Source organism: Melospiza melodia, chromosome 19, assembly GCF_035770615.1.
Source record: "Melospiza melodia melodia isolate bMelMel2 chromosome 19, bMelMel2.pri, whole genome shotgun sequence".
Classification (NCBI taxonomy): Eukaryota; Metazoa; Chordata; class Aves; order Passeriformes; family Passerellidae; genus Melospiza; species Melospiza melodia.
The window spans coordinates 9,743,075-9,814,002 of record NC_086212.1 but is presented as its reverse complement, the minus strand read 5'-3'; the positions used below and the strand labels follow the sequence as shown (position 1 = coordinate 9,814,002).

The following is a 70,928-nucleotide window of genomic DNA, read 5'->3' as shown; positions in this document are numbered from 1 at the left end:
AATGAGAGGCTGGGATTGTCCAGGCCAGAAAGGAGTTACTGCCCAGCCTCTGATTTACAGCACAACCTCTGCTTTTCAAATCAAGATTACACAGAAATATGTGCAATGCACCTTGCAGCCACAGCAAGCACTTAGTAGGACAGAGATCACGCTTTGTGATTGAAACTGAAGGAGAAAATGGAAAGATGTGATGTTTAGAGGACAAGTTTCTTTAAAAAGATAAAGAAACAAAATAATCAAAGAAAGGATTGGTGCTTTCTTCTCTGACTTTCCTGTAGGACCAACCTTGGCTAATGCTCAAAGTGATAATGCTCCTCTGAGAGACTCAAAACACTGCAGATTAAATAGAGCAAGCTGAAAGGCTTTACCTGAAAACATTCTTTCTTTCTACAGAAAACTGTGGGTTTGATTCAAGTAAATATTTGTATGTCTGTTCCAGCCACACAGACAAACCTGGCTATTTCCAGAGCACTGGAAACAGGTGTGTCCTTCCAGTAACACAATCCTTTCCCCCAGGTTTGCCTCAGATCATGTGGTGAGACTGAAAGAATTACAACATTTTTTTAATCATGTAAAAGCAAGTTTAGTCATGATTTGAAGTGTAGTATCACTAGGACTTTGTCTTTATATAGAGCCATGTCAATGGTTTGGAGGAACGGAAATTTGATATGCAGTGAGACAACGTCTGTTACATTATAATGCTGTTAACTTTGATTAACCAGAGGTTGGTAAAATAGCACTGCACTATATTTAGTTTCATGGCACATTTTTTTACATGTTATTATGCAAATTTTCACATGAGCTTTATTTCAAATGCATCCCAGCTCTGTTTTCTTCCCCTGCAATCCTGCATGGCCAACCAGAGCCACCTGCCTGAGCTGTGCTGAGTGGTTTCATTGCCCTGGCAGCATCCACCAACCTTGTGATATGAAATAATCACACCAAAAATTGTCAGCACTGGGCTTTTTTCCCCAGGACTTACACAGAGGTGAGGACTGTGTGCTTTGGTGCAAGTCTTCCCACTCCAAGAGAAGGGGTCAGAGACCAAACACTGTCATACTTACCAACGTGATTGTGAGGGTAGAAGCAAAAGTTGTAAAAAAAGTATTTAGATACACAATAATATTTTAAATTTTTTAAAGATGGGTATTTGGTAATATTTGTTAGTTACAGTTGTAAACTTTGTAATTTTTGAGGGTTTATAATGATATTTCCCTGACCTAGTGATGAGCTTGGTGTGGAGCTGTGAAGCTGCTGGAAGAATTTCTAAACATTGTACATTTTACCTCCCAGAAACATTTTACCTCCCAGAACTGGATAATGTAGGCTGGAAAAGGGAGAATTCATGGAATAGAAATTGGTGTGGTAGCTTTTCCTTCTTCCACAAAAGGTAAGCAGGCAGCTTGCCCTCTGTGAATCTAAGAGCAACTTGGCAGGTAACTCCAGAGTCACACAGAAGGAGCTGGAAATGGTTCAAAAAATGCTCCTCAGCTTCCAAATCCCTCATCCCAACTGTGTAAAAGTGTTCACAGTGCACATGTCTGGGGCAAATAATCACCCACAGTGTGGGAAGATCATTGTGGCCTCTGTAAATGAGGCACAGAAGTCAAACCCAGCCAAATTTCTTGGCATTCAATCCTCCTACTTTCAGGACAGACCTCGAGGTTAATTCTCCTAATGAAATAGCAGCAAAAGGGATGTTCCCAAGAGTTGTGCTTGCTTGGCAAAGCCAGCTGAGCATTTAGCTTGAACACTCCATTTCTGGGAGAGCTGAGGCTCTGCATCCTGCAGCTGACTTTGAACATCGTGTCTCATCCAGGGACCCTGGACATTCCCCCGTCAGCTGCTGGCTACAGCAGCTCCTGCAGCATGTGCATCATCCAGCTGAGATGACATGAAACACAATCCTCACTCAATATCAGCTCTTTGGAAAGCTCTGCAGACCAGAGGAGCACAAACCTGCCCAGATTTCCACAGAGCTCTCAAAACAACCCCGGCAATACCGAGCAGAGGCAATTCGAGTTGTAACAGGCTGCTTGGAAGGGCTGCTAAGGTGTTTATGTATTTATTCCTGTCCAGCAGTGTCCCCCAGCAGGTCTCCTGGCCTGGGCTGGCCACCAGAGCCAGGGCTGGGCTGGGGGCCAGGCTCATGGGTGGATCGGGTGTCCGCATGCGTAAGCCTGCCCTGGTGCCCGGTGGGTGCAGCCTGCAGGACTTACCCAGGGTCACCTTGAGTGGCTGTGTGCGAGCAGAGACTGCAGCCAGGTCCCTGCATGCCAGGTCTGCGCTCCCAGCCCTGACCCACGGCCCTCTCTTTGTTCTGAAATCCCCTCCAACAGCGAGGGTGGATGGAGGAGAGGACGGGCAAACGCTCCCGGGGCAGCTGCCTACGAGTGCAGGCCATAGAAAAGGGATTAGCTCTGTCTTCAAAATGCAAATCCCCTCGACACACGCCAGGCTCACGGCACTCTTGAGCCGTTTGGCCAGTCCTGACTCACAGTTTTTACACAGACGCAAGCTTGCCAACTTAATGTCGGAGGTACGGACACCGGTGAATGAAAATGGAGCCACAAATGAAAAGCTGATTAGCAGATATTAGAAGGATATTGAGATGGAGGGGCCACAGCGGTGGGGAAAGGCTCCTGGACCTCACTTTGGTTTGTAACACAATCTCCTTCCTGACTTCTGCAGCTCCTTTGCCATGTCTTAATCCCCTTGCACAGGGATTAAATGATCTCAGAGGAAAGAGGGGCTTCTATTGACTCTCCGTGTCAAAATCCAGCCCCCAAATTATGCAGAACAAGAAGGAATGAGCACCAGCAGGCTCCTTGCTCCCCAGTCACCACCCCTTAGGCAAGGTGACAGGAACCAGGTGATCTTTAAGGTCCCTTGCAACTTAAACTATTCTATGATTCCATAACAAGGTGACTGTGCAGCAAAGTGGTTCTCTATTGCCATTAGGGAAAAAATCCAAGCTTTTATGGAGAACTGTGACTGAGAGGATTTCACGTGTGCTGGACATACAGAAGCTGTCAAGCAGAGCACCTGGAAAGTTTGTCCAAGCAGTCAGAAAAGCTACATTTTAGCCCTGGCCTTCATATTTCTATTCTGCAATCAGCATTTACCCACATTTTCCCTAAACCGGACACTCATTAAACTGCAACACTTGGGCTTCCAAACCATTGTTTGTCAGGACCTCACTGTGGGATCTCAGCACCTCAGGATGAGGGTGCAGAGTGACCAAGGCCACCCTTGGGGGGCTCGGGAGTCCTGGAATGTTGCCAGAAGTGTCTGGTGGCTGGACTTTGATCCTACACAGGAGATGACATCTGTATGAGGACTGGGAGGATTTCACTGGGGTGAATGGTGAAGGGATAAGTTAGTTAGAGTATAATACACAGGGTTTAGGATTTCTGTACAGGGGGGTCTAAAGAAGTAAGATGGAGGAATTGGGGCGTGTCCTGTCCTCCTTCTTCTTCTTCTTGGCCTCCATCTTCTGTGGTGATGGTGGCACTTTGGGATTGGTTATTACTAAAAGTGCACCGGTTAATAAGGGTAGAAGGTATTGGGGAAAAATTATAAATATTGTACACGTAACTTCAGGTATAAAGATAAGTGACCGCCCCGGGGGCTCTCAGTGTGCCCATGGCTGACTTGCTGTGCAGACCTCTGTCGGGCTGAAAGAAAATCTTTTAGATAAACAATTAATAAACACTGAGACCGAAACAAGATCAGAAGTGTCTCCTCGTCCTTTGAAGCGCGGGCTGCCCAAGGCCACTCTGGGCCTTTCCAGGCCACCTAAACAGCCGAGAAACCGACACCTCACTACTCCAAACAGAGCAAGCTGCTGCAAAGGGTGGTCTTGGCCCAAGCTGGCAAGAGTCAGGGTCACTAAAGAGCTCCCCAAAAACCACAGCTGTCCCAGCAGTGGACACAAAGACAAGCAAGAGAAGAAAATCCCTTTTTCTGCTCCAACAGAACTTCAAATGGACCAAAAGACAACTGTGGGGTTTGGGAAGGGAAAGACTTGGTTTATTCCAGTTCTGTCTCCATCCTATCTCGATGGCACACTGCTCAGGGGAGGCTGCCACAAGCTGGGCACAGGAATCCTCATCCACATGGGCTGGTGTCAGCACAGGAACAGCAGGAGCGAGCAGGAGATGCTGAAAGAGGTGATCGAAGATCCCTGTGAATATCCTGACAGTCAGTTTTACACCTTAGGATTTTTCCAGTAAACAGGGAAAAGACACTTTAGAAACGCTGGCAAAGGCAAGTTGAGAACACAGGATGAAGATTCGTCTTTTCCCTTCATTACCAAACACCCACTTTGGAACCTTCTCTTGAGATTCTCTTGCTTGTGAATGCTTCTTGTGTCTTCCCAAACTGGGACATACCCACAAGCAATTTTATAAATTGAAGACAAACACTACAGTCACGAAACCAGCTTAACTTCACAGGCAAAACAAGAACAGCATTAACCCAGCATTCTTGAAGTAACATTTTAGATTTTCTGTTAAAAAATAAATTACTGACTGCGGGAGGAAGAAAGGAATCATTTTGCTGTGATAATTGCAAAGCACACAAAAAAGGTAATTTTTTGCCTGACTTACATTCAGAAATGTCTCAGCTTTTACCAAACAGTCTTGGTTACTAACAGAAAGAAAGCACTGAAATATGCAAATATTTAAAAACTAGCAAGCAAATCCCTGGAGAAGAAGGAACAAAAAAGAAGTGGGGGAAGGGGTGCCTGTGAATATAGAGATGTCACAGGCTGGGAGCTGCTTTTCTGAAGCCTCTTGGAAGTTCTCACCAGGGACAGCCCAGGGAAGCAATGTCATGAGGATATCCTCGAGGTCCAGCTCTCAAGCACACTTGAACCTGAAAAGCAAATCATGTCTGTGCAGGCTGTGATGCTTGCAGCAGCCTCAGCCTGCCCTCGCACACACTCAGAGCAGGATATTTAAATGTTATTTAGGCTCCTTTAGTGGCACTACAAAGCAGGGACAGCTCTTTCCCAGCCTGGATGAAGACCAGATATTCCAGCTCGATTTTACACCCAGATATTGAAGATAATGTTGCAAATCATGATACCTAGAGATTTCACCTTCTTAATCAAATCAAGACCTCTATTCCAGATCTTTCACCCCAGTAACTTTGCCCTTGGTCTGTGACAAGTGACTAGTCACCCTCAGCCCAAGGAAGGACCATCTGTGACATGGCCTTGCTCAGGCCAAGCAGTTGGGTGGGGTTTTTCCCACTTTCCTTGCAATTGCCAGTAGTTTCAATGAACACGTGCTGCCAGTCACACCAAAGTGTTCCCATTTCTACCGTGCTTTATTGGCACTTCAGGTTTTATTCTGCTGGGTAGTGACTTGCGTTGGAAATGGGCATGGAACGGGACATGTCTGGGCTTAAAAAGTAGCAAGCCCAGGCAGGCTGCAAGTTCAAAAGAGGCAGAAGGAAAGAAGATTCCTTTGTGAATTATTTGTAGGGCTGGGACAGAATCCAGACAATAACTACAGAAAACACCCCTCCAAACCAACTTTGAGCACACGCAGGATTTCCTGGAGCCCCAAACCACCGTGCTCGGGTGAAGGAATGATTCCCTGCGCTGCTCTGGGCTGTGCCTGCAGGAGCAGCTGGAGGTTCTGCAATGCCGGGAGCATCTCCCGCAGCCCATCCAAGGCGTCCCCTCGGTGCCGGTGACACCGGGGAGCCCTGGCTGCGGTCGGTGGGTGGCAGAGGCGGGTCCCTGCGAGCCCCAGTCGCTGGGTACATTTTCTTCCCTGCGCGCTGACACGGCTCCGCTTTTGTTTCCTGAGTAAATAGAAAAGCCACGGTGGCAGGAAGGAGAAAGGCAAGGCAGGGCTCGGCAAGCAGCGCCTGTTTACAATGACAAAGGGCTCTGCCACACTTAGGGGAGGAAATTTTCCTTCCAGACTTCAGGGCTCATTAAGTGAGTGGGCATAGCTAATAGGCTTTGTGTGCGAACGGCCCCAGCCTTGCAAGGTCCAGCTGTCACTGGGGCGAATGTCAAAAATAACAGCGGGCTCAGCCATTCTCCACCCCGCTCGGGCTTTAAAATTTATCTTTAAAAGGGGGAGGAGCAGGCAATGAAAAGTAGCAAGCAATTAATGGTAGACAAAAGCAAATGGACCCGCCGGGGCTGATTGAGGGAGGAGGGGAAAAAGTCCCCCGGAGCTGGGCTGGAGGCTTGGTGGGGAAGGAATAGAAAAGCCCAGGAACCCTCCTGTCGAGCAGAACCTCGTCGCGGTGATAAAGGCGCGGGGCAGGGCTGGGCTGGGAGGATGCTCAGGAATTGAGGTCCCTGTTCATCCTGGGCAGATGCAGCCGTGTCCCTGCCACGCGTCTCCGCTGCCCGGCATCTCCCTCGCAGATGGTGACTCCCGAGCGGCGAGCACATGTCTTCCCTCGGATAATCCCGGGGTCAGGCTCCTCAGAAGTTTAGTCTCTCGCTGCCGGCAGAAAGCTGACAAAATTATGCAGAAATAAATATGCTTCCATGTTTAACTTTTCTCTTTCACCCCATCCAATCTCAGCCTGCCCTGAGATAATATTTGCATGCGTTTGGTTTATCCCCCTGTCAGCTCCGTCTGGAGGGAGACGCACAAATGGCTCGTTTGAGGGTATTTGTGATTCATGTGATGCATCAATGGGGAAAAAAAAAAAAAGGATTTAAAATCTCCAGAACTTTTAATAGCTCACAGAGTCTTGGCACCCACAGTCCCACAGAACGTGCCTACTGTATTTTTAGCTAACCTCGAGCTGACTTTGATTTCAGGCAGCAACATCCCACACTCCAGAGATTTTCTTTGTTTTAAAGAATGCCCCCTTTCTGCACACCAATCACCCACGTTTTTAAAACACAAGGGTACACCCCTTCACTTTTCCTGCTGAAAACTCTTTTTCCATGAATCTTGCAGCTGCTGCACCAATGTGAGATTGTGCTTGATCAGTCTGAACTCATGACATTTACCCAGTGCTTCTGGGTAGAAGATACGAGCTGTGAGAAGTGGGTTCTGTATATCAGATGATTTAGGGGTCAAACCGTGGTTTTCAGACCAAAATGTTCTGTAGTTGTGAGACTCCTCTTGATCCCACGTCTGGAAAATGAGCTTCCCGAAACAAAGGCACCTGCAAGCGTTGGCCGTAGCACAAGGGTTTAACCAAATGGTTTAACATCAGTTTTGGCAATGAGAAGCTCAAGCCACAGCACTCCCAGCACTGCACAAGTACAGGTGGGGCCTTCCCTACCTCCAAGGCCAGGCAGAGCTCCAGGCTGCTGGCAAGGGCTGGGATGACCTCACAGTGCTGTGAGGCCAAGGCAAAGATGCCTGTGAGGAAGCATTCCCAGAGGAATTCAGGCCAGACAGCCTCGCAGAGGAGATGCTGGCACATCTGATGACATTCTGCCTTAAACAACAGCAGCACATCTTTTCCATTCCCCATTGTATTCCCTGTTTTCTCATGTGCAGATCCACTGAGATAAAAGACAAAACCCTCAGGAAGTTTTGGGTTGGTTTGATCCTCAAAATGTGGCCACAGAAGAGGTGAATCATGCCTGGAAATCCTTGAGGGTGCCTGAGAACAGCACAGAAATGTTGCCTGAATGAGTCACGCCCGGGAGAGTCTGAGCTCTCAAAAGACACAACAATACACCTTGATGGGAAGGAAGCGGAGAGAGGGAGCCTACTCCAAACACATCTGCTCAGATCCAGGGTTCAGCTTGTTGCACTTGTATGGGGAAATCTGTGCAAACAAACAGTTATTGAATGGGTCAACTGAGCAGAGCGGCTGAAGGAGCAGAACAATGGGGTGGTTTATTCACTTAATGTATGCCAAGGCCATTCACCAGGCAAGCACCTCTCAAGGAGCCACGTGACAAACAGACTCAATTTGCTGTTTGCCGAGGTCATGCGTTTGGGGTGACACGGACGGTATTTGTTAATGGGAGTGACAAGGACAGCGAGGGAGTGGCCTCGTCTCCAGCACCTCCACGGTGGTGGGGTTTTGTTCTCTTTAATTGCATGTGTGGAGGAGAGGGGTTTTCTGAGCTCCTCCTCACTACGATGTGATGCTTGTATCTACTTTTTTTTTTAACCTCTCTGAGACCTTTGGAAACCTTGGGAAGGCAATCCCTGCTGCTGCACCATTGTGTCCCTCTGTCACCAATCCCTCCATCACCAGCGTCATGTCAGGTGGGATCTGGAGGCCAGCAGCAAAGGCAACTTGGAGCCATTGGCATCTGGGGAAGAGAACACAAAAAACAGGGAATGAATTCAGAGTTTCATTCATAGCCAGCCTCGGCCTTCTGGATACTGCAAAACACTCAGAGATTCAGCTGTACAAACAGTGGGTTAGACAAATTCATCCTCCGCTTCTGCCCAAGGACCCTTCATGGCCACTCACAGCTTCCCTGCATTTATTTGCTGTTCAAACAGATTTGATGGATAACTTTTCTTTAAAGTAAAGCGAGTTGATGGACCATGGCAGTCTCCAGTTGGAGTCTCTCTGCTCAGTAGAGGTGAAGGGATCATAGTCTGCAGTTGGGGGAGGGTTTGTTCAACTCTCCTTAACTTGCAAAATCCACTGCTGGTGGTCACCTTTGATATAGGATGGGACTCAAGGAGTAAGGGTGGTGGGACAGGGTTTGAGACCATTTGCACAGTCATGTGGGGGGCAAGAGAGCAGAGCAGTCAGACAGCTGGTGAGCAGGATCTAAACACCTCTTTGAGCCATTACCCGAGAATTTCAGCATAAGACAACAGCAGGGGGATACAGGAGAACAGGCCGATGGAGATGGGAAGAGGAGGAATGAGAGAAGTGGCAGGAAAGAGAGAGAGGATGAACAGACAGGGCAGGATGTGCTGCACCGGGGGGAACACCCGCACCCCAGGCTTGCAGGGCTGGAGGCTGGGCCAGCCTGGCCGATGAGCCCCATTCTGCCCGAAGGAGGTGGAGGTTTGGAGGGCACACACTGTGCAGCCTCACCTCCCTTCCCCTTCCCCCTCGGGCCGGGACTGACAGGATTCCCGGCGCATCTGTATGCAAATGGCACCGGGAGAGGAGGCACTTTGTTCCGAGCATCCCCGGCACAGCTGCTCCGCTTCCCGGGGCCGGGCCGGGCCCCTCGGGCCAGACACACCGCGGGGCAGGGACACGGGCACACCCACTAAAGCATGGCACAAACTCGGGCAAAAATTCCGTGCGCCATGAAGTGCTGAAGGGTCTTGGATAGGGACAGGGAAAAATCAAGCTGCCTTTATAAAGTATCAGGGTCTTTGGGAAAGCAGAAGGTGATGATGCCTTGTTAGAAGACCGAACCAGAGTATTTTTTGTATTAATGTAGTTTCTCTTGTCCAGCCCAGTGCCTGGCTGGGAAGCTCCTGGCTGGAAGACAATTTCTTGCAGCTGAGACTTGGTGGCAGAGCTTCAGTTCCCTCCAGCCCAAAACACAAAGCACAGCCCCCCCAGATAGATACCTTTGGATTTATTCAGTGTCTCAGCCAAACCACTCCTCCTTCTGCCTTCTCTTTAGATTGTTGGGTTTTTTTTTTTTCAGTTAGAAACCCATCACATTCTGGGGGGGAAAAAACCCCAACAGTGTCTATTGTCTCAAAAACCTGTTTATTTTCAGCAAGAAGTGTTTACAGGGCCCTGGTGAGTTCCCAGCCATCTCTGCAAACAGAGAAACCTGAGACACTCTGGGAGGTGATTTTTCAATCGACCAAGACAGGAGCACTAGAAATCCCTGCTGATGCTGAAACGAGCCATTGCTCCCCAAAACAGAGACCAAGGTTTGAGCTGCTGGTCCTGAGCAGCTGTGTGTGACTGATGGGATGGGCAAACCTGGGCAGCCACCACCTCCCTTCCTCACTACTGGAAATTACAGCAAATTTTGGGGAGGGGGGGCAATGGGAAAAACCCCCAATTAAGGTGTGTGGTGCTTATGGGATACCAAAAAAGTCCCCAAAGGTGGCTTTTTACCAGTGTCTGGTTTATGGTTTGGCTCCATCTGTGGCCAGGGTGACCAACCTGTGTGCAAAGCCCTCGTCCCTGTCTGGTGCATCTTCCACCCCAGTTGTCATTTGCAGCTCAAACAGCCGGTGCCTCGGGGGATCTGTTTATTTTCCTCTTTCTGCTGGACGAGATTCTCTGGCTCAACACTTTATAAAAGCAGATTTTATTTTTCCCTTCATCCCATGCGACACAGATGCAAATGGGGAACAGTAGGATGCCAGCTTATCTTTTATTTGTGCTTTTAGGTTATAATTGCAGTCTGAATCACTGACTTTTAAGTTACGCTACATTCTGCCTCAGCAGAGAAAGGGAGAGGAGCGGAAACAGGGAACGATCCCTTGAAGTTCAGCAACACCAAGCAGCTTTGCTTTCAGACAAAAAGGCATTTGCAAGTGTTCCTCCCATTCGTTAAAGGCACAAACTATTGCCATGGTGGAATAATAAAGAGAGTTAATTGAGATGGGGGGGCCGGGGTGGGGGACTGAACAAGAAAGGCTGTTTCTGCTCCTATGTGACCATCGTGGTATCCATTTACTAGCTCTGATTTCGGGGAGTTCAGGCTGTTTTACCTCACCCCAAAAATCAGCGTTTCGGTGCAAAGCTGAGCTCTCCGGCCACACGAACCGCATCTCCTGGTGCAGGTGAGGGAATGTCACTGCCGCCTGTGTGCTGTCCCCGCATCCCAGCCGGGCCCTGACCTGCATTAACACCTCCCGCAGGAGCCGCAGACAGCGGAGGCAATAAAGCCATCCCAGCCCTGCTCCGGCAGCGTGCGAGACACCTGGAGAGCCCGGCCATCCGCTCCCTCCTCCCTCCCCTCCGCTGGGATGGAGAGTGTGGAGTTATAAATCCCCGAACAACACGGGCTTAGCCACGGAAAGGGTATTTGCACTCAATGCCGAGTCCTAATTTCCCTTTGAAGGCTCTACATGTTTGATTAGCCAACTTCAGCAGCCCCGTAGCATCAGGTCAGGGTAATTAGAGACCTCGTGTTAATGAGTAAACAATGACTCAAAAGCCTAATTGACACTTCCAAGCCCGTGCCTGTTGCTAATTGCCAGAGCCAGACCCAGGGCCCCGGTGCTAACCCGTGTAAAACCCTCCCCATGAATAAGAGTTATCCCTTCCATTGGCGGCGCTGGGAAATCTCGGCAGCGGGGCAGGGAAGGGATGGGCGCTGCCGCACGGCGAGTGCTGGAATGGGCTCGCTGTGCCTTTCTCCCTGTCCCGAGGCTCCCGAGCACACAAAGCCGCCTTGCCCTGCCCTGCTGCCCCCGGCAATGACCCCCAGGACCACCGTGCTCGGAGGGCAAGGGCCGGCGGCCGCCCCGCTCCGCAGCCTCTCCATCTTCCCGGCACAAAGCCTGTCCTGCCCGGGGCGGCAGGGGCAGCAGCGCTGTCTGGTGGGAAGTGTCAAGGCTGGGTCGCTCTGCAGAGCCCCGCAGGAGCGGGGGTGAAAGGGCAGCGCTGCCCTCCCACCAGCCGCCCTCGCCGCCGCCCCTCCTGCCCTTTGGCCCGCCAGGCTGGCCTCGCAACGAGGGAAATCCCAGCACAATTCAGGGAGTGTTTATCGCCCGGATAATTTACGGACACAGCATCTGCCAGACATGGGGTGGACGCTGGACTTAAACTCAGCTTTCACACCCTCTAGCCTTGCTCGCAGTCAGTTTGGGTGTTATTCAGGCAGTTGGACTAGATGATCATTGCAGGTCCATTTCAACTGAAATATTCTATTCCATTCTATTCTATTCTATTCTATTCTATTCTATTCTATTCTATTCTATTCTATTCTATTCTATTCTATTCCATTCCATTCCATTCCATTCTATTCTATTCTATTCCATTACATTACATTCTATTCTATACCATTCTATTCTATTCTATTCTATTCTATTCTATTCTATTCTATTCTATTCTATTCTATTCTATCCCATCCCATCCTACTCCATTCCGTTCTATTCCATTCCATTCCATCCTATTCTATTCTATCCCATTCCATTCCATTCCATTCCATTCCATTCCATTCCATTCCATTCCATTCCATTCTCTCTCTTTTTTTTTTTTTTTTTTTGCCGAAAAATAACCCCCAAAATAACTAAAAGTGCCTCTTTGTCTGATCCCAGTTGCAGATCTAGCACAGCTCATCCAGGCAAGCTGCACTGACAAACTCAGCCCAAGGATCATGCCTCATCCCATGGGAGCTCAGCCTCGGCTAGGGTGTGATGGAAACACCAAATCAACCTTCATTTCTTTCCTCTGCACACAGCAGGGGCTGAAACCTGTCTCATCAAGTAAAGCCTTCCTTAAATTAGGTTGATATTATGGACTTAAGAAGCTCCTGGTGACAGGATCGACACAGACAGGCTAAAACAAACACCTGAGCTGAAAGCAGAGGTGCAGGCGAAAGACAGCAAGTCATGAGAGCTTTGAAATGCCCCCCAGCTCACAGCTTGGGTGTCCTGGTGAGAGACATCCCTGTGGCTCTGCCTTTGCACAAAGGAGAATCAGAGATTGCACATGGGAAATGGGTGTTTCCTTCCTGTCAAAAAGAGACAAAACCCCCCTCACCAGAAACCACCACCCCCCACAACAAATTTAGCAGACAAAATTTGCCCCGCCCCACTGATTTCCCATCCACACATCCATCTCTAATAATGAAAATTAATAGTGAACAATAATTTTGAGGCATGCTGGTATTGACATAGCCTGGGTGAGGGCAGCAGCACTTTGGGCTGTCCCTGCAGGCAGAGCTGTCCCCAGCCTCCTGTGTCCCCATCCCAGAGTCCCCAGGCACAGTCCGGGGCTTAGGGAGCATCGGGCACAGACCAGATGCATACTTCTGTATGAGACTCACTAATGGCCTTTCAGGTACAACATTATTATTTTCCTCTAATGGCTGCTTTTCTCTTTCTTCCTCGCTGGCTCATAAAAGGCACATCATAACTACAGAGGGAGGGGGAAAAAAAAAAAGGCGAAAGCTTTGCAAATTACAGCAATCAGAGCGCCTGGACCATTAGCAGCATCTGGGACTGCATTTTACATAACAGTGGACACTTTCTTTGAAACAATTACAGCTAATAATGAATTAGGATTGACTGGGCTGTAAACGTTTCAAATTGCAATTCAGAGACTGTCACTCCTCGCCATCCCCTTCTCGCTGGAAAAAGCCCTCTTAGTACTCCATGAGGATCTTGGCAGGAGATGAGGCTCTCCGTGGCCACGAGTGCAAAGTCCTGTGCTGCGGCCTCACCCTGAGCTCTGACGGATTTGGGATCTTGCCTCCAAATGCAGATGTTTCAGGGAAGAGTTTCCAGTGTAAATTGATGTATCGGGGTGGATTGCCCCGGTCTTTTTTAACTAATCCCGATTTAAGGATGGATCAGCAGGCTGCCCTTCCCTTCCAAGGAGCAGCTTTCCAAGGGGATGGGGGGATAGCTCCTCCCTAAGCCGCACTGAGGAGCTGTTGTGGCCCGTGGGGTGTCCTGTCTGCAGCTGCCCCAGCCCCCGTGAACCCTCCCTGACTCTGCAGCTCAGTGCATTCCCAAATTTCTGTCCCATACTGTGGGGTCTGGGCTCAATCCTCACATGTACCACAGCTGAGACTGTATCCTGGAGACAGCTCAAAATCCATCACAGGCTGGGGCTTTTTCTGCCTCATCTGGGGCAATGAGACCCTCCAGTTGCTGCGAATTTAAAAAGTGTGTGAGTTTATATTAAACCATAAAAGTTATTTGAGAATATGAGCTCTTCTCACCTCGTTTCTGGGGGTTGCACTGGCTCTGGAACACTTGGGAGCACACCACACCCACCGGGACAGGAGCCAAGAAGTCCCTGTGTCCCCCATGAGCTCCAGCCCCCCCAGACAGAGCAAGGACAGGGCTGGGGGGTCACTGGGGCTCAGTCCCCCACCATGGCCAGCACAAGCCCCTCCAGCTGGGCTGAGTGTCTGCGCGCTCAACCTCCCCCTGCAGCTGCCTCAACAACACAGGTACCTGAAGAGAAAATGAAGAAAAAGGCATCAATCCCTTCCCTTTTGCTGGAATAAAACCCTTCCTTTAAAAGACAGCAAATACAGAGGGAGAGATTGAGAGGAGGAACACTGGGGCCGCTCTGTGGGAGCGCAGATGTGCAGTAAATGGGGGGCTCTCTGCCTGCTCAAAGCCCCCTCTCTCCCGAGCTGGCAGGTCCTCAAAGGCCACTTGTTCTGCCAGTTGGCTGCTGTCTCACCCCTCGTGTCACCTCAGGTCTCGAAGATCATTCACACAGGCTGGTGCTCATCCCTGTTCCCAGGAGGGTCACCAGGCACACACTGAAGCAGAGGGGACATGGAGAGACAGTGAGGACCCCGAATTTCCCCAAACCCCAGCCCATCACAGGGGAAAAGCAGCAGATTCAAAGATGAAAGGAGGCAAACTCAACCTGAAGCAAAAGAAACCCCATCCTCCTGTGTCTGATACACCCTGAGGAACAGTTTTGTGTCTATTCCAAGATGACATTTGAGTTTTGAAATGCTCAGCAAGACGCTCCAGTGCCAGCCAGCCAGGGATCATGGCTGCCACTTCTTGCACCCCAGGCTCACCTTTCCATCCACCCAAACCTGCCAGCTTTCATTACCAGCATCTCTTTCCCATCTTTGGGAAACCTGAAGCCTGGCACTAAGCGTGCCTGGCAAATGGCTGCCTATTTCACAGAGATGGCTCACACCAGTCTTAAAACTCTAATTATAGAAGAATAACAAGGCTCTAAAGCTCAGAAGCACTTAGATATTATTTCAAGCCAGCCAACGAGGAAGTTACAGCTGCTGTAATTAAACATGACACGGAGAAGTCAAGCATTAAACGCAGGTTCATTAAGAAAGCGCAGGGACTCGGTGATCCATAAAGGCAGGACCTTGTAGTTGTGGGCCAGCTGGGGAGAAATTCAGAGAGGGGAGCTCTCACTCATCCACCTCCAAAAGGCAGCAGCAAAGCTGCTAATTGTGTTTGCACGATGATAACGAGCCGCTGGCAGGACTTTCTGGAGTTCAGCTCAGTTGCTGGCTGTGGTTGGGTGGCCAGGCCACCACCCCGTGCTGGGACACCAGCCAGGCACTGGGCAGGGTCAGTCCCCACCCCAGAGCACCCAGAGCTTCCCTCACACCTCTGTGAATGGGAAGAGTGGAGAAGGTGAGATCCTGCCTTCTCCTTCCTGGTTCCCTTCCATGCTCCAGGTACCCAGCCCAGAGCCCCCAGTCTACCTCAGGAGCCTGCAAATGAACATGCACTAATTAAACAGCTCTCTGGGCTGATTCCTCAAGTCCTGCAGAAACTGAAGTGAAGCATCCCAGGCCAGTGCCCTCAGTTTATCTCAGGAACGTGCAAATGAATATGCACTAATTGAGCAGCTCTCTGGGCTGATTCCTCAAGTCCTGCAGAAACTGAAGTGAAGCATCCCAGGCAGGGACCCTCTTGGGGAGCTTCAGAGATGGGAAATTCTGTGATACCAACTGCAGGATGCCACATTTGGTGGTTTTCAGTTTGCAGATCCAGCAGCCATCTGTGTTTATTACACGAAAAGATCCTAAACCCAAGAAAGTGCTCTCATTATTTAGGTGCTGCTCCACCTACAGATCCCTCGTGCTCCCCAAGCATCTCCCACTGGGTGCAGGACAGGATAGGGCTGAGCCTGGTGGCCTGTAGGTGATGGCATGGGGCTGTTCACTCCAAATTTAGCTAAACCCAAGGCTCTTTCCACATGGGAATGGCAGTGGGGTGGGGAGGCATCCAGACACACTGGGACCCCACAATTCCCCATGCAGCATCTTGGGGACAGGATCCGCAACCACTGAAACAGAACCATAACCTCCCACCCTACTGAGACCCCCAAGGGCAGAAAAACCCACTGGGGAGAGGTGGAAACACACCCCAAAAAACAGACACCAATCCTCAACCACCCCTAGAACTGAAAAACATTAAACCAAACCCCATCAGGACGCAGGAGAGGGGAGGAAGAATAGAAGAAAGGAGGATGAACAGCGCGACCCCCCCTGACCCGGAGCGTGCAGCCCCGGCTTTGTGCGAGCCCCTGCCCCCCTGAGCCCGCCCTACAATCAGGGCAGCTGCCTGGAACGGGGCCTGCTGCCGTGCAGGAGAGGGCAAGGGGGCAGAGAGTAATTTATTTACTCCTCACAATGTGCTGTTTGAACAGACTCCCAAAGAAAACGGAGGAGGAAGCAACACTCTGCCAGGCGGGAGGAGGAGGGGGATGTGGGGCTGGGGGAGATGGTCCTAAATGGATTAAAAATTTACCCTGCAACTGTGGGGCTTTAATTGATACAGGGGGAGGGGGGGGGAGCGGTAAAATTTCCCTCTAATTGTATTAAAGATACACTAATTAGGTTGATTAAAAACAGAGAGGCTGTTTCTTTCTTTCCCCAGAAGGCCTAAGGGATGGTGATGGGGAGGGGGGAGAAGTGCAAACAGATTGGAGTTTAGAAAAAAAGAATACAAGAGAGAGAAAAGTGCTCAGCCCCTGTGAGAGGTGCAGACCCATCAGCTGCCCGGGGCACCATGAGAGGAGGAGCAGTCTCCCAGGAATGGTAGAATGGCCAAAGCTTCACCTTCCCCCCAAAAATGAGGTGCCAAGGTGGCAGAGTCACTCTCAGCAGCTCCAGTACCCCAAAATCCAGGGTTTTGTTCAGCTGCAATGCCCTAAAATTGGGGTTTGCATTAATTTTAGCCCTGTTTTGTGAACTTTGGATCATCCTTATCTACATCCTTATCTACACAAATGTCCATAAATCCTGTGGGTAAATAGATGTGCACATATATAAACTTTAAAATACAAGCTGTACTTTTGCCCCAAAAAGCATGCACCTAACACAGTGGTTTAACTGCTGAGTCCCTAACCAGGTGATCCCCAGCATTAGAGAATGAACATACTGAAAGGGAGAGGATGAGCAGATTCACTAAATGCTCCCATTGCAGGTGCTTTCCTCATTTTTTCACTTTATGATTTCATTTCTTGCTCACTGATGCCAACCCTCAGCCCAGAGCCCACAGAGCAGTGTGTGACAGCCCCTCTGAAACACTCTGTGAACTTCTTACCTGAGAATTCCTGGTTTGAGGAGCCACCTGACCTTTCCTCTTTCTTCAGAAGGACAGAAAAGTACTTTTCAGCCCGGGGAAAAGTTTCCCTCTGGAAGGTTTTATTGCTCCTGTGCAAGGCAGTTGCTAATTGATCTGTCAAATGGCCAAGCTGTAAAACGGGAATGGCAAATAAAGAGCTGTGACTTTAAGGGAGATAAACAATATTGTGTTGGGGTGTTTTTTTTCCTTCCTTCCTCTTCCAAATGACCATTTTATCCTTAGTCTGAAACCACGGGATGAAGGGCAAACTCAAATTGAGGAAGGAAGCTTGATGATTTCTGATGCTTCCATTACTGCATAATCAAGGACTAAAACTGCAATCAACAGAACCGCCTTTGCAACCCAGCAGCTTTCAAAAAACTCAAGTGAAAGGGAGATAATTTTCTTTGTGGGACTTTATGTTCCTGAACCACCACCTCCCTTCCGCCTTATTTTCTTAATGTTTGTTTAGGAAAGAGAAGTGGAGGGCTCCAAGGAGACTGGCGGGCTTGGATGAGCACAGTAAAGCGTGGCTTAGGCTGGAAGGGACCTTTGAAGGTCATTTCTGCAGGGGTCGAGTGCACAGTGATGCAGGACAAAGGCATTGCAGCCCTGAGAAGGCAGCCAGTCACCAAAGAAATGCTGGAATGGTTTGGCTTGGAAGGGGCTTTGAGGATCCAAGCCCTCACCAGGAGCAGGGACACTTTGCACTGTGGTATTTTCAGGGACCCCCATTGAAGGGAGGAAATGATGAATCTGACTCCATGTTCTTAGAAGGCTAATTTATTATTTGATTCTATTCTATTCTATTCTATTCTATTCTATTCTATTCTATTCTATTCTATTCTATTCTATTCTATTCTATTCTATAATGCCATACTAAAATTATACTAAAGAATAGAAAAAGGACACAGACAGAAGGCTAAAAGATACTAATGAAAAACTCACAACTCTCTCCAGAGTCCAAACACAGCTTGGCCATGATTGTTCATTGAGTAAAAACAATTCACATGAAACCAATGAAACATGCACCTGTTGGTAAACAACGTCCAGACCACATTCCGAAGCAGCAAAACACAGGAGAAGCAAATGAGGTAATATTGTTTTCCTTTTTTTTTCTGAGGCTTCTCAGCTTCCCAGGAGATGAATCCTGGGTGAGGGGATTTTTTCAGAAAATATGACGATGACATTGCACTAGACCAGGTGCTTTGTGTTTGAGCAGCAAAAGTGACAAATTCTATCCCACCGACCTAGAGCTTGGTGTGAGCCTCTCCTGTGGCAGGAGCTGCTGGTGGGACTCTGGTTTGACAAGAGAATCAGGGGTGAGCTGACTTGATTTCCCCTCCTCCAGCAACACCACACATTTTCTTCCATTTTCCTCTTTAATTGAGGCAGTGTTGAGGCTCTGGCAGGGAAAGGGTGTGCAATTGCTGGGGCTGCAGCAACAAGCAATGCAGCAGAGCCTGGATCCTTTCAATCCTTTCATCTCCGAGTGACAGGGTGCGCACGGCGCGCTCTCCTCTTGAAAGCATCTCTTGGCTTCAGAGGCTTCCCCAGCCCCTTTGACAAACACCTCGAGCCTTTGTAGGTGACTATCACACTCTGCCACAAGTGACACGTCCCACCAGCCCTTCCCTCCCTGGCACAGAAAGCATCACTTGAAAGGCAGCTTTTGATGGCGTTTGACTCGGCCCATTTTTGAACAGCCTCAGAGCAGCAGCGGTTGGCTCTGGCCCCGTGCATGCCCAGGGTGTGCCAGGGGGTTGGAAGGGTGGTGGTGGCTGCTGTCAGGTGGGAAACACCCAGAAACAACCCACTCTGTTGTACTGAAGGGCTGTTTTCCCCCCTCCATCCCCATACACTCCCCTGCATGAAGCACCAGGACAATTCCCTGCAGTCATTTTGGTGTCCCAAGGCAGCCACTGCTTGAACCCGTGGTGCCACAAGGGAGAAGGAGGAAGGGAAAGGGACATCAACATCACCACCCAGCTCCCAACCTGCTCCAGTTCCACTCCCCACCTTTTGCACATCAGGTATTCCTACCAGTCTGACTTTCAAGGATTCAAAAGGGAATAAAGCTCTCACTGCACAGTCCCATGATTACACCATCCTTTTGCACCACAGAAAGGACAGCCCAGGCTGAAGACACTGGCAGCCTCAGTTCGGCTGCCCAGGTTGCCCATTGCTCACAGCTTCCAGTATACACAAAGCTGCAATTCATTTTTTCAGTGCTACTATGTTTGCTGGGAAATCAAGTTTTTAGAAGGACTAAAAATATTAACAAATTTAGGCTGAGAAAATGGGAGGAGGAGGAGGAGAGTGAATTTTAAAAATGTCAAAACACTCAGATGCAGCATTTTTAATGAAATGTTTCACTTCAGAAATGCCAAAACATTTTGTTTTGACATTTTCAAAGTGAAACTTAATGATTTTTTTTTTTACTTAGTAACATCATGGATTGCTTTGTAATAACCTGAGTTAAAGAAAAAGGAACGAGGAGAAAAATTTTCACCATCTTTCCAGCAACACATTGACATGGAAAGAGCATTTTATTCCCTCTTCCTGTCATTTTGCCAACAAATTTAGGCATTTTCTGTTTCACTTCACATTGCACTAATGAGTTTCCCTCCTTTCCTGCACTGAAAACAGGCTCTTGCCTTCTGGAGGATCTCCTGTCCACTGCTGCTCTTCTGGCCCAAAGAGGTTTCAACACCAGCAGCTCCCCTGGAAGATGAGCTGCCTCCCCTGTTGTTCAGGTGCTGAGCATCCTGCAGAATGAAACCTCTCTCTGTGCTGTCCCCAAGCCAGAAATCACCTTTTTCCATTGGCTGCAGCCACACTTTGGATCTTCCTGGATCCCAGGCTGGAGGAACCGGTGCATGATCCAAACGAGTCCATGACTTACCTGGGGTGCTGTGCCCAGCTTGGGAACCCCCAGCATAAGGGTCTGGATCTGTAGGAGTGCAGGGAGGGCATGAGGATGCTACAGGAGCTGGAGCCAGGCTGGGAGAGCTGGGAGTGCTCAGCCTGGACAAGAGAAGAATCTGGGGGGACCTTAGAGCCCCTTCCAGTGCCTAAGCAGGCTCCAAGAGAGATCAAGAGGGGCTTTGGACAAGGGCATGTCCAGGACAAGGAGGAAGGGCTTCACACTGACAGAGATCAGCATTAGATTGGATAATAGGAAGAAATTCTTCCCTGTGAGGGTAGTGAGTCTCTGGCACAGTTTGCCCAGAGAAGCTGTGGCTGCTCCATCCCTGGAGATGTCCAAGGCCAGGCTGGATGGGGCTTGGAACAACCTGGGATAGTGGAAGGTGTCCCTGCCCATGGCAGGGGGATGGAATAATGAGATAATGAGATGGTCTTTTAAGGTCCCTTCCAACCCAAACCATTTTGGGATTCATGACCTGGTATCCCATCCAAATCTTGCAGGACAGAGTGGAGAGGGTTGGCCCACAGCCAGCAGCATCCTGAGCCCTCCTCCTCTGCACACCCAGCAATAAAATGGACCATGAAAGTTTATCAGCCATGAAGCAAATGTCTGTTTACATCTGTTTATTATGCATTTATTTGTGGTCTGAAACCCTCCTCCTAATGCCTTGGTCTTGACAGTCACTGTCTGTGCTGAGACCCTGCACTGACCAGTGCAGGCCTGGGGATTGGGAGGTGTTTTTGGAATCAGCCTGAAGGGAAAGGACATAAAGGACCAGCTGAGTAACACTCAAGTCCATGGTACCATGAGGTACCAGGCATCCTCCATCTGATTTGAGGCACTGGGTGAGGACTCCTCAGCCCGGCAAGAGGAGCCCCTCACATGGCACAAATCCAGGCCAAAGGGCCCCTCTGGATAAAAATAACCCTTGAAAAGGGGGAAACATAAACAGAAGGAAATGCAAGCTGTGAGAAGAGTAAAAAGAATCTCAAATGCCAAAAATGAAGGGAATTGGGTACCTTTGCAGCCCCTTTGGGTGAGATCCCAGCCCAGGGATGAGCAGCTGCAGCTGAGGAGCTCCAGAGCTGGAGCAGTTCTGGCTCCTAAGAAAGGAAGATGGATGTTTCCTCCCCATAGGTAAAGAGATGATTCCTTACAGGGTGTGGCAAAAGCTGATGCAGTTTTGGGCAAATACCTAAATCCAAAATATGTCAAAAAGGAGTAAACCTGTATGAGCAAACAAAGGCAGATTTTTGTCACTTCTTGCTGGAAAACACACACCCAAAGAGGCAGTGAGGACAGCTGGTGGCATCACTCCCTGGGAAGACAAACCCAGCAAACCCTGGCAAATTGTCCCTGGGGGAAGGAGTTAGAGACCCAGACAAGTCTGGCCTGCTGCTGAGCTGTGCTGGGCCAGGCTGGAGCAGGGTCAGAGCTCAGCAGAAGGAGATCCAAGCCCTGAGCAGCGTTTTCCTTCCCAGGCTCAGACACACGCTCCACTGTGGGACACTTCTCTTTGCTCAGTGCAGAAGAGATCAAAAATAATGAACTGCTTGCACACTCCCTGCATATGCAGACCTGTATTTACATATGGAAATTAAATCCTTGGGTAGGCAAAGCCAAGCACAGCCAGTGGATTTACACCAGGCTCCTTACTGAAGTGTCTCCACAGTGCCAAGGCTCGTGGGCTGAGCCACAGCATGTCCTCGAGCGGCCGATGGCAGGGAAGTGTTTGAGGATGCTCTTGACCACTGTGTCACTGTGGTTACCCCTGCAGCAAGGCCAGCTCTGTGCTCCTCAGAGTGGGGATTGGACCCAAAACCCTTCATATGTAACGAGAGTTCTGCGTCCTGTTTAAAGGACAGCGCTGCCTATTAAGCAATTTACTCATTTCTAATTAAAATTATTCAGTATAGCAGGTTTTGCTCTTGCAGCTGAGTGCTCACAACTGGCCACAGGCTCAGCAGGAGGAAAAGAGCTTCAAACACCCATCCTCTGCAAGGATGGCAGTAAAAAACTACAGGGAGAAAGAGACAGACCCCAAAATGTGAACTGTCCCTTTAATTTCTGTCAAGGCTAAAGCCCACAGACTACAAAAACAACATTTTAATTTAAATTCCGATTCCACATTCATTCATGGGAGCTGGCTCCAAGCGGGGATTTCATTAAAGGCTTTAATAGATTTTATAGGACTTGTCAGATCCGGAAAGGTTATGGAGCAAATGCATTTTCTCTGCTTCCAGAATTTCAACAACGGCTCGGTAAACAAATTTACCATGAAAATGCAAAGAGTCCAACCTTGTACAGACAAGGAGAAATGAACTTCATCTGAGTGACTTAAAGGCATCAAGATTCACTCTCTGTCCCTTCCCAACTTGCTTCCCTCTGCTCTTTTCCCTTGGCATGCTGTGCAGCCTAAAACTGATTTCTTTCTTTTTTGGTGGAAAACCAGAAAAGGAAAAACATCATTTTCCATGGATCACACTTGGATTCAGAGCTATTAATAAATAATGGCAGTTTCAGCAGCAGTGCAGGGATGAGGGGCTTAGAGGTCTCATACTCAAGATCAGCTCAGACCTTGAACAAGTGATTGACTCAGGACAGGAGTTATGCAATGAGACACTGTTTTTGCAGAAATCCCACGGTGCTGGAGGACAGATGTGCTTCAGGGGGTGAAGGTGGTGTGGCTGGGAGAGTGAGCAGACGGGAGAGTTTACAACAGCTTTGCTCCTGACCCATCAAGAGCTTCATGAGCCTCAGGATCTTCCCAACCAGCCCTTCCATTCAGCCAGAGAATTAACCTGATTTTGGCTGAACAGCCATAAATGCACAAGTTCTGACAAAATATTTTTTCCAGAGTCTTTTCCACCTGCATTTTAGCTTCTAACAAATCAGGCTTGAAGGCAGCTCCTGATGTCAGGAAAGACACCCCAAGGGCAGATGTCCCACCCTGGGGACACGGTGCCATCGGCCGCAGGGCCCATGCTGGGGTGGCTGCACTCACCAGTCAGTGGTGGGATGTGTGGGGCATCACTGGTGAGAGCCAAACTGCAGGAATCAAAGGCTGATGCCTTGGCAACCGAGTCGTGGCAATGCTGAATAAAGTGAAGAAAAGGCCTCTTGTTTTTGGATGAGCTCTGTAAACAGAGATGAATGTCAGAGGAGATTTCGCCTGAGCATCTTTCAGAGGCTGTATAGTGGCATCACAGAGAGAAATCCGCTTGGAGAAAATTATAGCTAATGCAAACCTCCAACCAAAACCTTTTTTCCCTTAGACGGTAAGACAAGTTGATGACTTTATTATTATTATTATTACGATGATTATTTTCCCTCCTTATGACTTTGCAATTTGAGATTGACAGGTCCTAACACAGCTGCTCTGGATGCTTTCCCAGCTCCACAAAGAGAGAGGCAGAGTGAAAAGCAGCCGGGCGGTTCAAGAGGCGCTGGCGGGGCGGGAGTGGGACCCAGCAGCTCCAGCACAGAGACCCCATGGATGTGGGACCCTGTGCTGAGAGGTGCTGAACATCTGGGAGTCCCTTTCACTGGGAACAGGCACTGCAGGTGGCTGGGATGTGGCTGGTAGCTATGCTGTAATTATAGGAAGCTGGGGAGAGAAGCAGATTTAAATCAAATGACTAGTGAGTTAAAGCAGGAGAATTCCTGTGTAATTTATGGTGCATTAAATAGCCTAAATATTCTCTCCTCATGAGTTACTCTAATAGCTAATAGCTCTCATTTCAAGGCAGCATTTTCTGTGATTCACCTTAATCTAGATTTTTCTTCCTAGCTGGCAAGTGCCACAGTGACATTTCCTCCTCCAATGAGGGGTATTTTCTTCAAATGATCCAAATTCCTTAGGACACCAGCTTGCTAAACTCCAGTTGCATTGATCAAGAGTGAAACTTTAAAAAAATTCACCAAATTAAGTCTCAAAAGCACCTCAGGAACATTTATGGCTGTACCTGGGAGACATGTAGGGATGGATGGATGGATGGATGGATGGATGGATGGATGGATGGATGGATGGATGGATGGATGGATGGATGGATGGATGGATGGATGGATGTGGCCTCAGGGTCCTACAGACACACCTGGGACACACTGTTATTTGTCACTGACTGTTATTTGTGAGGTGTCAAACAGCCTGGATGGAGTTTCTGAAGCCTCATCTATCCCAGCTCAAGAAGGGGTCACAAATGATGCAGTCACATACAAGGCAGTGAAAGCCATGGTACATCAGCCCAGCAGAGCAGAAAGTCTGAGAGGAGACTGACAAGAAAACCTCTGGATATCCAATCTCCTTTTTGACCAGGGTTCAAAGTTAACTCAGGATGTTGGAGCCTTGCCCAGCCAAGCTTTGAAAACCTCCAAGGATGGAAATGACAAAATCTCTCTTCCCACACAACTCTTGCTAAAACCCTGTCTCCTTTACCAGGAGCCACTTTGCCCTCTTGGCAGTGAGGCACCAGTTTGTACCACAATTTTTGGACTGCTGTGCTGTGTGATTTGCTGGGAGCTTCCCCCCTTCACATCCCCACGCACACTTGCAGAAGTTTCCCATGCAGATAGCTGGAAGCAGGAGCATGAACAGAAAATTCTCTCAACCCATTCATCAAAGCCTTCAAAGTGACCTGAGTCCAGCCAGGGCTCTGAGCTGACCCAAAAACCCAGAGCCAGCAGGCTCCAAGAGCCAGGAAAATCCTACCCAGAAATCACAAAGAAATAGGAAAATCTTTTCCCTGCTGCCATCTACAGCTGGGAGTGCGGCAGGAGGCTGGGCCGGGAGCCAGGGGAAGGCAGGGAACGGAAAGGCTGAACCCCAGCGTCTATCCCAGCTCTTCCAGCCAAGGCTCCTCCACCAGCTCCCGGGAAGCTGCTGCCATCTACTGATGTGAGGGCACAGTGATCAACAGGCAGGACGGAAATAACTCCGTGGCACACGAGCGACACGCACCCCAGAGACTGGAACGGGAGAGTGAGTCTCCACCCTAAAAATCTTCTCCATCAGAGGAGATCCAAAGCCAGCCTCAAGCCTGATGTCCTGCTCAGCGGTTTCTCCCTGCCTGAAGTGAGAGAACAAAGGCTGGGAACCCCTCAGGCACCTCCATGGGGCTTCTTTGAGCTGGGTTTTCCAGCACTAATTTGTCGCTGCTAAAAGTCCTTCCCTGCTGTGAGGAGCGCCCTGAACCCCAGTGACCCTGGAGCCCATCACCACACTGCGCCACTCCAACGTGATTTTAGTGTCCACAGGGATTTTCTCCAAAGTCCTGGTGGAATAGAGCTCTGCCATGCCAAAACACTGGGAACGAGACATGCACGTTGAGGGCTGGGTGTCCAGGAAGATGCCTGCCCTTCCCCTTTCCTCCCAAAAACTCACCCAGAACTGAAAGCCCTTACAGGGTGTTTTTGAAGCAGGTTGGTCTTCACCTCCCTGCCCTGGTCTCCTGGTCAGATGTGATGAAATGAAGGAACAAGGTGCTCTCAGTGCCATCCCCTCAACTCTGAACACTGCTCTGCAAGCTCCAGATGGGATTTCAGTGCTGCTCCTCCTCCAGGAGTGCTGACATTTTTAGTCTCCTGCATATCCTCTTCCAGAAGTAGCTGATGGCAAAAGGAAGCATCCCTGCATCTGTGCCTCCCTGGGCACCACGCAGAGCCTCTGCAGGAGGAAAGGAGACAGGAGCAGAATGGCTGAGTAACTTCCTGGCTTAGAGCCAAAAAATCCCATTCTGTATCATCTTGGGCTTCCTCTGCATGGTTGAGCTGCACATTCATCCTCCCCAGGCAGCTTTTGGATCTGCTGCTTCTCCTTCCCTGCGCAGCTTGGGTGGTGGGTTGGATGGAGAGGGTGCCTTCTCCATTCAAGAGAGGGGAGAGAGGAAATCAAACCACACCAAAGAGGCCAGGGCAGAGCTGTTCCAGCCAAGGGGGACACACAGACCTCAGGTGACCAAGGATTTGCAGGAGCCAGAGGATTTGCATCTGCAGGAGCAGGAGCCAGAGCAAGCAGTGGCTTCCCAAAGGAGCTGGCCCTCAGGTCAGAATTGTCCTAAAACTGGCAACAGGGCTCATGCTGGAGAGCTCAAAGGGATCCAACCTAATGCAAGAGGGGTTTAAGAGAATAAATAAATAATAAATAGTATATTCAATAATATACTATTATATATTAATAAATTACTCTGTAATCTAGTAATATATAAATTAACATATTAATTTATATTAATAAATCAATAAATTAATTTATATTAATAATTAATTACTCTGAAGTTAGTTTTGGCTTGGGGATGCACAAGGAAAGAGAGCAGGACAGGCCCCACCCAGGAAAGAAGTGTGGAGATTCAACCAAACAGGGGAGTGATAGATCTTGTGGGTTAATAAAGCAGGGGGAATACACAGGGGTCTGTGCTCCAGGGGAAATGAGGTCAGGCTCTGTCAATGCATCCCTCAGCAAGCAAAGGCAACTCCAAAGTGCCTCAGACTCACTCAGGAAGGTTTCCAAGGACTAAAAGGACCCTCTCAGTTCGTCCCTCTCCTTCAATGCAGGCTTTGTAGTGCTGCCACTTCCAGGACAGGCAATATTCCTTCCTGCTCTGCCTTCCTGCAGCCTCAGGGCTGCAACAGAGCCAGGTTTGTTGGAAGGCACAAAGGGACCACAGAGCATCTCCCCCAGGTGCTGGGCTGAGCACATCCCTCCTCCAGCTGCCCCCTCCCCAGCCCTGCTCTGCCACACTCAGCGTAAAACACCAATTTCACAGTACCAGCCTAAACATCAGCTCAATTTAGCCTGTCAGACAGTAGCACCCAGATCTGTGCTCTGCCCACACTCCTGAGCCCACCCTGGAGCATCCCCTGGGCTACACAGGGACTCTGCCACCCCAGGGTCACCCCAGTGCTGCTCCCACCAGGGGACAGACAGGGAATGAGGGAGCAGAGGGGTGTGAACACCCATTTCCAGCAGTGCCAGAAGGATTTTGCCAAGTGAAACCACTTCCCTCCATGAAACAGCTGTGTTGCAGACAACTTTTATGAAAAATCCTTTCCTTAGGATTTTTCCTCCTGAGAAGCTGAGAGGCCTCAGGAACAAAATGTAAACAGTGGTTATCTGTTGCTGTGGAATGCAACAGGTGGATCTTTGATTAGCTCATTTTAGATGTTTGTAATTAATGGCCAATCACAGCCCATCTTGCTGAGACAGAGAGCCAAGCCACAAACCTTTGTTATCATTCTTTGCTATTCTATTCTTAGTTAACCTTCTGATGAAATCCTTTCTTCTATTCTTTTAGTATAGTTTTAATGTAATATATATCATAAAATAATAAATCAAGCCTTCTGAAACATGGAGTCAGATCCTCATCTCTTCTCTCATCCTCGGACTCCTGTGAACACGGTCACACAGCTGAGAAGGCACCAGGACAGCATGGCTTTCCCAAGGAGTAAAAATTCCAAAAGCCAATATATTGAGAGGAAACTCACTGTGGTGCAGAGCCTCAGCAGGTAGTGAAGCTTTCCCAGCATCATCCCAGCAGCAAACTAAATTATCATGTCTGACATTTCCCCTGCCCCCACAAAGGCCAAAATAATTCCTTTGCTCTGGATACAGATCAGTTGGCAAACAAGCTTTCAGACACAATTATTTTGCCCTGAGAGGATTCTGCAGCTGCTCCTCTTTTTCTTGAGATCAATACCTAAAGGATAATCCTGCAGATTATCCTACAGTTTGGTGCTGTTAGCTCAAGCTCCCTTGTTTGCTTTATTTCCTTTAAGAATTACAACTCCTTCTGGTTGGGGGAGGGAAGTGTTTTTATATTCTCTATTGCCACAAATGAGACCTGACATCATAAATAGTCTATCGTTGCTTGGAGATGAATTTTGTTGACTTTTTAGTTAAATTGAAACCTTTTCTGAGCACATACTGATTTCAGGTGGTGAGTCATTCCTTCCCAAAAGAGCAGAGCAAACAATAGCAACTACTTAAACAAAAACAGAGCAGATTTACTTCCAAATCTAGCACCTATATTCTTTTAAAGCAAATCAAATCTGTGGGAGTTTATTCCCCTGCAAGGTCCCACAGGCCCAAGGCAGCAGAGATCAGAAATCTGTTCAGTGCTTTGGAGGGTTATTTTTATTTGTTTTGAACAGTTCTGAACATCCAGAATAGCAACTCTTGACTATTTGTGGCTGAAAAGTTCCCCAGGTGTAAACTTGAAGAGATGGGAGAATTTCTCTGCTAATCCTAGGACAAATACAATGTTCCTAAAATAAAGTTTTACCTCAGAATAAGTGCTTTAGAGTATTTGTTTTCTGTCCAGTAAATCAGATTAATTAAGCTCCACAGTATATCATCATCCCAGCTGTGGGACGAAGGAATCTTTAAAACCTGAGTGACTTCTGAGGGATTGCTGGAGCTCCCATAGTGATGGGACAAGGAGCAACAGCTTCAAACCATGCGAGAGTTGATTTAAATTAGATGTAAGGAAGGAATTCTTCCTTGTGAGGGTTCTGGGGTGCTGGCACAGGGTGCCCAGATAAGCTGTGGCTGCCCCTGGATCCCTGGCAGTGTCCAAGGCCAGGTTATACAGAGCTTGGAGCAGCCTGATCTATGGAAGGTGTCCCTGCCCATGGCAGGGCTTTGGAATGAGATGATCCTTAGGGTTTCTTCCAACCCAAACCATTCTAGGATTCCATGATCTTGTGGTTCTGTGCTTCCACAGGTGGTGTGTGAGCAGAGGAGATGCCATGGGAAGCAGTACAGGAGATGCCAGCCCTGGGATGCGACACACAGATGGACACTTTTCCTTCCTGGGTTTCCAAAAAACCTTCAAAACCTGATTTTTGTCAACAAAATTTGCTCAGTTGCATCCGCCCAACTGTGATGTTCACTCTTGGAAGAACGGAGCCTTTTCTCTGGTAAGAATTTATGTTTTGAAGCTGCAGCAATGAAGAGAATTTTTCACTGATCTCTGTGTTGGATAATTTCTAAAGTTGCATCAGGTCTGACCCTTGAGGGATCCTTGTCCCACCAAGCATTTCCAGCCATGTTCTGCAATGCCTCACAAATTTGTTTTTGGAGCTCCCTGCAAGGCATAAAGAAATAAAAGGGATCTTTGGGTATGAAAGCTGCCAGGCAGAGGAGGCGACAGCCCCACAAGGTGGCAGAGCTCCATCGCTCATCTGAGGCACCAAACGCTGATGCTTGAGCCTTCCCACCTCCCTAAAACGGGAATAAATCAGGATTAAATCTGCTCGGAAAACAGGAGCAACAGCTCGCGGGGGTTTGGGCACAGGTGAACAGAACAGGAAAAAAAACTCCTATTTTTTTAATTTTTATTTTTTTACTATTATTATTTTTGTCTGCACTGAGTGCACTGAGGTTTCTGAGAGGTTTGCTGGGAGGTATTAGGAAGTTCTTAACCTGCTCGAGGGAATTGCAAACTGGGAAAGAAAATGGAAAGTCTCAAGCAGGGAAATGTTGTTTTTGTAAATTTTAACAGTGCTACAGAAGTGAATAGGGGGAATAATTGGGATTTCAGGTTTTCAGATTTCTTTCCAAGCTGTTAGAAATGGGAAATTTCTTCCTGTCTTATCTGTACCCGCCCCACTCCAGCTCAGTTAAACAACTGGCAATAAACTGGTTATAAATACATTTCAGCAGGAGACTAACAGTTAGTTTTTAAGCTTTGGAAAAATTATATTTTTATATATATATATATATATATATGTTTGTATTCGTACTTATATTTATATTTTAATATATATTTGTATTTATATTATATTATATTATATTATTTTATATTATATTATTTTTATATTTTTATATTTTTATATTATATTATATTTTATAACAAATATAATATATTTTAATTTTTTTTAAGGAAAAAATAAAGAAAGGAGAAAGAACCAGCAAGAAAAAAATAAACAGCTTTATCTTGTCGTAGATCTTGATCAGTTGAGGAAAAAGGATAAAATAACAACACAAAATTCAGCTTTCAGCCCTGCTGTCAGCATTGTTCCAGGCTGGGCAGAGACAAATTCGGTTTAGTTTGGGTGGAGCAGCACCTTCCTGTGCTTTCCAGTGGTGCCCTTGGGCTCAGAGCAGACTCTGCTTTTCCTCCCTGCAATCCATTTACTCTCCTCAGGGCTTGAGTTTCCCTCCCCACAGCTGGGCTTGGAGCCAACTCTGGCTGCAAATCAGGACACAAACCCTGGGATGGGTCTGCAGAGAAGAGGGGTGAACCCCAGCCAGACCAGCAAAGGGACAAATGGGAGATCTGGTGCTCCCTGTGGAAATCAGAGAGATGTGATCCTCAAACAGAATTCTCTCTGAAGTGAGGGGAAGCTTTTTCACCAGAGGAAATTGCTCTCAAAGAAAAGGCATAATTTGCTAAAGCAAAATTAAACCTCCTGTCACTCAAATACCCAAATCAGCAGCCTGACAAAACAGTTACTGTAGCAACAGGTGGGAAAAAACACCACAGAAAATTCAGATATCCCCCTACCCTCCAAAAATTTTTGAGGAAGAAACAGTTTCTAATTGCACAGAGCATCACACAGATGTGCTCAGCCACTGTGGGCTGGGGTTTGTGCTGGGATGCTGCAGAGCCCGGGCAGAGCTCACAGTTGGTTACTGCAAACCCTTCCTCTTCACCAGCCTGAGAAAGCTGGGAAACCCTGGCTGGTGTGTGAGGAACTTCCTTTGCTTTCTAGGAGGAGGAGGAGGCCTTTGAGCAGTGTGAGTTCTCCAGGAAAGGGAAGGAAAAGTTTCCAAAAAATCTAATTTCTAACAGACAGATTTGGCCCATGGGGCCAAAGAGACCTAAGTTCATTTGCCCACAGCCCTGTGCAGCGAATTTCCAAGGAGTTTTCAATAAAATGGTGTTTCCAGGAGGATTAATGAGACCTTGAGCAGCGCAGTCAGGTGCAAAGCCGCCAAAACCAAATGTACTCCATGACCCATGAGCCTCAGTTCCCTGGGCTGCCAGAGCCCCAGGGCTCCTCTCAGATCAGCCCACAGCTACATGGTGAGAGAACAGACACAAAAATCACAATTTTTACAGCCAGAGTGGCCTCTACAATCCACCTGATGCCTGCCTTTCCCTTAATTCTTCAATTATTGGCCATAACTGTATTTCTGCTGGAGAAGAACCACCAGCCTGGGGGTGCCTGGTGGCTGAGGAGGCTGCTGCTGTCAGGACAAGCATGAGGGGCTCTGCAGACCCCAAACTCTGCAGGTCCCCCCAGCACCACCAGGACTTTGCTCCTGCACCTCTGCAACCTGCCCATCCTCCATGCCGAGCATCACCCTCGCCCTGGAGCTCCAGACCCCAAAGGATGGGCTGCAATAAGGGCATGTTTGCTGCTGGCCAGTGAAACTAAAACAGAACAACCTCTGCAAACATCACACCTCTCCACAGAGACCCAGACAAACCAAACAGAGCTCTGCCTTTTCATAACAGCAGCCTTTGCCTGGTCAGGAGGCAATTACTGCCTCCACAGATGCCTCTGCCCCCCATTTGTGGGTATTTTTATCTTGACAAGAGCCAGAACTTTCCTGTGAGCCCCATCCTGTGCTGTCTGCTCTGGAGGGCTCATCCATCCTGCCTTATTTCATATTTTGCTTTTATGCCTTTTCCTTAACAAAGCAGCTTTTAATTCTGATTCTGGTGCTTCCAGTTCTCAGTAACAGCACAAAATGGACATTACAGTCCCCTCCGGTTTATTTAAATGTGTTCTTTTTATTAACCTTCATCATGACTGTCTGAGCTGAAATGCTAACATTTGGCAGAAAAAAAGCAGTGGAAATGGTTTGGGCAGCTCTCTTAGGTAGGGCAGTAGAGAGGTGCTTAATTAAGGGAAGAGTTATTTCATGGCTGAAAATATTCTCTTTGCTGATTTGTTTTGTTCTTCCAGGTCTTTCTGCTGGCTCCAACAACCCCTCTATAATCCTATAGACTGGCAAAGCCCCATCAGCACCCATTAAATAGTATTTCATTAGTGTTTCACTTCTCCCCCTCTCTGCACCACTTTATGGAGTCATCAAAAATTTTTTAAAAATCCCTCCAAACAATTTTTTAATTTTCTCTTTTTTCCAAAACTGCCGCTTCCAGCCTGTGATTCTGGCTAATTTATAACACACCATTGCAGAACAACACTGAATTATAGGGAAAGACCATGGGAAGCTTTGACACCATCAGTGTTTGGAGGAATTAATGGGAGCAGACTGTTAAATGTGATTATTTTCCTCTGTCTTTCCTTAGGGTGCTGATCACTAGAGCACAAGTGCCACGTGCATTAATTAATTGAAACAACACATTTACATGATTAGGGATTAACTCCTGTGCTTCTCCATTGACTAATTAGTGTATCTATAGATCTATTTAGAAAGAGAATACCTTGGGGAAGGCAGGAGCCTTCAGAGTTTATTTCATATAAACTGGCTGTCAAATTCAGGGATTAGAAAAATGCTCGCTTCTCCCTTCCCTCCCCTGACACCTCATATTTGCTTCTTTCATTTCTCTTGACTCTCATGTGGCATCTACCACAAGTTTTACCAAGAAAACACTGCTGAGGCTTTTTTCCCTCATTCTGGTCCCAAGTTTCCTGTTGGTTGTCATCCTGGGCTGCTCATGGGCTCCAACTGTCAACACACTCTGCTGGAAAAGAATATTCAACACTGGGGGTTTCAGCCTGATGGATTCATTAACTTTCCCTTCTCCTTCAGCTCTCTGTGCTCAGGGATTCTCCATTCCACCCCCACATTTCATCACTGGGTGACCAGTCCCCATTTAATTTTCTTTTTCCTGTTGTAGGACACAGGACAAGACAAGAAGGGGTGAAGCTGCCCGCCTCAGGAAGCAGCACAGGGCTTTGTAAAATTCTGTAGCTACAGGCTCTAAAATCCTCCATCCCTGGCAGAAAACTGCACAGAATATTGACTTTTAACACCAACTAATCCTGATTGCACAATAACTTCCCACCACTGCTCAGAGAAGAGGCTTTGCTTTCCCCATTCTCCCAAAGAGGCTTTTAGGGACCTTCCTGATGGCTGAAAGGCAGCACTTCAAGGTACAAGAAGCAGTAAAAAAACACCAAAAAAAACCACCCTTCTGTCCCTACAGCCTCACTTGTATTCATTTAAGTGAATCTTGGCCAAAATCTTGACAAAATAATCACTTTTACCATCACCTCAACCCAGAAGCAGCTCTGCTCCCTTCCAGGGCTGCCTGGGTAGAGGCTGAGGAGGGGCAGGGAGAGTGAATTCATTAATTACCTGTTCCTGATCAGAGCTCATTTCTTTCCCCAGCTCCAATAGTGGAGCTCCCTCTGCCCAGGGCAGGATGAGGAAGAGGAGGCTGAGTTCTCTCCTCCTGCTGAGCTGAACACAGCAAACTTTGGGATTAAATCTCCTCTCCTTTACCCCTCTATGGGCCTTTTGGTTTGAAGTGGAGGGAAATCCTTGCTGGGTTTTTTCTGCGGCATAAATATACAATATATTCATGTTATCCCTGCAGATCTTCATTCTCCATATCCTCATTAACACACTCACAAGAAGACCACTACATCCACGTACTTTATTGATGCTGCATTGCCATAAATCCTGCTTTAATACACAGATGCAGGTTTTACACCTTTCTGCATCCTTTTAGATGCAGAAAGGACCAGGACTGGTTTTCTGTGTCTGATTCCAGGATCCCACCCCAGGTGGTGTGGGGATCAAAACCACCTCCCACTGCTGAAATGTGTCCTCAATGGGAAATTTAAACAGAAACAGAAACGGCAGCCCTGTCTTTGGTCAAGATGAGGTTGTGGGAAAACCTCCTGGAGGGGCTTCCATGGGAATATTGTGATGCTACAGAACTGACACTGCAGCCACTGTCCCTCCAGCTCCCCCCCAGCACCAGGCAAATGTCATTTCAGCACCAGGGAAAGTAATTTCAGCACCAGGGAAAGCAATTTCAGCACCAGGGAAAGCAATTTCAGCACCAGGGAATGCCATTTCAGCACCAGGGAATGCCATTTCAGCACCAGGGAAAGTCATTTCAGCACCAGCACCTGCCAGGGTGTGACAGATCTCCCAAACCAATTCAAGATGCTGTCTCCCAGGACCTCATTCCACCTGTGCAAGCAGCAGCAGGGCCAGCAGCAGGGCTGAGCCTCATTATCTCTGTGCTTGGCCCCAGCCTTGGGGGGAGCGTGGTTCTGGGGTGTCACTGCCCCTCAGAGCCCGGGAATGAGCTTTGCCCCGGAGGCTCAGCAGCACACATTGTATTTTAGTGGTTCACACGGCTTCCCTCATTGAAGGCTCATGAACTCGGTTTGGAAACCCGGGAAAAGCACAGGGCTCGCTGCTGGGAGAAATGCTTTATTCTAACCAGAAAGGAATTCCACAATTATCACAAAATGAAATCCCAAAGGAGCATTAACAGTCACTCCTGCTCAGTGCCCCCTGCTCATCACCTTTAGATGTCTGAGTGTACAGCAGGTACCAACAATACCAGTTTACCACCCAATGCACAGACCAAAGCTCCCACTGCAAACTGCCTTCAAGAGAAGCAATATCTGCCTCCACAGCTCTAGAGCTGCTATAAAGCAAGATATTTCTCCTTTTGTGTAATTTCTGTAATGTCTTGGGTTCCTTAAGTATCTGAAATAAAAAATTCCTGAAAAAAAATATGCTGTGCCTCCATAAGTACGTGCTGGATTTTAGGCTCAAATTCCAGTTTTCTGCTCTCCAGCACCAAATGTATTATTCTATTTTATTCACACTAACGCCCACAAAGACAACAGGAATTAAAACAAGCCAAATGCTTCTTTATCTTTCCTTAAACTCATTTTGAATTTTAATCTCTGCTAAATAAGCTTTTGATGGATGAAATAATTTAAAACAATGCTTTGACTCAAAGCGACAAAGAAATCATGCAATTGAACATCAAAATTACAATTCTTCCCTCTTGATTTTGACAGGTTTTTGAGCGAGTAACACATTAGCTTACAATTAGGAGGTTCAAGAAGCTCACTCTATTTTTTTTTTTTTATTATTCCCTGTGTACAGAAAGGAAAAGGAGGATAAAAAAAGCCACTTGGCACTCCATTAGCAGCCGGTCCTTGACTTTGTTTTAATGAGCAGAGCTGGTGGCTGCGGTGACGCACGCTGCTCAAAGTCTGTCCCCGCAAGCCCAGAGCTGCTCGTGTGTTTACAGTGACACCACTGATGGAGCTGCCGGTCCTTGGGGTGTGTGCAGAGGGCTCCCACACCGGGAAATAAATATTTCCCAGCCAAAAAATTAGCGCTGACTCATGGGACTAAATTTAGGCGGGTGCCGCATCTGGCTGGAGGGCAGAGGTGGCCAAACAAAGCAGAGTTAAAAGGGGATTCACAGCAAGAAACACAGCACTGGGATTTATTCTGGTGAGGCTGGACACGGTTGGAAGGTGGGCAAGTTGCAGACGAAGTTGGAACTGAATTATCTTTGTGTCCCTTCCAAGGCAAACCCTTCCAGGGCTGTATCAGTAAGGGAGGAGCTCTGCTGGAATGCAGCAGCCAAGGAGATCCAGGCTGCTCTCTCAGCTCCGTGTGGCTGCTGTGAGAAAACACTGAGCTGGAAAGATGAAGACGGATGAGCAAGAGCAGCAAAACAGGAGGTGATGGGAGGAGGAGCTGTGAGCAGGCTGTGGTCCCCCTGCTGCTGTCCCCTGATGCTGTGTCCTTCCCTGTGCCAGGAGTGCTGCAGGTTCTGAGCTGGGAGCCCATTTGACCCATCTGCCCCTTTTTGTTAGCAACAGGCTCTGTATAATTCACTAACTGCAGTCATTTGGGAGTTGTCTTCAAACTGAGGCTATAGAGAAACACTTCTGTCAGGTTTCTTTGAGGCTTTTTTCTTTTTTGAAAACTAAAAGAAAAGTGCAGCCACTTCAAGATTAAAAGAGACTCCATAATCTACAGTAAATGCTGGAGAGTCTCACAAAATTAGCCCACACATTTCTTAACCTAATCTAAAAGCACAGCTCCCACTTGACAGACTTTGAAATATTTCATAACATTTGCAATGTTCTGAGCTTCAGCTTTGAAGCTCTCCCCAAAGACTGGGTTTTCCCATCTCTGCATGGATTTATCATCACCTGCCAACATCTGTGCAGATCCTGAACTATGTGGGGAGTTTGGTGCTTTGAAGTGACAATGCATCAAAGCCACAACACAATCAATGCCACCCCCACATCTCCCCCAGCCAAATATTGCTGTGCCAGGAGGTCCCACTTCCAGCTTGCTCTGGTTGCACCTTTGTGCTGCACAGAGAAAGTTTTGTCTGCTCCCATTCCTTCCTGGGACTGGGTGGGAATTAAGGATACTTCAGCAGTTATAAAATGCCATCTGCCCTTCTTTCTGGGTGTGATGCCCCCATGGATTCTCCTGCCTGAGTTTGTCTGATACAGAAAATGTTCTCTCATGCAAAGCAAAGCTGGCACTGCTGGTAATTAAGTTTGCTGAACTAGGACAGTGAGACTCCCTTGGGAATCACCATCTTCCTCACCTGCTTCCCAGACACCAGCAGGTTTCCAGCACTGCCAGATTTTGGAAGATGAAGCCTGAGCTGTGGTTTGCTGTCACCTTTCCTCCCATAGGGAAAGTCCAGCCTGGGCTTTGCTTGTTTTACCCACCCAGCCCCAGGGAGCAGCACACCTCACCCCACTGCACCCACAGGGACCCTAAATCCCCCTTCCCAGCACAGCCCTAAGGCAGAACATTCCCAGAACAGCCAAGGAGAGAGGCAGGAAATAACCCAAAGGGAAGCACTTGCATTTCTGCAGGACAGGTTCCCCAGCTGTTTGCACCTGGATGCTTTCATGCACACAGAGCAGCCAGCCAGTTGGAGAAAAGCACATCACAGCCAGGCTGGCACATGGAAACAGCAATTTTCCCAAGTGGAGCAGCTCTGAGTAGCCAGCAAATAATGAAGAGCAAAATTGGAGGCTGGAGCTAAATAGCCTGGGCTGTGTTAGTGGGGAGAGGAAGCAGGTGGCTCTGAGCAGTGGCAGGGCTGCAATTTAGAGGATTTCAAAACAAAGATTAAAGTGCTTCACTTCTCTGGTCAGTTCATGTTATCCTTGTGGTTTTCAGCAAGGACTTTGTGTCTGTGGGGAGAGCATTGTATTTTATAGGAGCTTAGTTTGATTTACTGGGCACACAGGTGCAGCAGTGTTTGCTTCTGCAGCTGTAATTCATGATGACTTACAAAGAAAAATGATGTTTCTGTACTTCACAATGAAAGGCTTAGTGTTGTTTTCACTCTTATTTGTACAAAAAGTTTAAAGTGGTGCTGGGTTTGAACAGTTGAAAGTAGAAGCTGGTGTGAAGATCTAAGCACAGAGCCACACTCTCCCCTTGGCTCTCCCCAGGCAGTGAAATGGGCTCATATTAATTCTCAAATAAAGCACCATCATTACATTTTCTCCTACCTAGCAAGCACCATTTTACAAATGTACATAACATTTCCTGATGGATTTTTATGTCCCAATCCCTGCATTAGTTGAACTGTCAGGACCATCCACTCCCCTCATATTTTAACCAGGCTTTTGGGCTTCCCTTGTGTGGCAAGATGAGCTGTGGACATGATGCTGAACACTTTCCAGCCCCAGCAGCTCAGCTGCAGAACAGATCTGATAGAGGGGAAAGCTCTCAGGATTCTGGGGTGCGTTTGGGGCCAGCTTGGGGTGAGCTGAGTCCACATCACAGCCTGAAAGTGCCTGTTCCTCTTACACACCCATGGGATAACATCCAACAGCATCTTGGCCTGGGAATGAGCTTGGGCTGAACCATCCAGAAGCAAAGGTGAGGTGGTGATGTACTGGTGATGTTCTCCATGCCAGTTTCCAGGTGTCAGACGGGGAGATGTGCAGTAAAATCAGTCCCTGCTATCCCTGCTCTGATCCCAGATATCACCATGCAAGACCAGGCAGTGTCAGTGCATCACCAGTGCCCCTTGCAGGGGATGCCAGCTCATTTACTGACTCCTAATTAGCAATGCAGGGCCTGTGCCAGCATTTATCTCCTTGGAAGGCTTGGACAGAGCTCAGCAAAGGCAAAGCTCAGCAGAGACCTTCTTGAGAGCAGCAGCTGGAGAGGGGCAGGAGGCCTGAGGAGGATGGGTGTCAGGTTTGTTGTTGCTGAAATGGCTCCCAAGGTATTAAAAGTCTTTTTTCCCAGCCTTGTGCTTGAAGAAGAAGTCGGGATCCCTCAGCTCTGCTTTTCAAGGTTGTTTATTTTCTCTTACCTATTACATTCTTTCTCTGACCTGCTGGGATCTGTCCAGCAGGTCGGGTTGTGGCACACTGACTGCCCTCAGGGCAGTGTTAACTTTTTATACTAAAAACTACAAGTACTTTATTTACAATAATTTTCCAATACCTATCACCTATGTTAGACAGTGTGTTTCTACTCTAAACCAACCCAAAAGCACCACCATCACAGCAGAAGATGGAGGACAAGAAGAAGAAGAAAGACAGGACACACTCAGATCCCTCCATCTTGCCTCTTGAACCTCCATTCTAAACACCCAAAATTCTACTTTTTCACCCTGTGATGAATTCACTAACATTCTATTCAAACCCTTGTGGCTTGTAACTCCTCACATAAAGTTGGTAATTGTTTCCATGGGTTAAAATGGAAGGCACGGGTGTTTTTGACTCTGTGCCAAGGCCTCTGAGCCCCCGCCAGGGTCTCGAGTCTCCAGGGCAGCCAGAGGAACGTCCTGGGTTCCAACAGATGGGCTCTGGGGGAGCACATCCCATCCTTCTGCAGGAGGGATGGAGCATGGCTGGGATTTCCAGGGCCACCAGGAGCTCTCCTCTGATGGACACCTTAGATGGAAAGCCCAGCCCTGAGCTCGAGCACACAAACCAGGGAAGTCACCAGCAACGGATGTTCCTAATTCACCTTCACCTCGAGAGTCTCCTCCTCTGACCAAAAAAGTCTGAAATGAAATAATGATCATCCAGATGATGTTTTTGCCTCCTTTTTGCAGTGGCACTGCTGGTCTGCAGAGAGCTCCACGCTGGGCACAGCCCAAGAGCAGCTGTTTGCCCTGGCAGAGGAAAGGGAGAGAAAAAATTAATGAGCTTCTTTTCAGTTCAAACAATTGCTCTGACCAATTTTTACAAAGTATGGCTATAAATAACCAGTTCCCTTCCAAAAAGTCCATTCAAAATTATATTTTGCTCCCTAACGCCACAATTAGATGTGATAGTAGAGAAATCTTTTCTTCTTTACAAAAATAATTTTGTTTGAGACAATCCTGCCTTGCAAAATAGTTGAATGGTGATAGAAAAGGCATTTTCATTAACAAGTTCAGCTGTTCCACCCCACTATGCTGACAAGCTCTTATCAAATGGCATTCACAAGCATTCCCTGGTAGGAGTTGTTTGTAGAATCCTCTCCCTGCGCTTTCAAAGTCCTTGCAGCTGGATTTTTATCCTGGTTTCTAAAGGAGAAGAGGTTTCTGCAACTGTGCTGGTTGATCTGGCTGTTTCTCATGTTCATGGCTGTTTCCCATGTTCATTCTCATGGTAATGTTTAAACATTACCAATGTTTCAAACCACTCAGTTATGAGGGGAAGGGTGGGTGGGAGGAAGGCAGGAAGGGTCTGAAACTGAAATTTAGTGAAAAGTATGGCTTGAGTAAAGTAAATGAAACAACTAAAAATTGTGTTTTCTGGTGGCAGTGTGCTGCTGGCCAGGTGGGCCATGCTGGTGGGCCAGTCTGCATCCCTGCAGCTGGAAAACATCCTTCCCTCTGCCCTGTCTCATCTGAACAGGATGGCCAAGGGGCAGGATGCAGGATCAGGGTTACTGAAATCAAAGAGAGCAGATATGAGATAAAGGACACAAACCCATGGGAGACAAAAACTCATTAGCCCTGCTGCTGCGTGAGATGGTAGAGAAGAAACCCCCAGAAAGCAGAGCTGGGTAATGGGAGCAGGATGCTGTAAAACATGAATCACAGCCTCCAAATGAGAGAGGGGAAGGCAGGACCACACTCCTCTAATATTCTTTCCTGACAGCAGCAGGAATACTTAGGGGAAAGGTTCGAGGAGCTCTCGTACTTGGAGCTCTGCAAAACACTACAAAGCTCTTCAGGGGCAATGTTAAACAAAATTGCAGTCATAAAAAACCCCAGAACACAAGTACAGGAGCTCTGATTGGAACCAGGTCTGATTGCAGAGCATGTGATTGGGGAACAAGGAGGGAGGGCACAGCGGGTCCAGAGGTGCATTTCCCTCCTCCTGAACAGTCCTCCAAGAGCAGCTCTGCTTAAGCAGTGCTGTGCCACAGGTGAAAACAGGGGGGTTTAAAAATTTGGGGCTGATACATAAAAAGCCATCAGCTTGCCCAACAGTGTGTCTTATGAAACAAAAATATTGCACTTAATCACTTCTCAAAAGACAGGCAAGGTTATCTGTACCCTGAACTCACCACTGGAACTTCCCCAACCCTCACTATGTGGGAATCAGGCTTTGGGAAGGGTTCTCCAGAGCCAGTTGTGTGGGGAAAGTTGAGTCTCTCCAAGTCTATGAGATTTGTGTAAACAGGAATGGAAATGATAGATCAGATAAAGGTGGATGGAGGAGCAGATTTCTGTGACATTCTGATGCCCTCTCCCACCCCCATTTTCCATCACTGGGACTATTTTAATATCTGAGAGCAATAGGGGGATTTCAGGATAAAATCCTGGCCCTGGTAAGTTCAGGGTGTTACGTGATTAATCCAAATGGCTTCATTTTGGTGACATTTTGCCAAGCTGTGCTTAGGTTTGTCAAGTGGGCTTCCATTTCAGGAGAACCCTTGATGGCCAACATCCCCAGGGAGAGCTGGGCTGGGTTAGGAAGCAAAGGGAAGTGGGCTCTGATCCCACAGATTGGGGTCTTCACCCAAGCAGTGCTCAGAGACTCTGGAATCTGGGTATTCCTTCTTTCATTGCCTCCTTAGGTTTGCTCCTGTAGTCCTACAGAGTCCCTTCTGTCTCGAATTCCCTGCACTGCAGGAAACAAAGGGTAGAGCTGCTCCTCTCACTGCTTGGAGTCTTTCCTCCACTGCAGCCTCAGTGTCAGCATCAGATAGAAGACAAAGGCAGAAGAATTTATGGCAGCATTATCAGCTACCTTTGAAAATAAATCAAAAGCTGGGACTGTGGAAATTTCATCTTTGATGACATGAAATTTTGGGAAAGGAGTTTTTTCAAGCCCAGTTGTTTGAATCCTCCATGAAATCCGCTAATGCATTGCTGTGCCTCAGCAATTGGTGGTAATTTAATTCCACTTACTCTTTCCCTCTCCTGCTCTGTCATCTCCTCAGATCCATTTCTTCCCTCTCAGTCCACTGCTCTGTTTCCAGGGCTCATTGGGACATAGCCAAGGCTCTGAGGCTGAACAAACAAAGCCTAAAATAGGACAGTGATTTAACAAAACCAAACACCTAAAGGCCACGTCAAGGCACTGCTGGCTTCAACACACTGCAAACAGCTGGCTAATGACAGGCACAGAGCCCAGGACCTCACACTTAGGAACTCACACTTTAGGAAGAAAGGCCCTGGTTTCCTCAAGAATCTGCTCAGCTCTAGGTATTGCAGGTGGCACTAAATTCCTCAAGTTATTCATGTCCAAGAACAGCATCCAGAGCTCTGCCTTAAACCCCCTGCTCTTAGCAAAGGCAAACAGGAACTGGTGGGGCTCCAACAGAGTGAGCAACTCAAGTTTGCAGATTAATTCACGTGGAGACAAGGATTAGCCACGGGGTCTCTTGACTACTGAACAAAAGGCATTTGCCCTGAGACCTGCCAGCTTCACCAGGCCAGCACTGAAATTCAAGATTAGTTTTGTCATCTTCAGCTCTGAAGGGTCCTTTCAGGCTCACATCCAAGCAGCCCTGCACTGAGAGCCAGCCAGAGTCTGTTTTAGAGATTTTACAGGACATGTCCTCACTCTGAGCCATCAGCCTCTGGACCTGCCCCTCCAAATGCATCCCTGTTTCTCAAGGAGAAGAGCCCCCTAAGCCCTGCTGTGGGCTGTGTTCTGAAAGGAACCTCTGCAAGAAGCTGGGAGGGCTGGCTGCACACCAGCTGCGCCTCAGCAGTGTTTGTTCAGGGGTATTTCCAGTGAGGATGCTCTGGAGATTTTCCTCCAAGGAGCACAGCACCCTCTCCCCTTCTGTGGTTTCCTCAGCAGGAATGCACAACAACAACATTTACCCTTTGCTTGCTCCAGAGAAATTTCATTTACTGAATTCACCCTGCCTGTTTTGTTCATTAAATTGTCTTTTCTTATTTCCAGTGATGAGGCTGTTAGGATGGCACTCATGGATGTGTGCAGAGATTTGAAATGTACCCACTTCAAACCCTGCTCATGAGAGGAGTGGGTAGTTAGGCTCAGACACAGTATGAAAAATAATATGCCAGGCCCAAATGTCAAATATAATCATGGGTGATATTAACCTCCCCAGTGAAAGGAATACATCCCTTTATGAAACAACCTGGCTTTAATGTTCAAGATTGCTACAACAGATTAAAAGGCAGCCCCTGATAAGTTGCCTACACTAAAAGCATCATGGAAATTTATACCCCACTTAAGTGATTCACACTATTAATATATAGAGTTTTCTAAGCTACAGTTTTATCAAAGTTGAGCGATAAGAATAAGTGAGGGGATTGTTTCATTTCTTTTCCAAATAAGAAAATAAAACAGATGCATTTATGTCCAGCAAAAAAAGAGGTAAAATTCTTTCTGAAAAATAGAAGTTGACACTTGAGCAAAATTCATTCTGCACTGAGTAGATGGAAAGGGAAAGCATTGCTGTTGTGCTGCCCTTTTCCTGAAGAAACCCTAAACCTGGGTGACAGTATTTTAATATTCAGAAGCTGAACTGAACCTGTAGTGGTGCTTCCAGTCATTACTGGTAGGTGGTGACTGAGGGGAGATACTTCAGAGTCCCACTTCTGCAAGTGTGGGCTGTAAAACGTGGTCAGCTGTAGGCTGTAAGGACTCCTCGCATGAGATAAGAAAAAAATTGTGATCAAAACCCCAAATCAGACACACACTCATCCTTCTCCACACAGACAGAAGGGCAAAGGAAAGTAGATGTAACAAATAATTAATAATCTTACTCTAGGTTTTGAAGCCAGCAAGTGCTAATTCCTAATGAAATGGTAACCAAGATGATCTGTGGATGTTTACAAGAGAAGTCAAGTGGTTCACTGGGATGGAGCTGCACCCACCCACACCTGCACACCATCACCCACAGCTTCCAAACCCTCTGAGATTCAGAAATATCAGACTTCCTTTCAATTACAGCCTCTCATAACCAATTTCAGCAGCAAGCCAGAGGCTGGCTCTCAGAGCTAAACCATCCTGTTTAATCTGTTTGCTGGCGTTCCAGATTCAGTGCTGCCCGAGCTGCACCTTCGGTCTACAAAAACATCGCGCAGCTGCTCCCGTTCCCTCAGAGGCTCTTTAACATCCAGGGCTGTTATCCCTTCAGAAATGGTACAGTGTGAGCCCAGAAATCCCTTGCCAGTGCCTCTGCAAGCTGGGAATGCAGCTGCCTCAAAGCACCTTTGCAAATGGACGCGGGCAGTGAGGATATTGCACCTCGCCCACACTTGGATGGCTCTCGAGTCGTGCTCACAGCTCTGTCAAACACCTGCGTCCCACCCCTCTGGGGGCAGGAGAGGCCAAAAGCATTTTCTCTGTGCCAAAATGAGAAGGAAAAAAGGCAGCACTCTGTGCCACTGTCAGGTTTCTCACTGCTTTGACAGGGCACAGCTTGTGAGGTGGGTTTGAGTCTGGCTGTGGAGCATCACTTCTGCAGCCATTCCTGTTTCCAGTCTCCCATGGTACCACAAAAACTGGGGAAGAAGTGAAAGAGCACAAAGGTTCTGGGAAGGAAATCCCAGCATCCATACCTACATATGCACAAGCAGGTGCAAGCATGGAATTTTGGAAGGGACATTAAAATCAATGAGAGTATGCATGGAGGACTTGCTGGTTTTGTACTGACAGACAAGAGGGTTTCAGAAATTATCTCACCTCATCCCCTTGCCCAGGTTCCATCCAGCAGCTCCCTGCCACATGTGATGGGGTTCAAACCACTGCTTGCAAGGCTTTATTAGAGCCTTGGGGAGAGGGTCTTGCTCTGTCACAGACTGAGAAAAATATTTGTTACATCAGGGAGTCCTTCCCATTCCTCATGACTGCATTAATGCCTCAGCTACCACCACTCCCAAAGAAATCTTGGTTACCCAAACCCCAGTGATCCCTCCCCTACTGGGAGCCCAACACATTCACTGCGACAATGAGGAGGTTGCAGGGATGGAACCACAGAGCTGCCCCAGCTTCTCTTCACAACTAATCCCACCCCAGGCAATAAGCTCATCAGTCTTATATTTCATAGATTTAACCAGGAAAAGAAAAATCTTCATCCAGTTCCCAACAACTCCTCAGTGTGAATGGAAATTATTGCCTTTTGGAAGTGTGAGTTATGGAGGAGAGGGACAAAGCAGTGCTGTGCATCCCCATTGTGCCTGGTGAGGGACCCACTCTTTAAAACTTGATTCTGAGAGAAACAAAGGTCAAGCCATTAAGGGATTTGTAGCCACAACACTCCATTTGTCTTTATTCCTATGCTTTGCAGAAAGCTCTTGATATACCCAGAAAATAAGAGTCCCAGTGAAACAAAGTGATTTTGAGCAGCAATAGCCTGTGAAAAACCCTCATGAAGCATTATCACTCATTAACATCACAGGACAGAAAAGGCTGGGCTGGGGGAAAGAGCTGGAACTTCTTTGATTCTTCTTTCCCTGAACTGGATGGTTAAACCAGAAGCACTCAGGGTGAATCCACAGATAAGCCACACAAAAAAAAAATAAAAAATCCTGTATTTGAATTTAAGTAGATAAACATAAAGGTCTGAGAGAGGCTGCTCCAAGCTGAAGATTTACTGGTCTGATCTTTCTGCCTGTAAATTCACCCAGCACATTTCAAGCGGAATTTCACCATTTCAGTTTCTGCAGGAAAGGCTTGAGAGTGATCAAACAACACGAGAGCTCTCAGCACCCTCTCTCCTTCCTGTCCGCAGCAAAAGTCATATTTGCATTTTTTTCTATAGACTGTTGTTGTCAAATTGAAAAGCAGGGATGGAAAATTGGATCCTGCTGAGTTCTGATGACTTTTTTTTCCCTTCTATCTGAATTTCTGATAGTCAAACGTATTGAGAAAAACTCACACTTCAGCAATGAAAATTGGACCCTGCATTGGCATCCTGGGAAAGGGATAGGAAGAGCTGCCAGTTCAACAGCTTACCAAAAACATTACCCCACTTTTCAGCCTGGAAAATGAAAAAATAAAAACAATTCCTGTGTACAGGTATGTTTCTGCCTGTCATTTTGGGATCCATCCACTTTTCCATGCTTTTATTTATGAAGAACATGCTGAAGCTTAACATGTACTATATAGGAGCCACATGTGGCTTTTTGACTGTTCAATACCATTAATAACCAGACATTACAAATTCAAAATGATCCGTATGGAGGCCTCCTCTTCTCTGTTTTCATTCTCTTTAAAAGTCTCTGGCATGTCTGCCCTGGGGACCACAAAACACAATAAAACATTCAGTAGCTAATTCACACTAACTGTCATCATTAGGCATTTAACAGGCAATGTCAAGACAATGTCCATGCAGCTGGAAGTGTCTCCACTTGCTGTCTTTCCTAATCAAGAATTAACTCATCTTTATTCTTACAAAAGAGCACGAGCTCTCTCCTTTCCACTTTCCAGGCCATTTGTCACCAAAGATTAGCCCAGATTTATGACACAGTTTTGCCAGGGCAGGCAGGGTTAGTGGGTTATTTTTCCCAAAGATCAGTGCTGCTGGGTGCCAGCCCTCTCTCAGTTCTCTGGAAATGCCAGCATTTCCCTGGTTTGTATTGGAGGCTCTCAAGTGACCTGGTACACACAGCCCTCCCAGCTGTGCAAGCACAAAAACGTGGGTCAGAGTCTGCAGCATTTATAGGAAAAATATGGGGATCACAGTTCCAGCTTTCAAATTATTTACCAGAAAGTAGTTCTGCTCCTGGCTTTCCCTCCCACAAATAAGCATTCCTAGCCCACTCCTCAGAGCACTGGTTAAACCAGCACTGGTTATTATATAAATAGGAATTATTTAATTAATGACTAGACTACAGTTAGGTGCAAAATTCCTCTACCAAGATAACCCATTGAAGTGACTGATTCCATTTTTCACCCTAAAGATCTCATGGGAAAAGTCATTAATATATTCATATTTGCTCCTTCAATTCTGAGCCAATACAGAAACAAAACACAGAAACATCTCCATATGGGAAGGCAGCACTTCTGCAGAAAGCAAACCCAACTTATTCCTGGTTCAGCTCTAGAAACTTGGAAATACAATGATCACAGAGCCAAAAGGCAGAGAGCAGTTTGCACCTCCCTTTTGGCATGCACAAATGACAACAGATATTTTTTGTGGGTGGTTTTTGTCTTTCACTTTTTAGTTTCTAGGAAAGGAAGGAGTCCTCTTGCTCAGGAATGTGCTGGAGTCATTTGGGGAGTGTGAAGAAGAGGAGGGTTCTCAGATCATGATGGTATTTTACTCTTGATCCAAAACACCTTAAGGAACAACATGAAACCTCTGTCTTGAGTCCATCCCTGTTATGGCTGGAGGGATCTTCCTATGGCTTTCCTTGACTTTTGGCAATTTATTCTGAGTTCAGGGTAGGTAAAACCTCATGGTTAGCATGGAGGAGAAATCCTAATATAACTGAATGTGTGAACGCTGATGGTGTTTCCTGCTTCCCTCCTCCCTCTGGGAAACTGAGGGCAAACCAACTCCTGACTTTAGGATGTCCAGAAGAGGGATTTGACCCTTCTCCAGCACCATCCCAGTGAGCTTGTTGAACACATAAAAGCAATGATGTTGCTCCTCAGAAGTCAGTGATTTTATCAGTCCTCTCACTTAAGAAATGATCGATTTTCTCATATTACCAGGATAAAATCTACTCTGTAATATGTAGGTCATGAACTCATCTTTCTCCACCTTCCTTGTCTCCAGGCACAGTACAACCAGAATTAATGGCAATAATAATAAACTCCTTTGGAGTTTAACGATTATTCATTAGCAGGAGTACATCAGTTCTGCAGTCTCCTCTCTCCTTAGATGCCTGACACTGGGCTGCTCTGCTTATATTTGAGAGAAACAATCAATGAGCACCGTGCAGGCCTGGTTTTCTGGGCTGTTAATCTCTCCATTACTCAGTTAGGCACAGTCCCCTTGGCTTCAGCTCAATCTGTGTGCCAAAAGAAAAGCCAACACCATCAGATATATCCTTAAAGGTGAGCACGTCACCAGACTGCATCTCCTGGGAGCAGCAGTGTCCTGGGACAGCAGGAATGTGCTGTGACAAGAGACACCTGGGGCATGTCCCTCACCACCTCCATCTTCCAGCACACAGATGAAGCTCAGAAGCCATGTCCATATCCTAAAACCTTCCTGGGACCATGGGAGATCAGAGTAGGGCAAGAACAGGGCTGAGAAGTCACCACAGCTCTGCAGGGTCCTTCCTCCACCATCCAGCGATTTGGGCAAGAACCTAAGGGAGGGCTGAGACCTCAGGAGGCAGCAGGAAGAACTCCAGCAATTTCAGCAGCACTAATATTTCACTGGGAGGGACTTGAACAGCCTGTGGCCCTCAAGTGCTTCATCCAGGCCTGAAGCTCATCCTCTGAGCAGAACATCTCACCTGATCCCAAAGCTCTCCTGGCATTTCCATAGGGCTGCACACCAAGGAAGGGAGAGCGTCCTGCTGGTGCAGGGCTCCAAGCTCTCCCTCTTCTCTCTTTTTGGCCTCTGAATATAATTCATCCAAGCTTTTATGAGGCAATTCACATCCAGATTTTATTAGAAGTGGAAGGCCCTTTTATTTCCTCAGTGTATTCAGCACAAAGAGAACTGGTGCTCTGGTTAATTTTATTTCTTTGCTTTCTGTGTTTTAATAACGATCTTCCCAGTTCCATTCAGCTCTGAAAAGGTGGGGGAGATTGGAGAGATATGGAGAATTGGAATAATGCAATCACGTACTGCAGAGAGACAAATACTGGTTAAAGTGAAGTGTAATGAATATATGACTGAGGCAGACAAATAAAAGACTGCTTTAAATACAAAATCTGATGAATTTGCTCACCTCTCAGGCATGGGAATGCACTCTCAAAAAAAAAAAATAAGAAATCCAAAAACCCCCCAAAAAACCAAAAACCAAAACCAGATATGATTTCAAGAACAAAGTAAAATTATATAAAAACTTACTTCTATTAAAAAATAGCCCAGATATAGCTCTGGGACCACACTCTATGCGGGTTGTTTTATTTTTACTGGCTTTTTGAAACAAAACAAGACAAAGACTTACCAGAACAAAAAAAATCTTCCTGTGACACAAAGTATTTGTGTGTGGGTGACAGTAGGAAATGACACACAGCTCCAAGCTCCCACAGGCCAAGGCTTGTCCTTCTGGTATTTGTTTCATCCCCCAGTTGAGATCTCCCTGTTCCTGCAGCTGCCTGATGGGAGGATATCAAACCAAAGGCACTTCCACCACCCACTGCACCACTCCTCCTGTGCAGAGGATTTTTCCAAGTGCACCCAACCAGATTGGAACACAGGCAGGCTCAAGGATGGCTGTCTGGGGCTCATGGAAAGGCAGCCAGGCTTTGTAAGCCTAGATTAAAACCCAGGGAGGGATTCAGCTCCATTTTAACATCATTCCTTTATCTGATACTCACACTCTGCATGTCATTAAGTGAATGTGTTTTGGTTTCTGGGGGATGCACACAGTGCGGGCATTGAGAGACTCAGCAGTGAGTGCTTCCTACAGACCACGTAATGGGAAAATTAAAATCTGCCTGTGCTGAACATGGAACCCCCCTGGCAGGGTCAAGGAAATTAATTTTAAATAAAATGGGTTAAACACCAAAGAATCTCCCTCTTGTTTGGGCTGGGGATTTTTTCCCACAAAAAATCATGCTGCCAGCAGCACCTCTACAACTGGATTTCTTTTTTTTAAACACTGGCACGGGTTGTCCAGAGAAGCTGTCGATGAACCATCCCTGGAAACAGCCACAGTCAGGTTGGATGGGGCTTTGAACAACCTGATGTCCCTGCTCCTTGTAGGGGGGTGAAACTAGAAGACCTTTAGTGGTCCCTTCCAACTCAAACAATTCTATGATTTCTCTGAAATTTCAGAAGCCTCACATTGGCCCAGCTGAAAATGTAAAGGTTGATACAGATCAGCTGGAAAGGTTCCCACCTTTCCCTGAAAACCTGTGTATTGCTGCCAGTGAGCAACTTCCAGCTGGTTCCTAAGGAAACAGCAGAGGTGTACCCAGGTGTGGGGGGTGTGGCAGGGCCCCACTGCAGTTTTGGGGTGCTGGGGACCAAGGGCCCTCAGAGAGCCCCACAGCCCGCTGAGACATCCCAATTGAACCTAACCTGAGGTCAGCCCTGCTGCTCCAGCTCCTCCTGGAGGGAGAGAGCTCTGGATGTTCCATTCCAGTCCTGGTTCTGCAAATGTTGACAGGCACCATTTCTCCTGCTTTTGAACCAAATGCAAAACCTCCTTGGAGACCTCCTCTGAGTTTTGACCCTCATTTTCGCTGTCCACACCCTCCTGCACCCACCTCACCCAGAAGCTGAGCAGGAGCACCATTTTTAACAAGATGCTGCAGATTCAGCAGAGTAATTAATCCCAACAGCAAGTGCTGTCCACTTTTTCCAGGTAATTCATTTAAAATGGGAAGTTAATTCCATTCACTGGAGCTGCCCTTCATTGCTTAGAGAGAGACGCAGCTTTGAACATCCCTGAGTGAAGCAGTTCTGGCACAAACCTTCCTCCTCCTCCTCCTCTATCTGCCCTGACCCCTGCATCCGTGGGGAATGCCACATGCCAGGGCTGTGTGATCCTCTCCCTCTGGAGGCTGATTAGCCAGAGCTGGAGAGTTCAGGGAGGTGAGAGCACCGGCGTCCTGGCGCTGACGTTTGATCCAGCGGCTGCCCGTGCTCCCAATTAGCCTGCAAACGCTGCCTCCGGCTCACAAACACTTTCAAAAATGAAATTTGACAAAAAGCCGCCTGCATTGCCATTTTTCAAGCCTCTCTGCCATATCAAAGCCTTTGAGAGTATCTGAGGACAACTTTTACAGCCGAGAAGGGGCCATTTGAGCGCTGGCTCATTAGTGCTGCGGCTGTGCTGCCCACGGAGATGCTGAGCATCCATCAGCCCACTTACCAGGAGCACTCCTGAACACCAGCAAGTGTGTTAGGCTGGGAAGTCACCTCTGAGGGAGCCACCGAAGGGTTTTTCAAGCAGGATTTTTCAAGCAGAAAGGTCACCCAGCTCATCTGCTTCTAGGGGAGCTGATAAGAGCCGCGTGTTTCGGGAGCGGCGGCACCCCGTAGCAGGTCCATGCCTGGCTCTTTTTTCTCCCTTTGCTCACAGTAATGATCTGAAGCTCCTCAGAGGGGGCTCAGCAGGGGAGGACAGCAGCAGCAGTTATTTTAATAAATAACTTTCATGAGCTGGCTTTCCAGGCTGCAGCTTGGTGAGGGATGTGATGAACATCAGGGAGGAAAGATTGAGAGAGGCCCTGGCACAGGGTGCCCAGAGAAGCTGTGGCTGCCCCATCCCTGGAAGTGTCCAAGGCCAGGTTGGGCAGGGCTTGGAGCAGCCTGGAATAGTGGAAGGTGTCCCCGCCCATGGCAGGGGCTGGAACAAGGTGAGCTTTGAGGTTCTGCAGGATAAGGCTGATTGTGCCTCCTTGATCTTCTCTTTGATAAGTTAACATTAAAAACATCACCTGGGGCATTTCCCTGAGCAGTGATTGCAGCCTAAGGTGCCAGGTTTCTGGCAGGGCTGGTGGATTTCAAGGTGTGTTTCTGCACTGAGGAGGTTTTGGGGCAGTTCTGCTCAGTTCCAGTGGATTTTCCAGGACTGGCTGCACTCTGGGCTCTAAGTGACCACAGCAGATCTGCTCCAGGTGCTGCTCAGACCAAGGTCCCTACAAAGGAGAAATCATCACCAATGTGTATGCACCATAGTTAGGAAAAGTATTTGCACTGGGAAACCAGAAGGAATATCTTTAGTTGTTACTTCTGCAATTTAACATGACTGTTAGAAACATCTGATGAAAATAGTACCAGAAACATTGGCAAGCCTATCTCCCTTCAAAACCAAAATACATCACAGCATCAACCCCACTTTAATGGATGAGCTCAAAAAAAAGGCTGAAGGGGGAGGAAAATTCTGAGAATAACACCTTTTTTTTTTTTCTTTCAAAACAGCTCCTCGTTTCTCCAATACATTTATTTTGCATTATTATTTCTCATGTAACTGTGAAGAAATTAAATACTTGAAAACACAACAAAACATATAAATTAAACCAAATGTTTCGATTAATGCAAACCCCCTGGCATTTCTTTTCCTGAATAATTTAAAAATTAAGCTGAGAAAACCAATTCCCTGTCTGAGAAGCCTCTGTAAAAGGGAATGTTTGGTATTTTGCAGCACTTCTGTTAAGTGCTGGACTGGTGTCAGCATCTCATTCTTTTAACGCTTAGAACAATTTTAACCCACCCACACTCCAGCTCTGAATTATTTAGGAAAAGATTTCTCTTTCTAGACCTTCTCTGTAGTCCCTCAGCAAAGGGACTGATTGTACTTGGCATTTTTTATCTAGGATAAAAATACTGTATTTAAATAATAGTGACAGTGTCCACAAGATATATACCTTCAAAGCAAAGTTGGGCCATATTTTGTCCTCCATCCCTCACTCTTGTGTCATAAAAATGTTAGGGATTTCTCCTGTATGGAAATAATCTGATCTTGAAAGGAAAATTAATGGAACTTCCATGGGTTGCCTTGGAAGTTCCATTAATTGACCCCTTCTCTTGTTCAGCAAACTTTTGTTATATATAGCTATATAGCTACATTAAAATAAACAGAAAAAAAAACAAGTTATCTTTTTCTGAATGTTTTAAGACATTATTTTAATGAGTCTTTTTGTTAGTGCTGGAAATAAAACATTCACTGTGAGGAAAGAGTAAATATTGTCCCACAGGCAGAATGAGGCAACCAGAGGCAGACAGAGAGAAGCTGCATTGGGTGACACAGCCTGTCTGCAGCTGGATTCCCTATCCTAAAGACAACATATCTGCAGTGTGGAACAGGGCGACCTTCCTGAGCCATTCTTGGACCCAAATGGAGCCCTGAAGCCTTTGAGCACATCATCAGAGTCACAGAGGTGATTCCATGCACCCACAGTGAGGTTTGCACACAGGCTGGATGGGAAGGAACTTGTAGAGTGCAAAAACTGAGCCAAGTTGGGCCCAGTTCCTGCTTGGTTAATGGAAGCAGAAGTTTGGCAGTGTTTGAGCTGTGCTTAGCACATGGTTTACTTGGGCTGGCTCCCTGGGGGAAATCTACTGAGCAGCAGCTGCTCAGCTCCTCTCTCCTGGGGAAGCTGCTCAGGGACACACACAGGAATGGCAGGAGGAGACATCAAATCCCCTACACCTCAGAGACACTCTGTCTTAAACTTCTGCCTCAGGGCTTTCTGCACGTTCTGGATCTTCTCTGTGATCACAGTGTCACTGAGGTGATCCCCAAACTTCTGCTTCAGCAGCACCCTGATGATTTTGATGCAGCGTTCGTCCATCATGGGCTTCGCCTCGCGGAAGGTGTTGCCCCTGCGCCCCGTGATGGAGTGGCTCTGGATGTAGTCAGAGGTGAAGAGCTTGTAGAGCAGAGTCTTGCAGGCTGTGCTGATTTTCTGGTCAAACCTGATGGTCTCTTTCAGCTGCTCCTTGGTGTAGCCATTGAAGAGCTCCACCACCTCACATGGCTGTGGGTGGGGCTCCTCCTGGAAGGACAGGGATTCCAGCCTCTGCACCTTCTTCTTCAGAGAGAGGATGTCCTGCTGGAGGTCCAGCACCATCCTTTCCAGCTGCTCCATCTTCTCCACCCTGAAAAATTAAAGTTGTTTGTGTAAAGGCAAGAAGACACAGTGTCCTCACTGTGGATGTCACTCCTCCACCCAAGCAGTGATTAGATGCCTCCTGCCAGTAGGGCAGGACAGCTCCTCTGGTAGAGTATCAACCCTTCCAACTACTCCTGGGTGAGGAATAAGGCAGGAGGAAAAATTACATGGTCTGGACTTTTCAGTGCTCAGGAACATTCAGTTTAACCCTCAACTCCCCCTGGGCATGCATACATGGAGACTTTGATGCTCAATTTTCTTCTCAGTTGTAAGGAAAGACATAAAGCCTGTCTTGCAAGTCCCAGGACACATATATTTGTGGTATTAAACAACAGACTTGTGGGAAATGACAATACAAGAACCATAACTTGAATTTTTTGGTACCCATTTCTTTGCAAGAAAACTGTCCCTAGCATCACTTTATCACTGGATACTGGCCATCAAAGTAATGAGCAATAAAACAAGGAACACACAACCATGTTTTGATTGTTATAGGCAAGAGCTTTGTAGTTTCTGCACTGTTTTAGAGCCTTCTTGCATCTCTAAATCCAAGCCCTACAATCAGAAACACCTGGCTCAATTGTAAAGAGACTCAGCAACTTTGGAGTTTAAAATCGTCCCACTTTGTCACCCATCTGTGATCTCACTGCTCACTTTTGTAGTGAGGAGGAGAACACAGAGCCTTCTTTTGCTAATTACCTTTCCACCTCAGCAGGACTGAAATTTTTGTGAGCCCTCTCAAAGCCATCCATCTCTTGCAAAGCATCAATCTTTCGCTCCTCACGGCTGGAAGAAACAAGCAAGTTAAATAGCACTGCCACAAACAGCTTTGTGCTCGTCTTCAAATTCATTCCTGAGGAGAATTATCTGGAATGCAAAGCAAAGTCATTTGTGGTTTCATTTGCAACAAGAATAAAATAGACTGAGAGGGAACATGAGGGGTTCTTGATGTGAACAAACTCCTGTGCATCCCCCTGGCACACAGATATGGGGCACCTCCCACTGACCAGTCGTGGAATCAGGACTTCAGAGCAGGCTCATTTTTTTGCTGTATGTGCCCACACAAACTCCTATTACCTTCTGTGCTTTGGGTTTAACCTCCCTGAGCATCTACTCAAAGCAAGCACTGGCAGAGAATGGAGACAGAGTGGACAGAAATCAATATGTGTGGTGTGAAACATTCAGGCTCCTTACTGTGCTTTCAGGTGTTACCTGCTCAGGCAGATCTGCTGCTGGCACGGGGACAAGATGCCATCTGACTTCCTCTTCATTGGAAGGGCAACATAATCTGCAGCAGGGGTGGGAGACAAGCTGAAGAATCAGTTGTTGAAAAGGTGCAGATTATCTAAGCACCCCTGCTAGATTGCATGGCAACACATTATTCCATTTGCACAACAGTGATCCAGACGGGCTCTCCAGGACTCATCAATGGGGATTTTTTGTTAGAAAAAGGTGGCATCTCAAGGGCTTCTGTTCCCAGTGCAAATGATATGGTGGGGGAAAGGCAAGCAAAGCCAACTTGTCTCTGGATGCTGCTGTTAGTCAGCAGGTAAATAAGACACTAGCACATTTTCATAAGTGCGTTTAATGGGTGTAGAAGTGGGTGGAAAAATGGGGAAATAGGCAAATCTAGAAGGTTTGACTAATGGAGACACAGGGCTTTTGGGAATTTCAGTTATTCAGGCAGGCATTCATTCAGATTGACTTTTGGCTTGGGGGAAGAGAACTGCTAGCCCAGAAGACAGAGAACATACACTGCATCTCCCTTTAGACACCCCTCCTGGAACAGATCTCCCCGGTGGAAAGGAGCAGGAAATGCCATCTCTAACCTCTGTAGCCCTGAGACAAAGTCCATACACCCCTAGAGCAAAGCAGACATTTTCTGGCTGCCCTGCAAGTCCCCATCCCACCCTGTCATCCTCAGGACCAGGCAGCAGAACCAGAACCCAAGGTTACCTCTGGCAGCTGGACCAGCCCTGTCCTCTTCACTCTGGGAAGTGCCTGGCCCTGGCATGGCCATGGTGATGAAGGAGGAGGGAGGTGTGAAGGCACTGGCTGGGTGGGGGGGAGCTGCCAGCGAGCGGGGGCTCCCTGCCACGCTTCCCAGGACACGCCTGTCCTTGAGGATGGAGGAGCTGCTGGCATCGTGGGGCAGGCTGGCCTCAGCCACCCTCAGCAGTGGCTTTGCAGGACAGGTCCTGTCACTGGGGTGTTTCCTGGATGCAATCCCTGGGGTCCATTTTGGAAAGGTCTTCCTGGATTTTTTTGGTGGGGATGGCACCATGCTGTGGACAGCTGGTTCTTCTTCTGAAAGGAAGGGAGAGGCTCAGGATGTGCAACGGGGCAGCAATGTGTGTACCTTCCACTCCCACTCAGTACACTGATTGCAGTGATGTGAAATTTACAATGCCACTACAACATGCTCACCATCCTCCCACCTGAAAAGCCCCATGAAGTAGAAAGGTGCAATGTTCAAAAGCCCTTACTCACTTAGCTTCTCCAGGAGCTGTCGATCTTCCAGCAGCTTCTTCTCCAAAACACCTTTATGCTCTGTAGCAAGAGAAGATTTTTCAGCACTAAACTCCTTCTTGGAAGGTTGCTTCTGAGCAGCCCCAAATTGCAAACCCAGGCCAGGGGGGTGTCACTTACCACTGATGCCTTCCACCACACCCCAGTAGAGCCCACTGAAGCCAGGGCAGCGGGCCAGGACCTGCTCCCCCACGCTGTAGAGGTGGAAGGGCTTGCGGGGCTCCTTGATGTTCTCCATGCTGATGACCCGGCTGCCGTCGGGCCAGCTGATGAGCACGTACAGCCTGCCTGACATCAGGGCTGCCCACCTGGAGCAGGGGGACAGCATGGGAATGTCACCACAGGGGTCTGGGCTCTCCTGTGGGTGGGAGTGTTCACAAGCTGTGCTTTACCCAGGGCAGCACAACCTGCAGATATAAAATGCTTGGCACTGCCTTTTCTCTGCCAGTTATTTCTCTGTTCCCATTCTCACCCCTCTGAGCTTGCCTCATCCTAAAGCCCTTTGCTGGGAGGCTGTCTGGGGTCTGGCTGGGCTCAGCACCACATGCCTCCAGTGCATCCAAGTGTCCTCTGCAGTGACAGCCATGCCAGGTCTCACCTGGGATCAGGCAGCCCTCACAGCTGACACCTTGAGCAGATGCTGAACAAGGCTCTGAGCAGACACAGGCTGGTTCCTCTCCTCAAAGGACTTCAGTGGATCTACTGCAGTTTGCTCCAGTGCAGGGCTGTGTCTGTGTGGTATCAAGGCAGTGCAGAGAAGAAACTCAAAAAGACCCAGGGGTATTCCAGGAGATGAAATTCCTTTGCCGCACAATTATTTCCCCCAGTGAACATCAAAATGCTTTGATAAGGAGAACAGAAAATTCCCTTCCTTTCACTCATGGGGAAACCGAGGCACAGACCAGTGTTGGATATGTCTAAGGCAGTCAAGCAACAAAGCTGAAAGGAGCTGCATCCTAAGTCCTGGCCCACTGCTCTGCCCACTGAGATTTCTCTTTCTGCCCCTGGAGCTGCAGACTTCAATCACTGGAGAAACTGGAGAGCCAGGCTGGTGGGGATTTCGAAAACCTCCCGTGCCAGAGGAGCAGCTGAGGGCTGCTGAGGTCAGGAGCAGTTTCCTTCCAGCTCCTAAGGGCCCTGGCAGCATCACCCCAGTCCTGCCTGCTCTGCTTGGCAGCAGGATTTGGCAGAAGGGTTCTGGGGACAGGGCTGAGCCCATGTGCTGGCACCAGCTGGGGAATGGCTACAGAGTCCAAAGAAGATGGGAGGGAGCTGGGGCAGGCAGAGAGTTGGAGCTGAAAAGGCAGCTAGGACCCAATTTATTCCAGTTTTTTTGTTTTATCTCCACACCCCCATTCAAGTCTTGCCTGGATCTGACTCCTCTCACTTAGAAGGTCCAAGTTCACCCTGGAGAACTTTCTCCATCCCTATCTCAGCCACCATCAGCTGCAGCAAAGCTCCCTGCAGGAATCATAACTCTCCCCAAACCTGCCAGTCTGCCCTGCTGGCACAGTCTCACACCTGCTTCTCTCCAAGCCTTTTCTCCTGACTGATACACACCCTGGCATTGATTTTTCATCAGGAAGCACCATACACAAAATCTCTGTGTGCCTGTCTCCCCACATCCCCTTCCCTGCAGCAGGCAGCTGCCCCCAGCCCTCTCCCAAACACAGGGAATGCTATAGAGCAGAAACTGGGATAAATGCATAGCTGAGCCCTCTCCCTCCCAGAAACAGAGCTCCACATTCCAGACAGCAAACAACCCCAGCCCAAACAGCTCTCTGGAGGGGTTTTCCTTTAACATTTAAAGAAAACACACTCATCTCCCTTCCCCAAACCAGTTGTTCATTTACCCTTATGAATACAGCAAAATTGCACAAAATCACAAACAGAGAGAGAGAGAAAAAAAGAGAGAGATCACAATCCTGATAGCAGCAGAGCTGCTCCTTGCCTGGTTAGCACTGCTCCAGGTGTTGAGTTGTGCAAGATGTCTCCTGTCTGTCCAGGTCTCTGCTGCCTGATCCAGGAGAGGAGGTGACCGGACACTTCCTTGCCTTGGGCTTGTCCCTTCACCACAGGTCCTTGTCAGGTCTCCTTTGTCTGGCTTGGAAAGCTCCCACCTGCTGTCCCCACTGCAAAGAAAAAAAAAAAAGAGCTTTTGCTTTCTTTTTTCCTGGTTGTTTTGTTTCAGCATTATTATTCCTGTTCTTTTCCCATATACATATATTATCTTTTTCCTTAGCTTGTTTCAGGTCTGTTTCTTACAGGGAGAGAGAGCAGAAGAGAAGAGAAAAAGCCTTGGGTTTTTTGGAGCATGAATAAACCTTGCATTTCCATGAGTTATTCATGAATAATTCATGAAAATGCATGATTAATTCAGGTTCATGAATTATTCAGGAATAATTCTCGAACATTCCTGGTTAATTCATGCTCACACAGCGAGTGAGTCAGGCTCTAGGGCTTGGAGAATTCCTTTCTCCCTGAGACAGGAGAAGAGAGGCTTAGAGAAGCTGCATTGTGCACTTGCTGTTTACTGCCTCTGAGAAGAGAACATATTTTGGGCCCTTTTTGAAACAAGGACTTGAAGAAAATTGAAATGCCTGCAGCCTCCTGCCCACGGAGGAATAACACAGCACCAAAAGAAAAAAAAAGAAAGAGAGAGAGAGAAAGAAATTGGACTTGCTCACAGAGGAAAGCCTGGCAGCAAGTTTTATCCCCTTTCAAAGCATCTTTCTACCCTCACCTCCCTAGTTAGGATACATCTCACTGCTTCAGTTTTCACCTGCTGTGCAAAAAGAAGGATCGTCCACATGATTTTCTGCTTGAGGAGTCCAAGGGAATTCCCATTCCCCTGCTCATCTGTCCCTCTGTGTGAGTGTGCACAGTGTCTTCTCCAAGGTACAGGACAAAAGGTAACAGCCCCAAGTTGCACCAGTGGAGGCTTAGAGTGGATATTAGGAAAATTTCCTCACCAAATAGATTGTCCAGCACTTGCACAGGCTGCCCAGGGCACTGGAGTCACCATCTCTGGGGATATTTAAAAGAAGCGTGGATGTGGCAGCTGGGGACATGGTTTAGTGCTGAGTTTGGCAGTGCTGGGGGAATGGTTGGACTCCGTGAACTTTGAGAGCTTTTCCAAGCTGAACAATTCTTGCAAAGCTCCTTGACTCAGTGTCCCAGCCAGGGTGAGCACTGGGCTCAGCACATCAGGCCTGGTGCTCACACCAGTGCAGACATCAAGCTGGCCATGCACAGCTCTGTGTTTCTCCCAAAAATATCACTGCTGCAGCACCTGGGCTTCCCCAATGCTGGGCTTTTTATCCCTACTGCATGGAGAATCACATGGCATGGCAAAGGATGGATCCCATGGATCCAACGTGCCATGATCCAGGCTGGGCACCAGCAGGGGAAGGTGCAGTTGTCTGTACAACCCAACCAACCATCCTACCCCAGCCACTGGGTGAGATGGAAAAACAGATGGGGAGTGACTCCAAACAGCACTGTGTGGTTTATCTTAGCCAAAAACAGCACTGCAGGTTGTTGGGAGAAAGGGAGAATTCATTGTTCAGTGACACATTGGAAAAGGACCTTGATCAGATTCACAGAGTAAGAAAAATTCTGCACCCCTGATTTGCAATATTTGCAGCTAAAAAATACACCTGTCAGCCCAGGTAAAAGCAGATGTTCAACAGAGAGCTGGTTGGGATTAGGGAACAAGCAGATATGAATAGAAATGCACCAGTATGTGACTTCTGTGTAATTCTGAATGATGTTGCTCAAGACTGAGAGCTGCATAGTAATAAGAAATGGAAAAGCAATGATGAGAAAAATAATGGAGGTACACAACAATGGAGAAGAGACTGGATTCTGGTTTGAGGCAGGACTTGGTTCCAATAAAATGTGCCTGGGAAGAGAGATGGATTAAACTGGCATTGTTTGCTTTCCTTTGAAGAACAACAATATCCAAAACACAACAGATGAATATTCCTGGGGTAGAGGTTGGTAATTCAACTGCAAACCACAGGAGAGGAAGGATTGCAGGAACCACAAGAGGAAGACAAATTGTAGTCTCATCAAACAACAGAAAAGTCAAGTGCCTGTGTATAAATATACAACGTTTGTATTGAATTATTCCAGGAAAATGCGAGTCTGAAGTGAATCCCAGGTGTTTGACTTCATGAAAATTAGCAAGCCCTGATTAGATTTCCCTCTCAGTCGGTGAATATGAAATCCCTGGGCAGATGCCTCACTTCTGGGTGTAGGTAGAGTTACTGTATTCAGGAACCTCTCCTCTGCATCTCCCATTTTTCTGAAAACAAGTCCCACACAGTGGCCCCAGTGCCAGCACATGTCACCCTCTGAGCTGCGCTGCTGGGATTTAAATTTCAGCCACGACTGAAGAACAACAAAGGCTCCTTTGTGATCCTACCCAGAGATATAGCTGGGAACAGCTTCAGCAGCTGTTTGAGCACTGCCCGGGTCTTTATCAGAACAATCTTAATTGATGTTGGAAGGGATTGAAAGTGCAAACACAGGTGGTTTTAATCCCCTTCTTCACTTAACCTCGGCAATGTAGCTCTTCTTTTGGTTGGGTTCAGCAGCCCAGTCATAGAATTCTAGAATGGTTTGGGTTAGTAAGGAACTGAATGACCATCTCATTCCATCCCCCCTGCCTTCCACTGTCCCAGGTTCATCCAAGCACTGTGCAACTGGCCTGGAACACCTCCAGGGATGGGGCAGCCACAGCTTTTCTTGGCAGCCTGTACCAGGGCCTTACTGCCCTCACAGAAAATAATTTCCTCCCAATATCCATCTAAACCTGTCCTCTGTCAGGCTGAACCCACTCCGCCTTGTTCTGTCACTTTAGACCCTTGTCCAAAGTCCCTCTCCAGGTCTCCTCAAGCACCTTCAGGCATTGGAAGGAGCTCAAAGATCTCCCTGGAGCTTTCTCTTCTCCAAGCTGAACAGTCCCAGCTGCTCCAGCCCTTTGAGCATCTTCATGGCCTCCTTTGGACTGACTCCAGCAGCTCCACATCCTTCACCAATTCCAGCGAGCAGCCAGAGTTCAATAATTGAGAGACAAGAGCTACATGGTTCAATAATTTTTATCAACACAATGCCAGGACACAGGAACCCTCAAGCCCTGTGGTACCCTGAGACCCGCTCTGCATCCCCTCCCACGCTGCCAGGAGAAGGGGAGGGCATCACCAGGAGGGATCAGCACTGCCAGGGCAAAGGGTGGGCAGGGACCTGCCCTGTCTGGGGTGGCTGATGGAGTCATTGGGATGGACCTGGGGGAGGGTTTCTCATTCCACGAGGACAAACGCTGGAGTGTAAGGCACTGTCTGTTCCCGAGAGCGACCACCCGGTGGCATTTTGCATTTGTATTGAAGCAAGAACAAGTCCCACCTCTGCCTGCGTTCCAGGGAACAGTGAAATACGATCCGGGCTAATGAGGCTGGAGTAACTGAGTTTTCATTAAAGATTGGCTCTTTTCTAACAGGCCAGAAAGAAGCTCAGTTACACAGACATGGCGAGCAAAGCCACCAGGAGGGTCAGCAGCCAGCTGGACCCTGCAAGTCCTACCTACCACAGTTTGTTAAATGCTTTCTGGGTCAGAGATCTTCCCTGTCATTCCTCATGTGAAAGAGACCAAAAAACAATGAGAAAATCAGAGCCTAAATGCACCAGGCACAGCTTTGCAATGGGCTCTGAACAGAGTCCACTGGCTGTAAGGGTTTCCCATTTACCTAATGCAAATTCTTATTTCTTCTCTATAATTGCCTTGAATTAATTAAAATATTTTTAGAGCACAAGGTATTTTATTTCTCTTCAGAAAAGGGTTTCCCCTTTGTAATCCCATCCCAAATCCCCTTTCTTTTAACCTTAGCAGCCTCCCACCATTTTGCAAATCCTTTTTTTTTCTAAGCTCTCTGTATTTATTAAACCTTTGTGCTCTACAATATCTGATTTCTTATCTGCTTGGCTGGCTGATTTCTTGGGGTTCCTTTGTGAGCTTGGCAGTGAGCATCAGCACAGTTAGAAAAAAAAGAAAAAAGAGAAAAGGAAAAAATAAAAGGGGGGGGAAAGATCACCTCCCAAAAAAATAAAATAAAAAGGAAGGAACTTTAATTAAGGGAGGACAGCAATACATGATGGTTTTCAAATATCCCCAAACCTTTTTCTGATTCTGTCAAGTATTTAGTATTAGCCTCTTTTTAGTATTCAAGGGAACATGAAGGGGACTAGCAGGAATTAACCAAACTAAGGAGGTACCAGAAATCAAAGAATAGATAATTTCCCTGAGACTGAAAAGGAAGAAAGTATTTTACATTGCAATGTGGAAAATTCATCTCATCACATCCCATGGGCTCAGCCCCCTTTTCCACACCATTCCTGGGTGGAAAGCTGCTGCAGGGACCTTGGGAGCAGCAAAATCCAAGTGCTGGGCTGGCAGGGTGCCAGCAGCTGCTCCTCCTCTGAGTCACTGCCCCGTTACCTTGGCGAGCACAGCCATGAGTACCTGAGAGCAGCTCCAGCACCCAGAGAACGTCTTGTTTCCTGTTACTCCAGCAGCACAGCCCTGATTACACACTCTCCCCCCCCCCCCCCCCGCTGCTAATTAATTAAATAAAATCAGGAGCACGTTAGCAGTTGCAGGAGGGACTCGCCTGTTGGCACACGCTGACTCCAGCCCCCTCCACAGCATCCCTGTGGAACAGAGCTCTTTTTTCTCAGCATTTCAGGGCTGGTGGACCCCTCTCTCAATTTTTTCCCTGTTTCTGGAAGAACGCACCAAAAAGAAGTTATTTGCATTAGGAGGGAAGGTGGTTTAGGCTTATTTTGGACAAAAAGCCACGTGGAACATCATCTCCTCTGCTTGATGCCTTGGGCTGCCACACTCTGGGTGGGAGTTTGTACAGCAGCACCTGATCCTCTGCCAAAAAGCATTAAACCCTCTAATTTCACCTCACAGCACTAATTACTTCTCACAGGGCCTTTGATGCTGCTGAGTAACTCATTAAATTCCCTCTAACCTGTCACAGTTCTGGCTGAGGGCACAGGGGCCTTGCAGGCCCAGGGGCCTGGTGCAAAGCCACCCCGGTGCCACCGGGCAGGCAGCGTGTGGCAGGATGGTCCCACCCAGGACACCACACACAGGGCTGCAAAGGGAATGGAAAGCTCTGTCAAACATGCTGTAAAATCAGGCAGAGACATTGCCCTTGACCTGCTGTCTCTCCAGGCCCTGCTTCCAGGGCTCTTGTGTGAACAGATCTGTCAAAGCCCATGGGAGCAATTCCCAGCCCTGCCTACTCCAAGTGGCATCATTTTGGTACCTGACTGCTTCAAAGGTGAAAGCATATTCTCTGTAATTTGCTAAATTGACAAATTGACTCCTCTCAGGAGACAGTCTCATTTAAATCTTCTACCTCTTTAGCTTTGTACACTCAGCCCATTACATTGAAAGATTTTACCTTAATTTCTTCTCCAGGAAAGAAGTAATTGATCTTTTATTTGTGGCCCTTTAAATTGGCATGTTGACTACAAAAATCCACTGCTCATCACATCAAAGGTTGATCCAATAGTGCCAATTACTCCAGTAATGGAGATCTTTAGAGGGATGGGTGGAAAGGAACAGGATCAAAATGGATGGGTCTTCTCAGAGGAAGAAGCAGAATCTGGGAAGACAGCACAACTTTAAATTAGGATATCTGCTGTGCATGGCAAGACAAAACACCACTCATTCCTCATTCTGGCTCTGGATGCGATTCAACCCACTCGTCCCCAGCTCTGGAGGTGTGGTGCAGAGTCTGATCCTCACTCCCCTGGCAAATGACAGAACTGAGCTGATCTCAGCCTGGAATCCCTGAGGGTTGACAGCAAGGACTCCTACCAGATGTAACTCACGTGTTTGCAACAAGCACAGCATCCACTGGCAGGGAATGATTTGGTCTTCATCCTTCCCACTCTCCTGGTATTTCTCTGGGAAAATCCACTCTCTAGTGGGGACAAAGCAGTAGAGATGGAAGGTTCTGTGTGCCCCAAAAAGCCACCAGCCTGTTCACCCCACAGCTCCACCACTCACAGCCACCAGCTCTGCACAGAGCAGGCAGCAAACTGGTGACTGCTGGCACTGCCTGTGGTCTGAACTGGGAACTGTGGATCAAGCTGCAAGTGTTTTCTAGTGGGAAGTATTTTACCCAGTTCCCTACAGATTCTGGTTCTGGGTCAGTCCCACAGCAGGTCTGGGGAGTGTTTAGATCAACAGGGTCTCCCCAGGCTAAGCTGGAGCTCGGGGCCTCCTTCCAAACTACAGCACAGTAAAAAATATGTACTAAGGTCACAAAGAAAAATCCTCTGCTGAGCCTTCTTTAGTGTCTCTCAACTCCTAATTCTGATTGTAAAATGCTATTTAGGGAGATCAGACTGATCATAATCGGGACATTTTTGTGGATTTTTGTAAAAATGCTTTTTGAAGCTTTAAGATGGAGGGATTTTCACCGAAGTCATTATTCCTCTTACAAGTTTTTCAGCATCCTGTTGTTTCGACTTTCCACTCTTATCTCTTGCCAACTTTTACCTGCCCAGAGCCAGTTGTTTTGCTGACAGCTGCCATGCCCATGTGCCATTTTCTGAGCATCACCTGCATGAGACCTCAGGTGCTCACTAAGGAAAACTCACTCCTTCATATTCTTTGCAGAACCAGGAAAGATCTTGCTTGGAAGATCTCTTGCCCAATAGAAAAAAGAGTTTTCTAGTCAAACCTACTCTGTGTGGCATTACTGATGTATTTTTGACTCAGAGAAATCTGTTTATTTTCTATTCTTAAATCAGGAGTGAGCAGCTCCATGAGCAGCACCACAGCAGAGGAAACACAAACAGGCTGTTACTCAAACACCATCTCTGAAAGGATTGTGCTCTGCTTTTCAGATGAGATTAAGACCTCAATTACAGAAGAGAAAAAGGCTTTCATTAAATCACACATAGAACATAATAAGGACAAATTACAAAGCTCTTCAGAAGCAAATCTGTGTCAGACTGCTGGGTAAGGAGGCCCTTTAGGGGAGGCCTTCAGAGGTTTCTCCTGCCCTTCTGAAGAAATGAGTCCTGCACACCTCATCTCACCACGTTTTTGAGGAAAGCTCACAACCAGAATCCTACGGGGCATCCAGTGTGCAAATCCCACAGACAGAAATACCCACTGGCCTCTGGATTTGCAGATGTGAACCTGGAGCTGAGGGACTGGATGCTTTTCCCTCCCCAGAAACCCAAGGCACTGCATGGCAGAGCTCAAAGTGGCCAGCAAAGGGTTACAGGGCTGCCCAGAATCCTGCACCTGGGAAAGGGGAAGTCCAGGTTCAGTCACAGAGCTGTCACCACTTGATTTTGTTCCCTTGTTATTTTGCTCTCCTGGAATATATTATGGTTAATTAAAGGCAGTTAGCTAATTGGATGGTAAGCAGGTGCTGGTTAAAAAAAACCCAAACCACTGTTCCCCTTTGAAATGCCAGACAGGAGATTAATTGAAATTCCCTTTGAAAAGGTATCCCCAAACCTCCTAAGCTGTTGATGAAAACAGTCAAGGAAAAGTCAAGGAGAAAAGAACAAACAATGTTTTTCAGGAGGTTTCACAACTCAGGCAACTGCAAGCATCAAGCATTAGGATTGAGGATTGTCATTGCCACACCAGGAAACCTTTCAAAGCCTCAAAACCTTTCACTGAACAGCAGTGCCAGAATGCCCCAAAGCTGAACAACAATCCCATGAAGGCATATTTCCACCAAGACCAGGATGAGATGACTAGGAGAGGATGACTGGGGCTCTTCAAAAGCCAGACCTCAGAGCTGGGATTTAATCCTGATATCCCTCTGGTTGTCCAGAAAAGGATCAAGACGTGAGGAAGCTCAGAAAGCCAGAGTGCTCAAAACAACAGCATGTACATAGAAGGAGAAGAGAAAATACAGCTGGATACTTCCTAATGCTCTTCTTTGGACTGACCTGCTGTCTGGTGCAGTGAGTCACAGAAAACTTGCTCTAAACATGGGGGGCAGAAATGAAAATGCTCACTGGTAAGCAACAGAAAAAAATTAAGAGCATATAGGAGTGAGTGTAGTCACAAGGACCTGGAGAAGAAAGAGCCCCAAAAGGCCAGACATGATGTAATATCATCCATAATAAGGGTAAAATACATGTTGCTATTCATCATGTATCCAAAGAATTATGGAATGGTTTGGGTTGGAAGGGACCTTTAAAGGTCATCTGGAATGACAGAGTATTCAAAGCAAGAGAAAAACAGTATCTTAAGGGCCAGGGAAAACTGTATTGAAAGCCACCTAAGATTAGAGCCAAAACAGCAACACCTTATCTTTGAAGTAAAGATTTATCAATAACTGATGCTGTCTGCCGCTGAGGGGCACACTAAACCAGAATCCTCCACTCCAGCTTTGTCATGCTGTGCTATCAGAGCTCTCCATGCTCCCCAGCTCCTGTAGAAACTGGACTTTGTGATGTGACCCCAGCATGGCAGCAGCCCAGGTGAAGCATCACCACTCCTACAAAATAAAGCAGTTTTTACCTGAACATCAAGCAACACTAAACTTTTCTGGGAAGCACTGGGTGCAGGAAAATCAGGGACAGAAAAGGGATGTGTCTGTGGAGCAGAGGGCTGGTAAAAATTTTCATTAGGTTGTTAACAGCTGGTTTCATTAGTCTGCCTACAGACACTCATAATTACTTCGTGGCTACTGCAGGGTGAAAAGCCATTTCAGTTTATTAATGTTCTCAGAGCTGCAAACCTGGCAGTGAAATTATTTTTAAAGTGGCTTGTAAAGTTTGTCTCTTCTCAAAGAACGTGTCAGGCTGATAGACCAGGCTGTGAAATTTATGCCCCAATAAAAGGGAGTTTGAATGCAGTTTAATGGCACCTGAAATGTTCTGCTCTGAGAAACTGTCCCCAAAGTCCAGATGGACCTTCCTCCATTGGAACTCTTAGAAATTTGTAGAAGCTATAACTTTGGCATTAATTTTACAGGAGCATTTATAGCCCCAGGGTCAAGAGCAAAGCCATAAAATGCTGCTCAAGCCCTGAGCTTTCTCAAACCAGAGGTAAACTTGTATCTAAAGGTCTGTCTGAAGCCCAGGACTACTAAATTTGCTCTAGTAGAATCCTGTTATAAAGCTTAGCCTGCAACAAAGGTAGACTTTTATCTCAGCTTAGTTAAATATTCCCCCTAAACCACCATAAATTATGATTTCCCCACTATAATTCATGTTTTGTCCACTCCTAATTACTCTTTCTTCTTGCCCTAAGCACAATCCTTACTCATACAATGCGTTTGATGACTCTCATTAAATTTATTATTCTACAGACATATGTTAAAGTTTACCTGAATGAGAGCTTTATCCAGCTCCTGCCAGAGCTAATGGAGAAGATATTTCAGTTTATTCAAAGCAGCTGTTATCTCAGAAAGAGGATGATGCTTAAATTATAATAAAAGTTCTGCCAGAAACATTATTCCTTTGTTTCCCCCAACCATTCACTGAAAGCCCTCAGTCACTTAGGAACTTTTAAAATAATTTCTAGTATTCACTACATGGCCAATTACTAAAGGAGCTCTGACCCTGCAGGGCAGTTAATGACCATCTCTGACATATTTCTTACATGTATTTTTTTGCCCAACATTTTCTTCAACAGCAGCTAACCAGGTACCTTGCCCTTTTTATCTCCTGTTTAATCCATTTACTCTCATCCTCCATGGCACAGCACATGAGGTTTCCACAGAACCAGCCTGTACCAGCCACAATTTCACAACTCACCCATAAAATCCCAATCTTTGACACTTCCACCTCTTCATCTTCCCATCCAGGGAGGGCAGTCAAGGTCAGCCAGATGCAAACGAGTGTTTGAAGCTGAGGTGTGATGAGGCACTGATTGCTTGATGAGCACAGGAGGAGGAAAGGTCTTGGCTGTGCCTTGGTTCTTAAATCATCCTCAGTTGTGCAGGAAAATTAAGGACAGAGCAGTGATGCTCCTCTGACCGGCTTCCTCACGGCATTGTTCCTGTCACGAAGTCAAAGACAGGCAGGTCACACAAATTCTCTTTCTCTGACTCCCGCTGGGATGACAACATTGAAAAATAGAAAAAAATTATAATTATCAGGGGTTTTCATAGCGTGAACTCAGGATTTCCCACACTCTGGCAAAGGGGGAATGTTCATTAGGCAAAGGATATGAGAAGGACCTTCAAATTGTCAAAATCCCAGTAAAAATATTTTTTCCTATGGAACCCTTCACCAAAGCTGCTCACGCTTCAGGCCCTTTGTGCACCCATTTCCTGATGTGCATCTCCCAGTGGGATGTTCCCACTGCTCCAGGGACCCCACACAAACCTTACAGCCCCCCACAGAGCTGCACCCTTCCCTCCAAACCTGGGTACCTGCAACAGCCACCTCTGTGCTGAGCTGAGCCTGTTTCTCCCCAAAAGAAGGTGCTCAGTTTATCCTTGGAAAGACTGACAACAGCATTCTTGTCTTCTTCAAAAGAGCCATTATTTCACAGCTGTAATTTCCACACTGAGACTTTATTCCCTTAAAGTGTCCAAGTACACAGGCAGCATCAAGGAAGGCACTGAAGTGAGTCAAGTTTAACCCCAAAGAGCTCTCAGCTCCCTGTGAAAGCTGAGAGAAGTGGTAGAGAAAAATGAATGCTCCTGTAATGGCATCTAACAGCCACAGGGCAAGGGAGAAGTTGGTTCTAGAGAATGAAGAAAAAGCACTAAGTAATAAAAGGTGAGAAAAATCCATCACTCGAACAGGTAAATGAAGGTAAACCACTTGAAGAGACAGACTTAAGATGGAGAGAAAAACCCCACAATTAATAGTGTTCATGACACCCAGAGGCAAAACAAGCCCAGGGGATCAGGAAAGAGGTAAGCCTGTGCTCCAAGGAACAGCAGAAATGAAGTGAGAGCTCTGGAGGGAACAAAAGAAAGAGGCACTCTGAAGAAAGGAAGAAATGCCTCCCCACAAGGTGTTTGTTTTGGTTTTTTTAAATCAAGAGTCTTATATGATGTGGTAGAAATACAGAAAAATAAAGGTCAGGAGAAGCATAGTTGACTGGGAACATTCCTGCATAGCAGACAAGATGTGTCCTTGTGCAAATTATTCCATGCAGCACTCACATATTTAATTACTTATTTTCCTCTTCCTGGGGAAGCAGAGTTGCTTTATTTACTCCAAGTAATATTTACTCCCTCCTCCCTGGCAAAGAACAAGCTCCCATCTTGGCAAGGGCTCGCTGGTTTACTTAATGCTCATCACAGCCATGCTAAGGAGAGTGGAGCAGGTTAATTTATCACTTGTTACAATGATTAACTTGCCCAGCTGCCGGGTCCAAGAGCCCCAGAGTGCCTCAGGTTATACAGGATCACAGAAGGAAAAGCTCCATTGCATTAAGCTGCTGCCACACTGGCCCTCTCTGCCTGTCAAACACACCCAGCTGCTCTTGCACTGCCCTCTGAAAATCCTCCATAAAATACAAGTGAAAATCCCTCATCACCTGTGGGAAAGCACAGCTGGGTTCTGCTCAGGGCATTTCAAACTATGTGGGGTATTTGTGAGCTCCCCTTGCAAAGGCAGCATCTCAGGAAAACAAAAAGTTTCTTTCCATGGACTCACCATACTCAGGACTCTTCCCCTAGACCAGATTGCTCCAAGCCCCATGCAACCTGGCCTTGAACACTTCCAAGGGTGACACAACCACCACAGCTTCTCTGGAACCTGTTTTGCTCCTCCCAGATCTAAAATCATACCCCAGCTTAGCAGCCTCAGACACAGATTTCTATTAAATATCTACATTTTTCTAGGAAAGAAATATGGCAAACCTTGTTTGCATCCAACTTTGCAAAATCAACACAAGCTCTTCAGAAAGGGCTGCCGCCCACTTTTCTTATTTTTCCCCATTTGGTGGAACATTTTCATTCTGTTGTTGTTTGGAGCAATATTTTAATATATATGGCTGAGCTGCTTAAAATAGTACAGCAAGATACTTGTGTGAGGGGTGGAAAACTGAGCTCTCTCACATCCAGTGTTTCTGTTGTTGGAAGCTTTAAATCCCACCTCTCTGGTGGGATGAAATAGGTGCTACTAATCCAATTTCTAAAGTATCATGCATCAAGCTGACACTATTTTAAGACTTTAAAAACCCCAGCCAATTTAAACAAACCTCTGCTCCTTTCCATTTTCTCTGTTCCACAGTTTATGACAGAAGACAGGAGAGAAAGATTGTTTTGGGAACAATGTTTTCAGCACTCTAAAAATAATATAAAAACTGCTCTGCCACACTCTCAGCTGTTACAGCCCCAAAAAGCACAGGCTGTCTTTGCTCTCAGAGTCACAATTGTGGTGGGATTTCTACCACACCAGAGGACAATCAATTTTTTGTTTTCTCCTGGAAATAACTACAGCACTTCTGAGTAGCAAGGCAAACATGAGCCTCTTTTAATGGCCCTTGAAACTGGACATGTGAAATAAGGGACACAAAGCCAAAAATCAGCTGAATCTGTGATGTCTGAATGGGTCTCCACATTCTTCCCAGGAAGATGAACATCAATCACTGTTCTGCCAGGGAAACTGCATCTGCTGGGAATGGGGTGTAGAAAATGTGCTTTCTGCTCCTCTCAGAGCCAAAATTCCTACACATTTCTTGTAAGTCCCTCTTAGAAAAGGACCATGTTCAGCTCAGTGACAGTGAAGCAAAATGGCAATCCAGGAATAAATGTTCCTGTGCACAACATCCTCCATTCACATGGATGCTTCCTCACTGGCACACAGGAACAAGGAAGGAACCCAGATGCATCATTGTACATAAAGTCAGATGTGTTGAGGGATGAACAGATCTCACTGGGATATGGAAACCTCCCCTGAAAACCCAGTCCAGGGAGAGCCTGAGCTGTTTTGTGGTTCCAGGCATGAAGATGCTCAAGACCTTCCACAGATGCTCAGGATGGAGCCTGGATGTCACTCTGGAAATGCCAGTGGCTCAGCTGAGAGCTGTGGTGATGATTTACACTGCACTGAGAGGGGCCACAGTCCTGCAAGGGTCTTTCATCAGGAGCAAACAGCAGCCTGGAGGGTGGGGAATGCTGATCTGAACCACTGCTCATCCTTCACCTTAATGTGGAGCTGCCCCCAAAGTTGCCATGTATCACTTTTTATTTTTCTCCTGTTGGGTATATTTT

The 70,928-nt window shown here is 47.2% G+C and overlaps 1 protein-coding gene and 1 long non-coding RNA gene across 5 annotated transcripts; one reads left to right on the top strand and one right to left on the bottom strand.

The window, feature by feature from the left end:
- The first annotated feature begins 23,231 nt into the window (after window positions 1-23,231).
- On the top strand, window positions 23,232-34,698 carry LOC134426769 (uncharacterized). Of its 2 annotated transcripts, none has more exons than XR_010030037.1 (3): window positions 23,232-23,354; window positions 28,791-28,986; window positions 32,893-34,698. It is a non-coding gene; the product is annotated as an uncharacterized LOC134426769 (long non-coding RNA). The 2 variants fall into 2 exon arrangements; XR_010030038.1 differs by lacking the exon at window positions 32,893-34,698 and adding an exon at window positions 29,952-29,982.
- A 16,763-nt stretch (window positions 34,699-51,461) lies between these two features.
- On the bottom strand, window positions 51,462-58,211 carry LOC134427013 (uncharacterized). Of its 3 annotated transcripts, XM_063172468.1 has the most exons (8): window positions 57,955-58,211; window positions 57,641-57,821; window positions 55,810-55,997; window positions 55,651-55,710; window positions 55,117-55,467; window positions 54,373-54,448; window positions 53,860-53,946; window positions 51,463-53,146 (listed from the first exon to the last, which is right to left on the bottom strand). In XM_063172468.1, exons 3-8 carry the CDS (start codon window positions 55,982-55,984, stop codon window positions 52,699-52,701), a joined length of 1,197 nt encoding a protein of 398 aa, XP_063028538.1. In that variant the 5' UTR covers window positions 55,985-55,997; window positions 57,641-57,821; window positions 57,955-58,211; the 3' UTR covers window positions 51,463-52,698. The 3 variants fall into 3 exon arrangements, with proteins under 3 accessions (XP_063028537.1, XP_063028538.1, XP_063028536.1); XM_063172467.1 differs by having other exon boundaries at window positions 51,462-53,146; window positions 55,117-55,464; window positions 55,810-57,821; XM_063172466.1 differs by having other exon boundaries at window positions 55,810-57,821.
- Window positions 58,212-70,928: the final 12,717 nt, after the last annotated feature.

Bases quoted from the DNA above. Each gene is read 5' to 3' on its own strand.
- LOC134427013 (XM_063172466.1), bottom strand. From the start codon at position 56,017: ATGCTGTCCCCCTGCTCCAGGTGGGCAGCCCTGATGTCAGGCAGGCTG. The intron at 55,711-55,809 runs GTAAGTGACACC...CTCTTGCTACAG, and splicing joins TGTGGTGGAAGGCATCAGTG to AGCATAAAGGTGTTTTGGAG. The intron at 53,147-53,859 runs GTAATTAGCAAA...TTAATTTTTCAG, and splicing joins AGTCCTGCTGAGGTGGAAAG to GGTGGAGAAGATGGAGCAGC.